The 71,265-nt window shown below is 46.1% G+C and overlaps 1 protein-coding gene across 1 annotated transcript; it reads right to left on the bottom strand.

The window, feature by feature from the left end:
* Nucleotides 1-20,642: 20,642 nt before the first annotated feature.
* Nucleotides 20,643-46,350, bottom strand: LOC137467292 (leucyl-cystinyl aminopeptidase-like). The gene is made up of 12 exons (XM_068178788.1): nt 46,336-46,350; nt 42,316-42,447; nt 32,615-32,746; nt 31,328-31,488; nt 28,715-28,801; nt 27,834-28,012; nt 26,617-26,777; nt 25,059-25,243; nt 24,206-24,367; nt 23,237-23,377; nt 22,172-22,253; nt 20,643-21,320 (listed from the first exon to the last, which is right to left on the bottom strand). Exons 1-12 carry the CDS (start codon nt 46,348-46,350, stop codon nt 21,189-21,191), a joined length of 1,569 nt encoding a protein of 522 aa, XP_068034889.1. The 3' UTR covers nt 20,643-21,188.
* Nucleotides 46,351-71,265: the final 24,915 nt, after the last annotated feature.

Raw genomic sequence — 71,265 nt, 5'->3', positions numbered from 1 at the left:
GCGTTAAGATGATGCCTGATGATCTCTAAGTACTGGTCAGCATTTATAGCTGAAGTGGCCAGAAAAGTAGAGCCCTTCCTGTGTCTGGTGCACCAAAGAGAAGCAGCTGCCAATGGCTCTGGACCCAGAACACAGCCGTCTAAGGATCCTCTATTTTGAGTACTTCTCCATTTGTGTGCGCAACAGTGGAAGCCTTTGCCTGCTCCAGCTGTGGCTGCAGGCTGTGGCTGGACACTATTTTCCTTGGAAGCTGGAGAAAGGATCTGTGTCTGGAGGCTTTCCTCCAATGGCTCTTACATGGCTTCAGACTTCTCAGAAGGCCTCAGTGGTGGTGCTTGAATTTGGCAGATAGACTCCAAGGAGAGGTGTGAGAAGGCCGAACCGGCATGTGCCTGGAAAAATCCCACACATGCACAGATACAGAAAGAGAAAAGGGAGAAAAGACCCAGACGAGAATCTGTCGTGTTCCATTTACTGTTTGCCCCGGGACTTTTTTTCCGCGGTTGGACCGCGGTGTCCTGCACTTGCAGGGACTAAAGGACTTCTTCTTTCTCTGCTGCTCTTTTGTTTCTAGGGGTTTTGGCACGGTGTGCATGGCAGTGGAGACTGCCACAGGAGAAGAGGTAAGCGTCAAGCAGCGCCACAGCTTCTGCAGTGCTGTTTTAGGACGGCATTTTATCTGTCATGTCTGCAAGGGTTTGCTTTGTTCTTGTGCAATGGAGAATGCCAGTGGTTGCTGGAGTAATGATCAAGCCCCCTAGAAGTGCCAAAGGTTTCCCAGCAGTTTTGCTCCATTCTTACCGGCACAAAATGGCTTCCTGCTTGCAAGGGGTGTGTGAATGAAAATGGGGATGATAAAGTAAGGCCCTGGGGGAAGACTGTGGGCACAGCCTGTGTTGTTAGAGCTTTGCGGTGGAGAGCTTAGACCATGTTTCTCCCAGGTTTACAAGGCAAAGGGTATCTGGCTCTTTGTCCTGGGAGGTGCCCAAGCAAGCGGTCTGATGTCCAGCCACAAGGCGGTTTGGCCCAGCCCAGCTCCATCATCCCATAATCACTGTCTCCGTCTTCCCCTTGTGGTCCTGCGCCACAGACTTTGGTTCACGGTTTTCCATGTCGTTGTAGGTGGCCATAAAGAAAATTAGTCTCCTGGAAGAGAGCAGCAGTGAACTGTGCCTGAATGAAATCCAGGTCATGCGTGGCAATAAGAACGCCAATCTTGTGACCTTTCTAGACAGGTGAGTGGTTCTGCTGTTCTGCCATGAAAGGTCATCCACATCCTGCAAGGCAGCGGTTCAACCGCTGGCAGAGGATGGAGCTGACAGAGGATGGAGCTGTTAATTCCTGTTTCTGGACTGATCGACAGTGTCTTGGGAGGAGATTGCATTGGGGCTGCATTAATCTTTGCTGGCATACCTAGTTTGACGTGTGCTTTCAAAGAGCGGACTTGGCCCTGTCTTTCTTGAGCCAACAGCCTCAAAGTTCCTGTCCTCTCTCCACATTGTTTTGTTTGGTTTGGCATTTGATTTTTTTTCCCACGGGTCTTATGTGCTGACAAAACACTGTAGATTGAGTTCAAGCCCTGGAGAGCATAGCCAATGATTATTGACTTCCTCCTGTCTTCTTCTGAGAGAGACACGGGAAGGAGAATCCATCAGGAAGTGCACGCATTCATCTCCAGGCTGTTGTTTCCTCCCTTCAGCTACCTGGTGGACGAGGAAGTCTGGCTGGTGATGGAGTACATGGACGGAGGTTCTTTACACGATGTCATTAGGGAGATTCGTATGGCAGAAGGAGAGATAGCAGCTGTCTCTCGGGAGGTAAGGGATGGCGCTTGTGCTTCCCACGGCTTGGTCGGGATGGTCCTTCCAAATGGGTGATAAGGAGAGGAGAGATTTCACCTTCCGAGCTTCCTTTCTGCCTTTCTCTTATAACTGGCAGTAGCAAGAGCATCGGAAGTGCCTGCCAGTGTCCCTGCCCTTCTTCTAGTGTGTTTGTCTTTGCCTCTCTAAACACTTGCCTGGAGCCTGTGTGCGCTGCGTTCCTTCCCATTCCTTCCGCATTCCTTCCTAAGAGCAAAGGTGCTGCTGGCACCATGTCAAGCAAGTGGCAAAGACAAAGAGATACTCGCAGGACTCTCACAGAGCTCAGCCTGAAAGGAGAGCCTGGCAGCCAACGTGGTGTTGGCAAAAGCAGCCACTGTTGTCTGGCTGGAGAGAGTACAGCCACGGCAGCAGTGCTTCTTGAGTCTGTGTTTGCAGGGCACTGGCCAGAGGAACAATTGCCCTTTCTCTTTCAAAAGCAAACACACCCGCACTTAGAAAAGCACTGCTGTCCTCGTGTTGGAGCAGCAGGCTCTGCTGCCTTTGCCAGCAGCCTGTCTTGCCATGGCTCACCATCCCCCAGGAAGTCAGATGTGCCACTTCCCTGCTTGTGGGACGAAATCCACTTAGGCTCGTGTTGCTTTTTCCTCTCTCAGTGCCTGCAAGGCCTGGATTTCCTTCACTCCAAGCAAGTGATCCACCGAGACGTCAAAAGCCACAACATTCTCCTGGGCTTGGACGGATCTGTCAAGTTGGGTGGGTGTTGTTGGCCAGGCTCAGCCGTGGCGGGCTGCGGTGTGGGGCTGCCTTTGGGTGACTGCCGGTTCCCTGATGCCCGTGGCAGTGCAGGCTGCCCTGCTGTGAGCGCAGAGCACAGCCACAAGGCGCAGGGAGGTGTTGCTGGGAAGAAGGGGTAGGGGGTGCCTTTGGCTTGTGTGTGATCCTTCCCAAGCAAGGCAGTTGCAGTCTAATAGCTTCAGGGGACTAAAAGCCACTGCCTGAAACTGGGGGCTTTTGCTAAGTGGCCAATTCCGTATTTCCTCGGCTGCAGGCCTGAGGAATGGCAGCAGGGCCCCTTTGCAGCTGGGATTCCACACTGCCTTCTTGGACATTGGTACCGTGGGGAATTCTTTTGTTGGCTTCCCTAATTCACGCTGGCTTGATCAGAATGGTTTTTTTCTCCTCAGCTGACTTTGGCCTTTCTGCTCAGCTCACCGCTGAGCAGAGCAAACGGAGATCGGCTGTTGGGACAACTTACTGGATGGCGCCAGAAATTTTCAGCAGGAAGCCCTATGGCCCCAAAGTGGACATCTGGTCCTTTGGCATTGTGGGGATGGAGATGGTGGAAGGAGCGCCTCCTTACCTGATGATGACCTCCCGCACGGTACGCTGCAACTACTCTCAGATACTGCTGTCACTCGGACAAAATCTGCTCCCATTCTTCTGCTTGGGAAGCTTGCTAGCAGCTGAAAATGACGGGTTCCAGGCTGCATAGTCTCTCGTGCTTCTTGTCCAGATTATCCCCTTGGCATTTGATCACGAACTGCACCAAAACCTCACGATGCCTTTTGCTTGATGGAAGCTTTGCCTAAGGGAGCAGTGAGCAGTGCTGAGCTGCATTTGATGGAATAATCCTTGGAAATAGTAGAGTTAGATAAAAGTCTGTCTTCCGCATCGCCTGTAGAGCTGGTGTCAGTGCTCAGAGAAGCAAAGGGTGCTTTTGCTGATGGAGTTGCTCCTAATTCCATCAGCCAATGAAATCAGGGGCCAAGGCAAGAGCCTTTGCATATTGGACTGGCTATGGCTGCCTCGGGCTTTGGGTTCTTTTAGTAGGGGCAGGAAAGGTATCTGCCACCCTCGGGCAGGGAGTAAAGAGCCACTGGAGAGCGGAGCTTGTCCAGTGGGGTCTGTGTGAGCAGTTTGGGGTGTGAAAGAGGCAGGTAGAGCGTGGCATTTCCTTCTGCTCTAGGTTCAACAGCTGATAAGCACCAGGGGCAGCCCGAAGCTGCAGAACCCCAGGCAACAGTCTGCTTGGTTGCGAGACTTTCTGCACTGCTGCCTGGAGACGGACGAGGACAGGCGCTGGTCTGCCCAGGAACTTCTGCAGGTAAAAGGCAAAGCGGCTGCCGGATGCGCCAGCCACCCACTGCCAGGGGCTCCTCATCTGCTCAAGTCCAAGGCCTCGGATGGGCCCCGCTCTTAAGAATCTCCAGTCTGGGGGGCTTTTCAAAGGAAAAGAGAGGAGAATCCTGGCCTAGGATGGGTTGGAAGGAGCCTTTCAAGGTCACCTAGACCAAATCTCCTTAAACGGAAGACATCTGGATTAATGGATTTGTGGGATTGGGAGAATGTTGGCCCCATGTAGCAAGGTCCTGGATGTGGAGACAGAGGTGCACAGAATGCCCTCCTTTCTGTATCTTTCTTGTTGCCAGAGAAAGCCTGTTTCAGCCTGTGAGGTAAGTAGAAATTAATTTCTTCTTTTTCTCTTTGGGCAGCATCCGTTTGTAACCTCCGCCAAGCCGACCTCCAGCCTGACGCCTCTGATCGTGGCAACGCAGCAGTTTATGGCCGAGAGGAGATACTAGCCCTGGAAGAGGCCATAGGTTTTTATTCTAGTTCCTAGTTCCTAGTTTCTAGCTCGTAGTTTGTAGTTTGTTTAGACTGATAGTGGAAATAAATAGGATAATAAATAAAACCTTCACTGTGTTGGAAGCTTCCCTTTGTTCTCACCCTGACATTAAGGTCTGAATTTGCTTCGGAATGGTCAGGTGTTTCTTAAATGTGGGAAGAGCCATAGATGGGGTTTGTGGCATGGATTGGAAGCGGGCAGAAGTCTTGTGGCTTTGTTGCCGCCAGGCACAACCTGTTGTGGAGAGACAGGCTTGCAGCTGTGACTAGAGGAGCAGAGTGGGGCAAAACGGAGCAGAGCAGTGGTGTCACTGCTGGGGTTGCTGCTGTGGCTGTGGTTGCGCTGCAGCTCTTGGGAAAGGTTGGGAGTGTCTGTGTTGCTGTGGGCAGAGGGGGAGGGAGCCTGGCTTCTCCACAGGCTCAGGCACAGGTGAGTGTCCAGTGGGAAGGCGAGTTCTGCCACGGGAACTAAGGCCTACATGAGGGAGTGAAAACTGGTGCAGTTTGGATCTGCGTGAGCCACTGTGGAGGCCTGTGGGCCTGCTAGGGGACTTCTTGGGTCTATGCTCTGGAAGAACGTCCCCTAGACTTTAACCTTTCCCATGGACTCCTGTTTTTTGTCTCAATGTACGTTTGATACCTTATTAGTGATATCCAGTGATCATATAGGGATTATTGAAAATCATTTACTTTGCGATGTTTGGTGGTAATTGAGGGTATATTTGACGATCACTTAAATTTAAATTTTAGTTGCACAATATTTAACCGATTTCCTTTCCCAGTTCTCGTATTCCATCCCCCGCTTCCCTGAACCCACTATCCCTGAGAAGGACAGGACTGGAGATGGAACCTGCTCAAGAGCACAGGCCAGCCACCAGCCATCTGCCATCTCCCCTCCTTTTCTGTGCCCTTGCCAGGACGGTAGCGGCCATGCCTCCCCGGATTCTACCCTAACCCACTTTGCGACAGCCCCCAACCCTGCTCCCGCTTTCCTATTGTATTAGCAGTCCCCGATTTTTGTTGTAATTCATGTTTCAGAGATTACGGACGTAGGCGACCCCCAGAAGCCAGTCGACCCAGTTATTTTATTTATTTAGGCAGGAGAGCCGGCAGCCTCCGTACAGCCGGAGGAAGGGCTCTGTTGCCCCCACAGGAGACCCGTGCCCAGCCCCGCCGTAAGGTCCCCCACAGGCTAGTCCCCCACAAAACCTCTCCTTCTGATTTGTGTGGTTGGTGAAGGGCACCAGGGGAGGGTGCCACCACAAGTCCTTTTGATTTTCTGTTCTCTTTTGTTTTGTGGGTAAGTGAGGGGGAATGAAGTGACGGAGAGCTGCCTGGGACTCGGGCCCTCAGAAGTGAGGGGAAATGAAAAGTGGATTTACTTATTGTTTAGTTATGCTCCGCAATATCAACCCGCCTGTTTCTTTAATTCTCAAGTTTAGTTAATGTCTATCAAGTATTGTGTTGTTTTTAGTTAGAACAAGGTTATTATTTTTACTACGATTGTTAGACCTTTCATTTTAAATAAAACCAAAAGGGGGCAGTTGTGGGAGCTTGTGCTGGAGGGGATGGGCCATGCAGTGGCCACACATCAGACAATCAACGACCAACACGAAGACTCGGGAGAAGAGAAGCCACAACGGTTGACACCCAGAGAACTTATGGTGAGCATATCATGAAGAGTAAAGGACTCTGGGACGGACTGGGAGTGGCCATGCAGATCAACAGCCGGTGATTGGCCAGAAGGCTTCTGGAACTTGCCATGAAAGACTATATAAATGTATGTATATATATATGTATTTTTATATCTGTATTTATATATTTCTTAGTATATCTATCTCTATCTCTATCTATCTCTATCTATAAGCTATATCTGTCTACCTGTGTTGACCTCACTTTGGCATCTTCTGAAGCAGCCTCTTTTATGTTTTGTTTTGCACCCTTGTTTGTGCCCTTTTATTTATGAAATATCTTCAGTTTTGCCACTTCAGTTGTACCCGTCTCTTCTCTGTTGCTCTGCCATGGAGCACACCACAGTTATGCTGCCGAGACCGGAGAGTTTCCCCTCGCGCCCCACGGATGCCCGGGGTGTTGTTGCTGATTCTTCTCTGGCCGCCCCACTGCTAGCTGGGTCGGAGATCACCAGCGGCCAGATGTGCACGATGCAACAAGCCACGGCGTCTCTCCGCTCAGTTCTGTGAGATGTAGCTGTCTTTTTGATAGAATTAAAGGGGACAAAGTCTTTGAAGCAAAAAGTATTTGTTGATGTCAAAGAATCAGCTGAGTTGGGGGTGTGTCTCTCCTCTGAGAGGCACACACACACACTTTGTTGAAATGGCAACTTTTTACTACCCTTTTGCAGCCAGGGTGGTCCCTGTTACCTTTCCGATTGGTTGGGTACTCAGGAACTTAAACTCTCTCCCGACCACCTACCCTTCCCCTAGAACCTCCTTTTCCCTCTCCTCTCATCTTTCTCCCTTACTTGGCTGCATCTTCAACCATGCTTCTTTTTTTTGGTTCTGGACAATTGTCAGGGTCTGTCCGAAAATCCCTCCTGTTTGCCTCACGACTGTCTCCAAGGACTGGGACCCTAGACCCTGAAAGTAGCTCTAGCCTGGCTGAGGTGGAAAGTCTGACAAGCCTTAAGGACTGGTATGCAATGCCATGGGAACTCAGTGCGAGAACAATGGACTGGTCATGGTGGACTGAGTCCTAATCAGTTCGTCCTGTACCTTCGGTCCTGTACTCTTGGTCCTACACTGACGTGACGGCTACAACTGGTTCCCAAAACAATGAGTCCACCCCCACCATGTAGCCAGGAGAGCTGCGGCTTTGGCCAGATGCCACCTGCTTTGAGGAACCCTATAAAAGACTCAAGGAGTTTTGAGGACTTTGTCCGGACCCCACCTGGAGAAGACAGCCTATGAGCATCTCGTCAAGCTCCGAGGGCCTCGTCTCTTCAGACTGGTAGCTATAATCCCCTTCCCCTCTTTCTCTATCTTTCACTCTATCTCTTTATTTCTCTCCCACTATCGCAGTTGTTGGCACTAAATAAAAGTGCATTTTTGTTTAAGCAAAGTGTTGTGTCCCCTGCTGTGTCTTTTGTGCTTTGAGATCTCCAAAAAGAACCTATCAGGGACCCTGCATGCATTTGCGGACCCTGACAACAATACTTAACAGGTGCGAGGAGCAGATCAAACAAACCCATCTAAACCATAGAAAACAGAATAGACAACAGAATTAACATTTTTCCTTCGCTTACTCCATATTCCTCCTTGACTGAAGCAAAATGCTTTTCTTTTTTTTTTTTTTTGCCATGTCTCATGGCACCCACCACAACTGAAGAAGGCACCAGACAGAGCTCCCCTGGGGTCACGCTGCATGAGAGGTTAGAAGGAGGCACAGCCAGGACAGGTGACCCAAACTGGCCAAAGAGATATTGCAGACCCTCTGACATCCTGCTCAGTATTCCAAGCTGTGTGCAAGAAGGAGGAAGGAGAGGATGTTTGGAGTGATGGCATTTGTCCTCCCAAGTCACTGTGAGGTGTGAGGTGGCCCTGCTGTCCTGGAGATGCAAAACACCTGCCTACCCATGGGAAATGGTGAATGAGTTCTTTGGGGCTTTTTGCTTGTGTGTGTAGCTTCTGCATTCCCTATGCAACTGAATTATTCTCCACCTGTGAGTTTTCCAGCTTTTACCCTTGCAATTGTCTGCCCAGTCCATCCTGCGGGTGGGTCATTGAGCGAGAATGACTGTGTGTGGTGCTTGGTTGCTGGCTGGGATTAAACCACAACATGAGAAATAGAGAAAAAGTGGTTTAAATGCAAGAGGAGGGAGAATGAAGCTTCCAAATTTTGGAATGGTGGTGGTTTTTCTGTTTTCCTAAGCCTTCCTTCCTATGGCCTGTCCAGCACCTGATGTGTGGTCTCTCTCACAGCTTCAAATTTGGCTGGGACTGGCCCAAATGGGCCCTCTGCTTTCCTCCTACCAGCACTTTGTGAGTTGTCTCACAGTGTGTTGGGGTGGGAATCCTTAAAATCCAAAGGTTTTGGGAAAGCTGCAAAAGGCAGGCCTCACAGACAGCAGAACTGCGATTAGAGCTAAGCAGTAGCCATAAGATCTGTCAGCAGAAAAATCATATAAGGAGTAGAAGAGTAAGGACAAATAGAACAATGCTCTGTGTATTAAACAGAATAACTCCCTAAGTTACAGAAAAGTGTATCTAGCGAGATGTTAGGAAATTCTAAGCTTAATGATGGAGCTCTGTGCAATGCATCTTAAGGCTTACAAGCAGGTATTGTATTTGAAATAAGCCAGCATTGTTTTAACCAAAGCTACATGTGCTTGCAGTGGTTGTGTAGAACTACTGTCAGTAGGCTTTGCTTGGTGTGATTGGTCAAAAAGTTTTTAAAGGAAGCTGTAACATTAAGTTCTTGGACAGCTGCCGGGGATGTGAACTGCAGGCATCTTCCCATTGTCGTAACTATGTAATGACACTGATGCTGGAAAATAAACAGCTCGAGACGCACCCCTCAGCAGTCCCGTCCCATCCGTGATTTCTACATTGTCCCCCAGCCGGCGATAGGATGCCAGGTGGGAGTCCCTCCCTGGGAGCCGGTGGAGCAGGAACTGGCCTCGGGGCTGTTGTCCTCCTTTCCAGCAGCATGGGAGCACAGCAGCCTCTTGGCCTCCTCACTGCATTGGCCCACAATGAAACTGACAGTGCCATCAACCAGCTGTTCTGTGTATTCCTTCAGGAGAGGCTGCAGCGTCGGGACCATGACCTCCCCATCTGGACCGCAGAGGCACGGGGCATACAAGATGCTGTTCTCTGCTCTCAATGCCAGCCACCCCTGGGACCCATACATTGCCTCCAGCCCCTGGCGCAGTCAGGGCAGCATAGGGTCAAGAACATGTTCTTCTTTTTGGAAAAGTTCTGCCCAGTCCCTGGGCAGCAGGCTACCCACAGCCTCTGTCCCTGCGGGCCTCGGCTCAGCCGGGGAGGGTGTTCCTTGCACAGGACCTGCTCCGGGGCGCTGGCAGCTGTTTCCATCCAGGAGGCCAAGAGATCTTTCTGCCTGGCTGCTGGTCTCTGGTGATTCTCCCTGGGGTGTGATGACACACTCTAGGTATTTTTGTTCCTGCAGAGAAAACCTGGGGGACTCTATCAATCTTCTGCAGAGTGGGCACTCTGGTTTCTTCTCTGCCCAACGCAGGATGCAGCCCATGCAGAACTCATGGCCACAGGGTATCACATAAGCGACACCCTCTTGCTCATCATGACAAATGGGGCAGCTCCACTCTGTCCCCATGGCTTTGTCTGTTCTCCATGGCAAGTTCAGGGAGTCCTGAGAAGCTGCTCCCCATCACAGGCACTACCAAAGAATCTCACACACTGCAACAAAACGGAGAAACCTTGGTCCCTTGCTGTCCCAAGGAGGAGATGAAGAAATACCCAATCCCCTGGAGAAGGATGCCCTCCTGACTCTTCAAGCCCTAGTGCCCTTCTCACTACCACTCTGGAGAGACTCAGCCCTCCAGATCTTACAGGCATGCTTGACAGGCTGTGTCTTTTCTGAGAGCCTGGGAAGGTGGTCTCTGGCAGCTGAAAGTATGTAGGATTGAGACACCTGTCTGTCATAAATAGATAGTGGGAATTAAGTGGTTCAATACCTTTGAGGTCCTGGATTTTTAATTAAATCTCAGGGCTGGAGGCTGGATTTTTCCTTTCTTTCTATATTTTTTGTTGTAAGATCACTCTTGAACGAGCAAATGTTCTTAATTGAATGCAGTTTTTGTAACAGGGAGGTTCTCTTCTTACAAAGTAAACACTGTGGACAAAAATCCAATGTGGCCCTACAAGGCCCTACGCACATCAGCTGGGTATGCTGGTCAAGCACCACCTGTGCAGGTGATCTCTAGTGAAGACTAGAATGAAGGCTTTGCTCCCTGCTCACGGATCTCAGGGGCTCTGAGAACCTGTGCACCCTTGATGACCAGAGCTGCATAAAATATTGTAGGAGACTTAAAGAGCACAATTGCCTTAAACACCAATCACAGAATCACAGAATCAACTAGGCTGGGAAAAACCTGAGATCATTGAGTCCAACCTATGACCAAAGATCACCTTGTCAACCAGATCACAGCACTAAGAGCCATGTCCAGTCTTTCCTTAAACACCTCCAGGGACAGTGACTCCACCACCTCCCTGGGAAGTCTATTCCGATGCCCAAAATCACCCTTTCTGTGAAGATTTTTTCCTAATGTCTAGCCTAAACCTCCCCAGTGCAGCTGAAGACTTTGTCTTCTTCTGTTGCTGGTTGCCTGATGGAAGAGACTCACCCCCACCTGGCTACACCCTCCTTTCAGGGAGTTGCTATGGGTTGATAATGTCACCCCTGAGCCTTCTCTTCTCCAGGCTAAACAACCCCAGCTCCCTCAGCTGCTCCGCATAGGACCTGTGTCCCAGACCACTCACCATACTTATTGCCCTCCTCTGGACACATATGAGCATCTCAACATCCTTCCTAAACTGAGAGTCCCAGAACTGGACACAGCACTCAAGGTGTGGCCTCACCAGTGCTGAGTACAGGGGAAGAATCACTGCCCCGGTCCTGCTGGCCACACCATTCCTGATACAGGCCAGGATGCTGTTGGCCCTCTTGGCCACCAGGCCATACTGCTGGCTCATGTTCAATCACCTGCTGACGAGCACCCTCAGGTCCCTTTCTGCCTGGGCACTGCCCAGCCACTCTGTCCCCAGCCTGTGGTGCTGCAGAGGGTTGTTGTGACTCAAGGGAAGGACCCGGCACCTGGACTTGTTAAACCTCATATCACTGGACTTAGCCCATCTACCCAGCCTGTCCAGGTCCCTCTGCAGAGCCTTCCTACCCTCTAAGAGATCAATACTTTCATCCAATTTGGTGTCATCTAGATTTGCTGATGGTGGACTCAGTCCACTCAGACTATTAATAAAGGCATTCAGCAGGACTGGCCCCAGCGCTGAGCCCTGGGGGGCTCCACTGGTGAATGCCCACCAAGTGGATGTGACACAATTCACTTCCACTCTCTGTGCCTGGCTATGCAGCCAGTTTCTAACCCAGCAAAGAGTGCTCCTGTCCAAGCCGTGGGCTGCCAGCTTTTCCAGGAGTGTCCTATGGGGAGATGGTGTCAAAGGCATTGCTGAAGGTCGAGTAGACAACATCCACAGCCTTCCCCTCATCCACCAGGTGGGTTATCTGGTTATAAAAGGAGATCAGATTGGTTAAGCACAACCTGCCGCTCCTAAATCCATGCTGGCTGGGTCTGATCCCTCAGCTGTCCTGTAGGTGCTGTGTCACCACATTGAAGGTGATCTGTGCCATAGCCTTACTAGGCACCAAGGTCAGGCTGACAGGCCTGCAGTTTCCTGTGTGCTCCTTAAGGCCCTTCTTATGGATGAGCATCACATTGGCCAACCCAGTCATCTGGCACCTCCCTGGTTACTCAGGACTGATGGTAAATGACGGAAAGCATCTTGGCAAGGTCTTCTGCCATCCCCCTCATCAACCTAGGATGGATCCTCTGCGGTCTCATAGACTTGACAGCATCTAAGTGGCTCAGCAGGTCTCTAACTGCTTCCTCCTGGATGACAGGGGAGGCTATTCTGTTTCCTGTCCCCATCTACCAGCTCAGGAGGCCAGTTGTCCTGAGGACAGCCTGTCCAATTGTTGAAAACTGAAGCAAAGAAGACGTTAGGTACCGCAGCCTTTTCCTCATCTTTGCTAACTGTATTCCCCCCTTGTCCAATAAAGAATGGAGGTTCTCCTTGCCCCTCCAAGATGTGTTAAGTTCACCAAAGGACTTTGCCCACCGTGGCAAATTCTCCAAAGAGGCAACTGCTCATCTGTGATGACTGAAGCTTCCCCGCTCTGAACATGTCTCTGTGAAACTGGGAAAGAGTTAACCCACTTGAGATGAACGTGAGATAAGATTGTCTGGGTGCTTTCTCAGACTAGTGGGAGGAAAACAGATACTGGAAGAGATCTGATACTGGACAGAAAGAATCCACAGAGAAAGCCAACCCAGCAACTGTGCTGAAAATCAACTCTGCGTGTAGCCAATGAGCGTTAATTCCTTTGTTTGCTAAAATGTAGAAAGAGTGAAAAGTTTTGAACACCTTGGGAACCACATCAGCAAGAAGACCAGGGTGAAGAGAGATGCAACAGGATGCTTTCTGGATCCAGGTGTGGTGATAGTTTTTCTTAAATTGTCTTGCTCTTTCTCTCCCTCTGGCCCTCCTTTTCTTTTTCTTTCCTATTCCTCCTCCTCTTTCCTATTTCTGTCTATCTATTTCACACTGACTGTTAAATAAAATCCATACTATTGACTTTGGCACATGGTGTTGTCTGCATCTTAATTCAGGTAGAGGCGTCTGTCAGTAATTGGATCATAACAGATGTGCTGACACAACAGATTGCTGCTGTGAGAGGGTGAGAGGTGCAGCTGATCCTTGGCCCAGGGACTGGCACTGGAGAAGGCAGGTGCAGCTCTTATCTTCCCTGGAGTGTTTGTGCATTGGTGTTACATTCCACCCCTATGTGGAAGGGAGCAAACAAGATTTGTAGATGTTCACAGGTGAAAAAGAATGGCAAAAATCAAAAGGGTCCAAAAAAACCTTACAAGTATTTATTAACAAACTACACACTCAGCATGGCAATTGGTGTGTGTTTTGCCACTATCTTCTCACAGTAAGTGAAACAAAGAATAAAAGTATAGAGGGAAGAAGGGAAAAAGAAATCAGGTAGGAGAGGAAAGAAGTTCATGGTCCTTGGTCCAGCATTGATCCAGCCAACAGGTGTCCAGGGTCTTGAGAGGATGCCACCCAGCCTCTGTGGCGGTACATTTTTACAGGTAAGTTTTCCCCATTACGGGATTAGGTTCCTCACTCTTCATACAAATGAGTTAGCATGTGCAGCCCAGTATTCTGGACCTTTCTGGAAATGGGCGGGGGGGGGGGGGCTTTGTGGGTTTTTTGGTGGTCTTGATTCTCCCTCTATTGGTCTTGCTTGCTCCTTAACCCCACTCCTACACTTAAGTTGTCCTTTATGTTGTGTGGTCACCGTGGACTGGAACAGGAAATTCAGCTCCAGAATGGTGCTGCGTTACCTTCGTATGTGCCCTTTCCAGGCTCATCCTGTTATAACTTGGCTGCTTGATGGCTGTTGGTGTTCAGGGCATAGCAATGTGTTAACTCTTTACTGCCTAGGTTTCTACATTGGTAAAAAAACCCAGTCACCATCTGATAGGGACAAAAATCATCCTTAGGGCAGAGAAGGGCTTCACATTCCTTATGACAGGGCAACATCTGCACCCTTTTTTCCCCCTTTCTCTTGTTTTCCTAGTGTTGTGTTTCTTGCGCTTGTTGTTATTACAGACTTAAGGTGCCAGATGCTACTTTTCCACTGTAGATATATTAATATCTGTAGGGAAGGCATTGATCTGTACAAAAGGGAATGTGAAGCCAAATTCTTCCTAGATGAGGGTGAAGGGTTCCGTGAGTTGAGGGCTGCTTGGGCAATGATCAAGCCAGGAGGATTTTATAAAATTTGGATGGAGAATATTCTCAGAGCAGAAAATACAGTCTGTTGGTTTTTTATTTATTTATTTATTTATTTATTTATTTATTTATTTATTTTTGGCTTACAATTTAAAATTTAATTCAGTTTAATGAAATTCAAATTAATATAACTCAGAAGGAACGGGTTGTGGTCCACTATAGCCTGAACTGCTGGTGGTCCATTCTGCCGTTCAAAATAATTTTTTCTTTAGGTACCGCAAGATATCCTTCAGCAGATTAAAGAATTGCAGCAGCTTTTCAGGTGGGAATGGACAGGGTTGTGTTGGTCTTGGATTTACTGTCTGCAGGGGGGCTGCGGTATAGGTTGGCGCTGGTGCTGGTGCTGGAGTAACTGCTGGTGCTGGCCTTTTTCCCATTGTGGTCCAGATCCAGTTGTAATAGTACTGAGTGGAGCTGGAGACTGCAGGCCGTTTAGGTCTGGCACAGCCTACTCCCCAGCTGGTCACACCGATTTGCCAGAAAAAGCCAGCACGCTTATCTTGGCAGACAAGAGGCCCTCCACTGTCACCCTGAAGCAGAACAGAGAGGATTAAGGTGCTTTTGCATGCCCCTGTCAGAAGTTAGTTGGCTCTTTTACTCTCCCAGCCCCTGCCAGAACTGGATTCCTGGCAGAGCAAGGCTCTGTTCAAGTTCTGGGACCTGCAGAACCTTGACACCCTTGGGAGCAGGTGGGGGCCTGTAAGGTGAGACTCTCTGTCTCCCCTGCATGTGGATGGTTCAGGGTTGGCATCTGGACCTCAGTGAGCAAGGACACACAGATGGGAAAGGGGGTGGAAGCTCCAGCAGTGGTGCCGAGCTGGGGCTTTGAGAGCAACTGACCAGGGAAAGCAGATGCTGGGCTGTGCTTGGGTGGTGTGATGGGGCTGCCCACACTGCTGGGGGCTGGGGCTCTCATAGCACGCTCCTACCTGGCAGGTGCCAACACCGCCTTGCCCAGCACACACGTGGAAGTCATAGATGTTCCCTTGCAGCCACTCGCTACTGTTGCAGAGCTGCTTATCGACAACTTGGACCTTGGCCTGCTGCAGGACATCTCTACCTGATGCTGTGAGCAGGGAAAGGAATGAGTTCCCAGCAGCTCCTTGCCTATTCTTCTGGCCTGTCTCTGTGTTGAAGTCCTTCCCTAGGGCTTAGCTCTGCCTCTAGAGAGCTGCTGGATTGCTGTGTCACTGCCAGACAGCATTGGGCAGCAGGCCAGACCCATCTCTCCAGAGGCACATGTCCCATAGCCCAACTATCATTTTGCCTCTGCTGTCAGGAAGCCCCAGCCATCCCTCCCTTGCCCTCAGGGCACAGGTCCTTTGTGGGAACTCACATTTGACAATTCTGTCTCCCCAGCCAGCAACGTAACAGTTTTTCAGCTCCGATACTTTCACCGAAGGACCAGGCAGGCAGGCAGTCTGAATGGAAGACCTACACCGGACTGGCCGGTCCAATTCCAGCAAGGCGATGTCGTTATACCCGAGTTCAGGAGTATATTTCTCGTGAACGATCAGCCGCTTAATCCGGCGCACTTCCACACCAGGGCCTGACTGGCCCAACGAGGTGGCCCCAAGCACGATGGCCCACTCGCTGAGGGGACTGGAAGGCAGATGGAGAGAGGGGTGAGAGGGAGTAGAATCATGTGCTGTGACAGACCAGCACTTCCCTGCCTTCTGCTTCCTGAGGCAGCAGAGAGGAAAACAGGACTACAGAGAGTGAAAGTAGACTCAAGATAAGTTAAGCTGGAGGCTGCTAGGAAGCAGTGGCATGAGCCCAGTCTTCTCCCTGAGCAGTCTCTCAGCTGGGCCCTGCAATGTCAAGGCACTAGGCACACTGCAAGGAAACGGGATGGGGAGAGCATGCACTGGTGGTATGGGGATATCCCTGTACCTAGGTCCTCCTTACTTTGTGATGTTGAGAAAGCAGTGGGCAGCTGTGAGGAGCCACTGCGCACTGACAAGGGTCCCTCCGCAGACATGCACAGATACCGGTGGGTTCCAGTAGCGACGGACACTGGCGATGCCTGCCCAGGCTCCAGTTCCTGGCATGACATCTGTGCCACCCACCACACGTGTTGAGCCGAAGGTAGCACCCATGGGCCGGAGCCCACAGGTCTGTCTGTAAGCAGAAGGTCATTACTGTCCTGTGAGAAGGCTTCCACAAGGCTTTGGTTGCAAAGCCAGCAGGGACAGGAAACTGCCTGGGGTGTGCATATGTCGGCCTGTTTCTGCTTGAGCCCCGTAGACAAGTGGTGCCAGCCACCTGGGTACTGGTGATGAACTGAGACTCCTGCCTAGGGCTTTGGAAACCGGTATGGATACAGGCGGCAAGTGGGCATCCTCAGGGAACCCCCTAAGCCTTAGCCTGGCTCCCCTCAGGTCAAGCCTGGGGCTACTTACCCACAGGTGCCATGTGCAGGCCTGCACAGAGCCAGAAGGATGTGGATGTACAGGAAAATCATTGTGGTCAGACACAGAAGTCAGCTGCAAGGAGAGAAGGCCTGTCACCTTCAGTGCAGCTGCCAACGTAGTGCCCACAGAATCTGCACTGCCACAGTGCCCTTGCTCCTGGAGCTGATGTCACAGAGGGACTGGTTCCATGTTCTGGGCATGGTGTTGGCCTCTGTAGGTGGGGGGAAGGGCAACACAGAACCACAGAAAGGTCTGGATTGGAAGGGCAACACAGAACCACAGAAAGGTCTGGATTGGAAAGTACCTTAAGGATCGACTAGTTTCAAACCCCAGCCATGCACATGGATGCCTTCCACTACACCAGGTTGCTGAGAGTCCCACCCAAGCTGGCCTCAAATGGTAACAGGAATGGGGCATCCACAGCTTCTCTGGGCAGGCAACTTGTGCCAGTACTTTGACAATGATACAAGATTTTACTTGTCATCAAAAAATCCTACAGAATTTGCAGCAACAACAATTAAAAGCAACACACATTCTGATTTTTAAAAACAATTTGTGAAATTGTTTTCACTTGCTTTGCTTGAGACAGAAAAATCAACTAAACAAACTTTAACTCAAGGCCTTAAAAAAAAGTCTCAATGCCTAAGCTCTTTTGGTGTTGTTTAGAAACTATGCCAAATTCTAATTAAAAGTCATGTTCCTTCAAGAAGCCAGAGCCCCTTTACAGTTGAGCCTGTTTATTTAGTCGTTTCCACTGGACTGCTGAACAGCTTACCCCTATTTCGAGAGGTACAGCAGAGGCTGTGCATTGGACTGCCATTTCAGTTACTGCCAATAAGTTCCTCTCTTTGATTACCACATTCCATTTTTCTTAGCTTTCCTTTGATGAAGTTCAGGGAAGACCAATGAGAGAGAAGGTTCCTGCCAAGATATCCAGAGTCCAGTTTCAAGTTCCCTAGTGTGCTGTACAGCACATACACAGATGGATCATGTGTCAGAAGCCTAAGACACTGCATTTCCAGCTGCTGTCCCCAAGAGCTGGAAGCCCCTAGGACCTGTCTTCCCTTAGTCCACTACTCCCTTGTCCTCCTCTTCAAGTGGGCAGTTCCAGCCCTTTGGAGGGACCTTTTCCCTTTGGGCTTGACTTGCCTGCCCACAGCTGCATTTTGCAAATCCCAGCTCAGGGAGGCCTTGGCTCACACAGCAGAATGAGGGGGACTGCACACATGGCTATCTGTGAAAATAGGCCACTATATTTCTACAGCAACATGAACTTTGCCAGCAAAGGCAGTCTGCCTTGCACCAGGTCTTAAGACATTTCAGTCTTCATCCATTCCCAATACACTCAAAAAAAGGAGAATTATATTTAAGCATTTCTCATGGAAGGAGGAATTGACTCCAGTACAACTTAATAATAGGACTGGAGACTCCCTAACAGAAAAACAATTTTAAAACCTCTACAACTGACATAACAAAAGTATGCATATGCGACAAATGGTAAAATGAAAAAAAAACTTCCCCAATTTTCCAGATTTTCTTGGTACACTTTCCTGTCTCAGCTCTATGTTATTGCTTCATAGTTGTCATTAAAACATTTTAATAGAATAGTGAACATTTTTAGAATTCCAGAGCAGAAATGAAAAGGAAGATGGGATCCTCTTCCGTGGTTTTGATTTTAAAGTTTTAAAGACATGATACTGTGACCAGGAATGAAATAAAACACAAGTGAGGGGACAGCAGAGATAGAAAGGTGGAAGTTTACTATTGTCTTCTAATTTAATTTAAGAAGTGACTAGGAAGAGAAAGATGGCATATATACATACACACACATACATACACACACACATATACATACACAAAAATATTCAAAGATGGAAATAGTATTTCTGTAGAATTTGAAAGATTTAAAGTAAAGGAGGAATCAAAGTAATAACACATAACAGTATAAAAACTCCAAGAATATACTTAATTGCAATTCTCATTCCATAATTTAACAGTTCTAAATCTGCTTGCATGAATCAACAGAAGATACACTGGTAGTGAAATGAAAAGATAAAAAAGTATGTTTACTCTTGCATGTAGTGTATATATATATATATATATATATATATAACTCCAAAATGGCTTTTTTTCATCACTTCTGAAAGACACAGGTTGCACTGCAGGTATTGCATCTTTATAGTGTTGCACATTAGTGTTTTAGCTCCTATTCTTCAAAAGATATTGAGGATCTGTCTCACAAGATTTTTTACAATAGTAGAAAAACAAATCATTAAAATGTAAATTAGAAGCTTTCCTAAAACTAATGCCATAGAGAATAAGCCATGATGACAGATTACACTGTGATTTGCAAGTTATCAGGCAATGAAAGACCAGAAGCTTACAAAAAATGCAGTGACTGACTAATCTATCAACTGCAAATCCTCTGCAACAAGTGGTGAAATTGAAAGGCAGTAGTCAAAAGAGCACAAATCAGTATCAGTCTAACAGATGAACTAACCTGAAAAAAATACAGTTCTGTGCAGCTGGTCAGAGACCAATACCACAAAATCAGTTATAGTTTGACAATTAATGATGAGTGTCGTGGTTTGACATGGAAGTGATTTTTTTTTTTTCAGGAAGTTGGGTCAAACCAATCAGTGGTCAAGTTTGGATATTGGCACCTGAAGTGACCACTGAAGATAGGGATACGCCTCTGAGAACACAGGGGGTTAAAAGCAAGAACTCCCAAGAGCTCGCTCTCTTTGGTTCCAGTCAAGGTGCTGTGCAGACCTCCCCTGCCCAGCCATGGGGCTGGGTGGGGGAGGGGAAGCCATGAGGCCTGGTCGAGGTGAGCCGAGGGGTAGAAGGACTGGAACCGAGCCAGCTCCTGTGGACGGAAGGGTGGAGAGAAGCGGAGATGTCTTTGTCATTCCCCCCCCCCAGAGGGAAGAGATAGAGAGTCCGGACGGCACCTGTAACTTTGCCGGCGCGGAGGAGAAGGAGGGGGGGGGGAAGGCGCCCAGCCTTGGCCTTGGGAATCGGCTGCTGGGCAGAGATATCAGCTGTCCAGGGAGTCTGAGCTTTTAACCCTTTCCTGAGAAATGAAGGCTTTGTAAAATATTACTCCTCCTTGATTTGAAGTAGAAGAGAGACAGTCTGGGATCCGAGATGATGGAAGAAGAAATTCTCGAGTCGGAAGGAGATGATGGAGTGGCTTGTGGCTGGACTTCTCTTGTTAGCCATAGACTGAACCAAATTCTCCTAACAGAAGCTGCAATTAGGGTGGTGCGTTGGTGTGCCAGGAGACCTGTTTCAGTGATTACCAGCAGAGGAGTAGAGAGAAGGTGTGGAGAAGCCTTCTATCTTCAAGGAAGAAGAAGAGGAGAAGAAGACCTCTGTTCTTGGACCCTCAGCCCCAGGGGAAAATGGGGGGGACTGTAGTCCCAAAATGAGAAACTGAACTGTTGTCTCTTTTGGTCCATGGCAAAGCATCCTTAAAGGAGCCCTATGAGCAGTCTGTCCATGCACGGTGGTGAGAGCACTGTGACATGGAAAGGAGAGTTTCACCATGGCAAATTTCCTCCGGGCAGTTGCCATGTGTGACATGGAAACACAAGGGTGGCAACTGTGTTTCCTGGGGGGGGTCTGTGGCACAGGAGAGACTCCTGTCTCCCTTGAAAGACTGAGTATTTGAATATCTGAAGGGGAGCAACTTGATCAGGATCCTGGGTGGTGTCTCACTGTTAGGTTTGTTTAGAAATTAGGTGGGAGGAGGAGGGGTGTTTTGGAAAGTCTTCATCCAGGATTTAGTGTTTGTAGTTTTTTTCTAGTAGTAGTAGTTTAATAAAGTTCTTTCTTTGTTACTAAGATGGGCCTGCTCTGCTCTGTTCCTGATCACATCTCACAGCAATTATTTAAAAAAGTATATTTTCATGGGGGCGCTGGCATCGTGCCAGTGTCAAACCATGACAATGAGATTCTCAAAACTATCTGATAAATTCAGAGTACAAGTACCAAAGTCACACCACTGTTTCTGGAAATCCCACCTCTAAAACACTTGGTTTTGCTATCTGTTTTTTCTTTTCTGTATTACCATTCAGCCACTTTTATATATCAAATTGTATACGATTAGCATAAGATTTTTTTAACATGTAATTTCTAAAGAACACCATGAAAATAAAAAAATCCAAACTTAAATCAAATTGGAATTGTATTTATTTTGCCTCTTGAACTCGATAACATTCACTTCTGCTTACATATCTGAAATATAATTCTGTTTCACAACAGCTTCTATATCTACAAATGTGGAAACCACATACAGTTTTGCATTAAGAAAAAATCTACTGCTCAGTGAGCAGTTTGCAAAGAAGTAACAGCTCATGGTAACTCTTTCTTACCTGTATTAACCCACTTACCTGTATTAACGCACCAGTATTAACCCACTGCCAAGAAACGATAACACAACTCCAAAGGAAAGGGCTTAAGTTTCAAATATAAAATTATATTTAATCATTTGTGCAGATGTTTAGTCTATAGATGAAAACAGTTTCAGGGTAAATACTTACATATTGCTGAAAATGCTTCAAGGAAAATAAAAATTTATCTGAGACATGCCCTGAGCTATCTAGATTCCTTGATAGTGCAATGCTGCAGTGATGCCTGGTTTCACCCTGGCTTTTGCAAATGAAACACAGTAACTGCTCACAGAGCTCCTAAATGGCTGACACAGCACAGTATTATATGCACTACAGCAGTTCTTGTAGCTTTGCCAAGTTTCTCTCCATCCACTGGATATTGAGCTGAATTGTGTCAATTGCCGCTTTTACGCAATGCAGTTGAGAACTCTCCTCTGATTTTGACTCAAAAAATGACTTGACCTGCATAGCAAGAATAAAGAAAGAAAAAGAAAATCTTAATTAAAATCAACATTAGCCAGAAAAATAGGTTCAGCAGCAAAGGTTATACACACGTTGCAGGAAATCCGTTTTTGAGAACTGTTTGTATCTACGCAGTAAACAAACCTCTCCAAGGAGTTCCCAAAATGCAAGGAAAGCATTTTCATGGATACAGCAGCAATAACTCATTTGGTTTCAATATGTCATTTCACCAATAAACAGACACTCATTTACCATATCACAAAGCCTGCAGAGGATGCAGAGCTCTGGAAAAGGAGTCCTATTCTGTGACAAAGAATTGGTTGTTGCAAGCAATCCTCTTCAGCATTCTGGAACAGCCCCCACACCCAATCATCTTTATAACTGTCAATGGTAACACTTAAACTATTATAAACGAAACCATTAACACCTATCTCTACCAAATTATATGAATGAAAACATTAGACTAAACCGTAAAGAAGCCTTTTTAGGGAAGACAACAGAGCTTTCTAAAAGCTAGTAAACAACTCTTGGCTGATACTCAACTTCCACAATAACTCTTCGGGATTGATGACAGAAAAAAACCAGCAAAAAGCAATTTTTATGGCACAGTATCACATTTCAGAGATGCAGAACATGTATCTCATTTACAAAATCTAGAACAAAATTACATATAAATCAAGTCATTATTTTGTGAGACTGTGTGTTCCAGTGTACAGGAACTGTACATATACTCTCAACAGGGTGTCAAGGATATAAATAAGACGTGAACGTGTATTTTCCTCATCCTTCAACTAAATGAAAACAACACTGGCACTAGAAAATACCCCTTTCCGGTAGATAGTGCCACCAACCTCAAGCAGATGTGCCTTCGTTGCAAACTGAGAAGTTGACCAGGTAATGATATTCTGAATAGTATAGGAGCCTAGGTGAAACCTGTAAGACAAACAAATAATTTTCAGCTAGGAGACACTTTAGGATGCAGTTTTGGTGTATGTATCCATTCTTTTCTATTTTTGCTACTTTTTTGTTTAGTAGTTCAAAAATATTAAAAGCACTTAAATGCAATACCTTACATTATAATTACATCCCTTATTTTTCTAAAGAAATATATGTTCTTAGAAATCCAAGCCTCTGGCTCCCTATTCCCTCTAAAATGTAATATTAGAGAGAAAAGCCATGGAAAATTTTCAAACTATCACAGATCAAACAGTAAAGAACTGAGGACACCACACAGTGAATATCAAGATCTGTATTTGTGGTACCTATGTGTTCTAAAGCTCTACCAGAATTGAATTTGCAACCAAGTTTTCTTTCAAGTGAGGTAACTCTGTAATACTGGTTTATGAAGAGCTTGCTAGAGCAGAAGTTTTCATAGAGGAGAAACTTCTAAAGCAGCATGAAACTATTTAAAATCAAAACTGGGATTTAGAAACAGAGATTTCTAGTACTGCTGGCTTTTTGAAAACTTGGGGGGGCAGCTTTCCTGCTGGATACACTTCAAGGACAGTGAAAGATAACATATTTCTGAAGCAAGTGTATATTTTGGTTACTTGGTTTTAGGAGTGCTGTGGCAATTCAGAAAATATAAATGCTGAATTATTTCCCTGGATGTCCTTTTGAAACCATTTGATTCACATCAATATCTTGCAACTGAACCAATCATCTTAGAGACAGCAACCTTTCAAGAGAAATTAAGATCAAGATTGTTTAGAATTACTCTGGGGCTCTAGGACACTTGTTCAGAGTTCAAATTTTATGTAGCAAGTTGTATTTGTAAACTCTAATTTTAAAACATGATTTAGAATTTTAATATGAATCTTATATGAACGCTCCTATTTATTGTCTTGTTTGAAACAAAGAAACAGGTGCTTTTGCCACAGTGAGTTTGAAAGTTTCAGCTGCATCAAAAGCCTTACTTTCGTGTAAGCTTTTCCCAGTTTTCTTTGACGAAGTCCCAGGCCAGCAAATACCCAGGCAAACTCTGGCCAACGGTTGCTATGATATGTGAAAGCTCCTGTGACCTGATGATTTCTCCTTCAAGACTGTTCTGCATTAGCCTAGGAGACAAAGCATATGCAAAGAGACAGGAAAAAAACATCATTCCTATGTTCACATGGGTTTCCTGACAGTCCTCAATTAGATGGAAAAGATGATATAATACATCAAGCAAGCAAATTCTGGCACATGGAAGAAATCAATGTTACATTTTATTACAACAACTGTATTTACTTAGCTTTAATTTCCAGAAGTCAGAATGACCTTAGCTCTAATCCAGGTACCTAAATTTTTACTGGCGTTGGAAAAGATCAAGTAAATTCTAATAACTTGTAAAAGAAAAACAACAGATTGAAGATGTAAGAGATGGAAGCTGAAGACTAAATTAGCAGGACAAGTTTGTGTTCTCCATGAAGTATTAAGATTTAGTCTACAGAGAGGAACATAATGTAAAGTCAAATTTTCACCCAAAGAAAGAAATGAAAAAAAGAAGAGGAAAAAAACCCAAACAAAATTATACTTCAACTAGTTATTATTTTGATTATATATATCAATCTTTTAAGATTCTATAGACCAGCTTACAATTTTGCTATCTGCACTGAAAAATCTGAAATTTTGTGTTACCAGTACTGCAAAAGCCTGTAAGTTCAATTATTTTCTCTTTATGCATATCCAGAATTTGGTTTTTTGTGCTGCTCTGTTACGTAAGTTATTTTTAAGTGAAAAATATAAGGTTCTTTGTGTGTATGGAAGCCTGTGCAAAACATTTGGATGGATTTTCTTTAGCAATCAGAAATTTTTTCAGCAATAGAAAAAAAGAAATGCGCTTTTCCAAGAAGATTTTATCACTTGTAATTTACACAGCATACAACGTCTCGATTCCTTCATACCAGATCAGCTTTCTGGCATCTTCTGTGCTGGCCAAGGCTTCAATCATTTTGCTCTTCTCTGCTTTGGAAACTGAAGAGAAATACATCTTCAGGAGGAATTCCCAGCCATCATCAGACTTGGCTCCAACTGCAAATATGGCTTTCATAACATCACTAGACAGACTACAAGGAAAAATAAAAACAACAAAACAAATAAACATAACGGGGTACAAAAATGCTCACCTGACGAAATAAGAAAGAATTCACAAAATTAAAATATTCACTTGAAGGAGATGCCTCTTTTTGGAGCAATTTGATTCTATAGCAATTGTTAAAATTTGGCATTACTGAACTCATGCCAATCTAATACTTTAGGTCACTAGGAAAAAGCAAATCATTTAGCCACATGAAAACAAAGTAAATTGTACACAAAATTGAGAATTTTCTATAGCTCAAAATGCACATGAATACACAGCAGAATGAGTGCTGCTTGATAAAAACACGTGCTTTGGCCTTGCCACTAAGTAATCTTTTTTCAGCATGCAGCTCAGGGAATTCAGATGAAAAAAAAATTAAGGCTGGTTTTGCAGTTAAACTAAATGAGACTGGAGACAAAGCCTAGCAGAGTCATCCTCTCATTGTGAAACAGCAATTACCTCTACATGTGGAACAGTTAAAGACAGAATCACATTCTTTATCAATACCAAGTCGGTGGTGGTGGTGTGGTGGTTTTTTTTTTTTTTTTTTTTGGTTTTTTGGGTTTTTTTTTTTGATTGTTCTGTTTGCTGTTGGGGGGATTTTCCCAAGTACAATGGTGGCAATGTAACAGGAAAGCAGATGGGTAAAAGAAGTGGAAGCTCAGTTTCTGTGGTACCTTATTGTTCCATTAGACTTCATCCATGTCTCAAACATCTTAGCAGCAGTTGTTCTACAGTCTCCTATATCATGGGTGCAGGCAAAAGCCAGCAGTGTTGACCGGAGCTCTCGTTCAGACAAGGTCCCATCATCTGTCCAGTGCTGTTGATCCATTTTATCTCCAAGCAAGTGCTCTATCCTATGCTAAAGGAGGAAAAAGTTACTAGCAATAGCTAGTAATCCTTCCAAGAGGATTTTCTATATATAAAATTAGTTTAAAGTAAGAAAAATAAATAAAAGGTTGAGCTTTCAAACTATAGAAGCTAAACACAGTAGTTTTTCATCTATTTATTCTAACTTACACATCCTATTTCTTAACTGCAGAAAAAAGTATTAGATACCACATAAATCTGAAAGGTGGGCCAGGTTACATCTTAAACTGCACATGGAAACTGAAGACCCCTCTTTGAGTCATGCCTCAAACTTGTTTGTAATCAGCTTACAATCACAAAGTACTGTAACTTCTGTATGTTTAACTGCTTTTAACTTCACCAAGTCACAGTAAATACACCTTCATTTAGCACAAAGATATCACTTTTGTATGTCTATAGGCTGAACACCCTTCAGTTTTGTAGTTCCGTAGCTTGCCAAAACCACAGCAGGATGCCTGATCAGCTATCGTATCTCAGCTGAAAATTCTGAACTTAAATAAAACTGCATAGACACTGCATTGCAAACCAGAGCTTGGGCTGTTTATAGCAGATACATAACAACTTTGGGTAAATTAAAATACTGCTTTTTTTTCCTTATGTTTCCTTAAGCATTCACTAGTTATCCTTTCCTAGCATAAAGAAAAACCATGTTATTTTATCTAATCATTTAATAGTTTCCTTATAGACTAAATCCCTTTACTGATTTACACTGCGAAGCAGCAAAGGTCATTTTAAACCAGTAGATGATTATGGAGAAGAAACTCTATAATAAGAAGGTAAACACAGAAGTGAAAGACATATGCTCATCAAGAACTGAACCTACAATATTGATTTCACTGTCAAGTCTTTGTATTACTAGTATTACTCTATTACACAACTGGCACAGGACAATGACAACCATCCTTGTGTTTCTATTTCTACAGAAAACAGTTCCGTTTTTTTCTCTTGTCTCTCTATAAAGCAATTAGATCCACGATCTCTAGCCACTCTAACTTTTGAAAATAACGTTCCTGCGCAAGAAAAGTACATGGAATCTGTTTAATTACATATTTCTACTGACCTGTATGGCACTTTAAGATAGCCCCAGACACCACTGCACCACACTCCCTACAAAACATTTTGGGGCATATGGGTATGGTATGGAAACAGAGGAAGGAGAGGGGAAGAAGCTGGTCCAAAAAATGTAGCATTTTGGTAAGAGACCATTAGAAAAAGCTGGCAAGACTGGCAACTCTCTAGAGTCCCCATCAAACTTAGTGAATTTAATGAGTATGTTCAGCAGTCAACATGTAAAAAGAGAATGTAACTATAAAGAACATTATAGCTAATTATTTAAAATTATAATTTATGAAAACTAAGACATACCATGACTCGTGCTGCCAGCTGTTGTTCACCCTTTTTGTCTAAAAGGCTGTATATAAGACTCAGCTGAAACAAAGCTTGAGTAAGTGGTGCAGTGCTGTTCTCTTTGTTGAGGTAATCAATCAACTCAAAGGCCTTTTCCAGAGACTCTCTTCCTAGACTAGGGGTCAAATAACACAAACATTAAAATAGACTACAAAACAAAGGCACTCTCTGAAACAAATCAGAAGTGATGCTTTCCATTACACTAACAGAGAGATAAGTGAATAGAGGGGATGACATAAGAAACAATTTACATGTAGAAATTTTCATATTTTAACTTCAGCAAGATTACAACAAAGCAACAATGGCCACTAACATGCCTCCAGTTAATAAAAATTGAAAATGGGTAAGGAAGTGTAGCAAGGATGTCTGAAAATATTTATCATAAATAAGGGTACTCAGATAGAATAGCAGTTTCTGAAGAGACGATCTATAAAGTTCCACCTCGCCTGCTTCTGATTGTGGTGGTGAAACATGTGAGAGGGCACCAGCAAAAATTTAAGAGGGAAATAGCTTACTTTTCTACAGTGGAGCACTAGAGTACAGGAAAACAGCAGGCAGATCACTGGGCACTAAATAAAACAGGGTCTTCCAGAAATGGAAACTATCATGTGGCTCTCTGTGATCCAAACAAATAGATGATGCTATAAAGAAGAGGGAAATAACATCTAGAGCATCAGTGAACTGTTGCCCTGATTTTGAAAAGTGTTAAGTTTTCTTTTATAGCTCTTTGGAAAGTTTTAAAGTTCTCATAAAACTTCTTTAGCCTTCTGATAATGTTTATATATTTGAGAGTCAGAGTTCCCACAAAATTTCATGTATAAATAGAATAGTTTACATATTTCTCTGTGGGTGGAGAGAAATGATTGATTGATCTTTGGACCAGTATGGCTGGAGAGGTGGTAATTCCATCCTCCAATCCACAGTCACCTTTGGAATTATATAAATATCAGATGTTTGAATAAAACTTACTCTTTTTCTCTTTTGAACTTACCAAGTTTCTGTGTACTCATTTTGTGTCCAATAGTGACAGTGAACAGTTCCAACAAGGCTATTGAAGACTGAATTAAACTTCCTCTAAAGCAGCTGTCTCTAGAAACTAAATCTGATCTTCTCAGACTTGGAAAAAACTTGAAACACATATTAAATATCTTTCCCAGTACAGAAGTCTTATCGTGCAAGGTTGAAGATACTGTTGATCAAATTTGCTCCGTCTTTAGGACTCAGAGCAGTGTGGTTTTTTTTCAAGAGATCAATCAGTGTTTTCCAGTCTTCAGTATAGTGTACTATGTAATAGCCATTCATGTCCACATTGAATTTTATCCATTCCACCTCTTCTGGAAGTTCAGTGACAGCCAGTGGACAGACAATATGTTATCAGCTGAAACAAACATTTAACAACTGTTTGTTCAAATCAAAGTCTACAAAGTAGACTAGTACCAGAGAGACAGTAAATTCTTTCCCACTACTTCCCCCCACAATGACAAAGGAAAAGTCAGCACGAAGGTTTTGAAAGACAGCTCAAAAATTCCAGGTTGTACTTCTTCATCCTTCTTCCTACATCTGATTGAATGAACATTAACACAGTCCGCCCCAAGTTGCACCAGTAAATTTTTCTCCTTTTGTCCTGTTGTTCTTTCAAACAGCCCCATCTACTGTTCCAAATACAATATTTTTCCACACAATCAAATAAAATAAAGATTTCAGTGAAAAGTTACTTCCTAACATTTCAGCAAACTGGCAGATTGACTTTCACATAACTTGCTCTCTAAAGAACATATGAGAGATTGTGTGTATGCACTGTGATGAAAAGCATGGCTTTTACAAATTTCAAACTTGTGATTCTGTTCCAGTTGCTGTCATGTATTTATACACACAATGCTACAGGGAACCAGCTCTGTGATGATGACAACGCCAGCAGTGCTCTGCTCCGGAGCTCTGAAATTACTGTGTACCCTGTATGTCTTCAGCTTCACATCTTACTCAAGGGTGCTCTCAGAAAAATCATGGATCTGTAACCCTAAATTAACTTGCTACAAAAGCTTTTAGTTACATACCTGACTTCTGATCCAGTAAATATGCATTAGTGCAATGGGTGAAGTTGCACCTATTTGTTATGTAAGTGAGAGGAATATGCCACAGGTAACTGCAAAGGAAAACAAATGTTTACTAACATGTTCTATACATATTATCTCCCTTGAATGGTTTGTTTTAATTTAAGCACTTTTGTACACCAATAATACTAGAATCACTGAATGCTGTGTAGAATAATAAAGTATAAATCTCACTTCTATAATCAGAATATGATGAAAGAACACATGAACAGAATGCACAGAAATTGTTTTTTTAAATCCCATCATGTTGAGAAATGAGTAAATTTTATAGAACAGACTGGATTCAAAAAGACCTTTTAAGGTCATCTCTTTCAGGTCCCCTGCAATGAGCAGGAACATCTTCAACTAGATCGTGTTGCTCAGAGTCCTATTCAACCTGGCCCTGAATGCTTTCAGGGATGGTGCATCGACCACCTCTCTGGGCCACCAGTGCCACTGTTTTACTATCCTTATTGTAAAAACACTATTCCTTATATCTAGTCTAAATCTACCCTTTTTTATTTTAAAACCATTATTCTTTGTCCTATCACAACAGGACCTGCTAAAAAGTCTGTCCCCATCTTTCCTTTAAGTACTTGAAAGAATGTAGTAAGGTCTCCCCAGAGCCTTTTGTTCTCCAGGGTGAACAGCCCAAACTGTCTGTCTGTCCTTGTATAGGAGAGGTGTTATGTCCATGATTGTTTTTGTGAACCTACTCTGGACTCACTCCAACAGTTCCATGTCCTTCCTGTGCTGGGACCCCAGAGCTGGATGCAGGGTTCCAGGTGGGCTCTCACCAGAGCAGAGCAGAGGGGCAGAATCCCCTTCCTCCCCTGCTGCCCACGCTGCTTTGAATGCAGCCCAAGATACAGCTGGAATTCTGGGCTGTGAATGCACACTGCTGTCCTGTGTCCAGTACCCTGACTCTTCCCAAGTCCTCCTTTGCAAGGCTGCTCTCGATTTGTTCATCCCCCAGCCTGTGTTGACACCAGAAGCTGGCCTGACCAAGGGCCCACTGCTCAAGCTTACCCAGATTACTCCGGATGGCATCCCTTCCGCCAGGCACACCAACTGCACCACTCAGCTTGGTGTCATCTACAAATTCTCTGCAGGAGCACTTGATCCCACTGTGTACATCACCGATGAAGAACTTAAACTGCACTAGTCCCTAATGGACTCTACTTTTCCTAGTACTTCTTTCCCAGTTCCAGCATGCTAGGTAGCTAGTCCAAAATCATACAGACAGTAAATCTCTGGCTGCATCAGAAGTTCATCCAGTATGATTTTTACCTGAGTCCAACATTGTTTATCTGATCTTTTACAAGTTTTAGCTAAAATTAAAAAGTTATCCAAGTACAAGACTCAAATTCCAAATCATGGCATAGAAACCACAATTCATGGTGTACCACAAAGACTTTCTTAAGTGAACTGGAAGCTGGAAGAACAAATGCTAAGGAGGCTCGTCATGATTATAAGGACTTGGCTATTTAGAGAAAAACATAAATCTGAGTGGGATGAAGGAAGCTGCACACATAAATCCGATTTTGACAGGGATCTCCTCTATGTATGACTCACATAGAGTGCTCTCTTTCTAAACCTTTCATACATGCCCCAAACTTACATCAACTAGAAACAGAAACTACTTAGCTTCAAAATCCTTCCCTTCTTCTCTTACCTTTCAACCTCACATTGCTTTTCTTTCTCCGCATAACAAAAGTAAAACAGAGCCCTCTAAATTCCTACATTTCAAGAGACAAATTTCTTTCACAGACCTAATTTTCAGCAAGGTGATGCAATGGACTTAGCTCCTGTTAAACTTCAAACAAATGAATAAAACCAGCAAAATATCAAACGAATTCACACTTACATGTTTTTGTTAGAAGACACTGTTGAGGGTCATATGGTAAGTTACATGTGCAGTTAACAAAATTTTAAAACTACCAACTGCCACATCTTTACTTCTCCAGTATTTGCATATGTATTTCCTTTTAGGTTTTGGTACAATAGATATTGCCTCTGTTGCACATTCAGTCATTTGTTGTCAGGTAGTAGTGTCATCTTAAAATTTTGAAGCCAAGAAAGCATTGATGCTAGCTTCTCTACCTTCTTGTAGTAAAGCCCAAGTTATACAACTGAATTTTGGAAGTAAGAAGCAGAGGCTTTAAAGTAGAATACATGCATCTGTAACTTCTGTGAAACTTCTGCAGCCTGCCTTTCTTCAGAGTCTTGTTAAACACACAAAACTTTCTCAAATGTAAAGAAACCTTTACTTATGAGATCTGCCTTTTGGTATTGAAAACCAACTCATGATGTCAAGCTTAAAAGCTTCAGGAAAAGGATGCATGAAAGAAATTCAGGTTACAAAGGGTGTCACCGATTTTTACCACTTGCTTCAGTGGAAACAGACATGGGCCTTCAGGCAGACACTAGATGTGTGAATTTCTGTGCCAAATTCCTTTGAAGGTATTACCTACCTTCAAAGGAAACACTAAAAGGCCTGAATACAAGTCAGAAAGGTGTACAAGCTTTAAGACAGCAGCTTGTTTTTAATGGATAAAAGGTATTAAGAAGGTAATAACCTTGCATCGGATGTCCAGTTTTCTGGTTCCACACGATACAAAAATTTCTCTTGTTGTACTGAAATAATCTTGCCCTTTCGGACAACAGTGACTAAAGGAAATCCTTTATGCACAATCCAAGTCTTCATCATTTTTTTTACATCTAGCGTTCCATTAGTAATCTGTAAAAACAATAATAACATAAAAAGCAAATGGAGAACACTTCCTTCTTATGTCACTAAACAAGTAGTTGCACAATTTTGCATCTGTAAACAATCACTTTGACAATAAACTTGCAAATTTCCTCCACTCTCTGGGCCTGGCCATCCAGCCAGCTCTTAACCCAACGAAGAGTCCACCTGCCCAGGCCATGAGCTGCCACCTTTTCCAGGAAAATGTTGTGGGAGACAGTATCAAAGGCTTCGCTGAAGGTCAAGGAGACAACATCCACAGCTTTTCCCTCATCCACCAGGTGGGTCACCTGGTCATAAAAGGAGACTAGGTTGGTCAGGCAGGACTTCTTCTTCCTAAATCCATGCTGGCTGGGTCTGATTCCCTGGTTGTCCTGTATGTGCCCTGTAATGGTACTAAAGATGATCTGCTCCATGACCTGCCTTGGCACTCAGTTCAGACTGATAGACCTGTAGCTCTCAGGACCCTCAGTCCTTCCCCTGTCCTTCCTGCTGTCTGTCTCTCCACCCTCCTTTCCCTGGCCTCTCTGATTCCCACAGCCTTGCTGACACTAGCCCTTACTCTCTTCTATCTGAGCCCTTGCTTTATTGACTGCTTCACACCCATTTTAAAATTAGACACAGCCTAACGCCTTCCTTATAATTTGAGAACTGCCTGTACAGTCTGCTTTTCTAGAATTTCATCACACTTGTTAAAACAAAAGCTACCACAAAGTTACACTAGTTGAGAGTAACCCAAGACCTCTGTGAGGTTGGGTATAGCTATTCCTTGAAAATAAAATTTATCCTGAATTTTATTACTTTCGTTCCAGTCTTAACACACTACCCATGTAATTCTAGATAGGATATGTCCATTCTGGATGGACATGCAGGGCAGTACATACTCACTCACAGTGCTTTCTTGGGATGATATGCGATGTAGCCCAAGAAGCTTCAGTAATCTCCCTATCTATATGAGAGAATTTTGGGATAGGATGAGCAAAAAATTGAGAGTATTTACCTGCAGTCCATTATCCTATTTTTTTTAATAAACAAGGAAATAAATGAAACCTATGACACTCTTAGAGAAGTGGAGGGGAAAAAAAAAAGGAAAGAACAGTGTGTCCAAGATGGATACCTCATTCATGGTGTCCCACAGGTCATCACTCTGGGCAGTTCCATAGTTGTGATTATGCAGGTATACCTCAATGCCAGCCTGAAAAACATCCTTAGTGAGATAATGCTTCAGCATCAAAAGAAGTGAAGCCCCCTATAAGGAGAAAAAAAAAATAGAAAATGAATCAATAAATTGAAGTTACCAAACTTTTTTAAGCCTATGTGTATTATAGCTCTTTCACAGTACAGGAGTTAGTCAGAAACTAGCAGATTTTATTCCAAATAATATCCTTCAAATAATTACCTTTACACTCAGTTTCCTTGGAAAAATATTATTTTACTATTTCATAAACTCCAAATACAGTTACAGAAAAGGCTAATGTAGTTTGAAAATTTTTCCCAGCTGCTTTGGAAAAAAAATATTTTAAAGGCTCAAATTACAATTACAAAATGGACTAGTAGAATTTGACACTTTTTCCAATCAACACGATCTGAAAAATATTGCATTCTTATTGATATGTCTCTGCTGGCTGCCATTTTTCATTATCAATACTCATCCGTATGGTACAGAACTGCACTTGTGAGTCAGTGTTTAACAATCATATGATGTGCACTTATATCAAAAACCTAAAAACACAGGAAAAAACATGAGATACGCTTGGTAGGCTGGAATTGACTGCAGAAGAACAAGTATGTTTTCTTGAGTTTAAATACAGCCATATCTTGCAAAGAAAAAAAAAAAGTAGTAACTGAGTAGTTTTAGTATCAAAGGGGTTGTGAATGTTTCTATGTGAAAGCCACCAATAAGTAAATTGCCTGAAGACTTGCATACTGTAGAAGTGAATGCAGAGGAGCAGTCATAGATCAAGAATAGTTTAAAGGTGCACTTTGTATTTTTGGGAAAGAAACAAGGAGGAGAAGATTTTAGAGAGACAATGCATTGTTCTCATACATTTCAATCTCAGGTTCTGGAATTTGAGTAACATCTTATCTGAAACTGAAGGCTGCCTGGTTATTCACTAGTCACCGAACATCAGGAATAGCCCTTACTACAGTTTTTAATAATATGGCCACAATCTCCTCTCCTGTATGCACCCATACTTCATCTACAGCTCTGCTCCTTTGTTTTGCCTACTGTCATATCCTTCCAGGTGGATCTTGAACCACCTATGGGTGTTAGGCTTATGGACAGTCTGCAAAACAGTCAGACTAAAAATAATATTGTACAATTATTTCTATTCAAGACAGTACAATGCAGAGGTCACCTACTAATCTGCGTCAGTTGGTAGTCCAATAAAACAAATTATGTTGTACAATTCAGTAACAGACAATCCTTTGCTTATTTGGGACTACACTGCAGTGTCTTCTCATGTGAATTGCCAAGAACTCTACCTAAGCTATAGAGTAGTGGAATACAAGAACTTCAGGCATAAATGAAAAGCTATGTAATGAAATCCTCTGAAACACAGAAAGCAGCTAGTGAAAACACTATTTCTGACAATGTGCAAAAAACCTCTTTTGGTCAGCTCTCAAAGGTGCAGGCTAGTACAATTCTATTCAAAATGTGCATAATTAGTAGCAATGAAGTAATAAAATAATTCTCCAAATATAATGTGATACTGAGGCGTCCCAGACCTAGGTCCCACAGGGAAACCCGCCGGTCGCTGGTCTACAGGAGCCCCAGATGACTAAAGCTCGAATCCACCAAATAGACGGGTCGGCACACGGAGCGCTGCAGTTCTCAGAGGTTTATTCAAGGCAGGAAAAGACAGGAAAAAGTAAAAGGAGCAAAGGGAGACAACCTTTTGAGAGGGGAGCTACCCTGAGTGCCTGAACTCCGAGGTCTGGGTGACCAGAGCCCTCAGAGCCCCCCCCCCACGAAGGAGGGGATAGGGGTTATATCCGGGAGAGAGGAGGTGGGGTCGGGGTACATACATCCAATAGGGTAAGATCTTGTGGGAGGGATAGGGATAGTACGAACCAATGGGAGATAAGGGAAGGAGTGGTTACAAGGAGGGAACCAATAACAGAACTTAGAACAAAGAACCTTCCAGAACCTGGGATGGTACTATTGCTTAACTGACATTAACTGGGGAGGGTACACCAAATGATGGACATAGGGAACGGTGGGAATCTTATTACCATGCCCCTACACCACAGTAGTTTCCCATGGTAATCCCGGTAGATCTCTTCCGAGACCTCCTTCCACATCTCCCCCCTTGTTATTAACTAAATAAACATTTCCGATAGTCTTTTCAATAGTCTTCTTAAAGAAAATTAAAGCAAGATGGATAATAAAAATTATAAGACAAACCCAGGCAAGTCCTTTTAATATTGCGGCCACCCATCCTGGGATGCCCCATTGGGCAAGAATCTTGTTGATTGGGTCCACGGCTTGAGCCTCTGTCTTAATGTCTTTTATCTGTGTCTGGATCTCCTTTATGTGGGCTTGAATTGATGTGCTTCTTGAAGACAAATTAAAGCAGCATAGTCCTTCAAAGTCTTCACAGCTGTGACCATGGGTGAGTAGCAGGAAATCAGTTGCCGCTCGATTTTGTAGGGTGGCATGCCTGGTGGTTTCTTCATCCGCTAATAGGTCGGAGAGTGCGGCGGATGTAGCGTTGGCCTGTTTACTCAGCCAACACCCCAAATGAGAGAGTTCTCCTAGAGCTTTCGCTGCTGCGTACCAAGGCAGAAAAATGGATGCTGCAACTCTTTTTGCTTTATTCCAATTATAAATTTGGGAATCACAGTTTGGATCAAATTCTGTGTAAGACCTTTTTTGGCGAGGCAATTGTTTTTCATTTTTACAATTTATAATTTGGGTTTTGTTGGGGGTTAGTGTAGTCAACTGGCCAAGGCTGCAGGGACCTCCTTTGATCTTGGACGGGATCCCTGCCCACACCCTGTCACCACAAATGAGAAAGACTCCCTTCGGAAGCACTCTGGGAATTGAAGAGGACTTAGATACCATGTTACTAGTGTAATTGCACCAATTTGCAGCGTTATATTTCCTATCATGAGGAGAGACATCATTTTTGTTAATATTGTGTGAGCCCGCTGGATGGAATTTGGCTATTTCTGTCCAATCTTGTGTGGGCTGATAGGAGAACCTCACACAGAACATAGCTTTTGTGGAGCCTATTAAGTCCAATTCCTGAGGCTCCTGTGGTGCATGTGGCAATATCCTTGTCTACTCATCCCAGGTGTCCACAGGATTGGGTCTTTTACCTGCATAAGGATAGTCATTAGGTGACAGGGGTATTCCTACCAAGCAAGTGGAGAGTGGATTGTCCACATTACCCATGGCCAAGCAAAAATTGTCCTGTTGTAGGGACTTTGCAAGTGTGATCCAGACGTTTTCTCTTGGTTGTGGTACCATCCAGCTTCTAGCCATTTGGACCCAAATAGGAAGAATGAAGGTAATGACAGCAGCCATCTGGGAGGACATATCCTGTGTGGTTCTGGTATAATAACAAAAGAAAGTCAATTAATGAAGTTCCACATAAGTTCCCTGTTCCCACTTCTTCCCATCCTTTTAGGATTTTATAAAAAGTAAAAACCCATTATTTGTGGGAGAGGGTGGAGGTTCGAGGGAAATGGTAAGAGGGAAAGGAAGGGTAAATTGGAAGGGAAGGTACAGCAGATATATGGTTATCGGGAATGGGGAAGCAGCGGCGGGTGATTAATACTCGGGATACGAGATTGGGTGGTGTGGTATTCTTCTTTTTCCGACGCCTCCACGCGACGGAAGAGTCAGGTTGGTGAGGTTCTGGAGCATGTTCTGGCATAGCATCTTCTTCTACAGCGGCGTCCAGGTATGGTTTGACAAACTTCCCGGGAATCCATTTCGGACCCTGCTCTGTAGAAACACATGCCCTCTTCCACAAGTTAACAGCGGATATGGTCCCATGATTTTTCGGGACTCTGGGTCCTTAATAAGGACTGGAGGCCTTTCCTTCAATACCGCGCGGGTGTTATTGTGGAAGTGCCTCAGTATGGGAGGATTTGGCTCCTTTTCCGAGCAATTAAGATAGTTGTAAACATATATTGCCTTGCACAACCTTTCTACTGGGGTCATCAGCAGGGTATGATCATGTTGCTGTTCTAAGAGCTTCTTGATCTCTTTATGGGTCCTTTCTATAATAGACTGACCGGTGGGGTTATGTGGAATGCCTGTAATATGGGCAATTCCCCACTGCTGCGCAAACTTTTGGAAGTTTTTAGACATATATCCTGGCCCGTTGTCTGTCTTCATATTTTTTGGCACGCCAAGAGTAGCGAAAGCCATAGAAAAGCGCTTGATTATATCTTTAGCCTTTTCACCCGTATGTAAAGAGGCGAACACCGCTCCAGAAAAGGTATCTATCGACGTGTGAATATATTTTAGACGTCCAAAAGGAGCGTAATGGGTGACATCTGTTTGCCACAACTCTAACGCACCTAATCCTCGGGGATTAACTCCCATCGCCAGAGATGGAAGGGCAAAGGACTGGCAATTAGGGCATGTGGCAATAATCGCTCTAGCTTGTTCTTTGGATATTTTAAATTGTCGAGAAAGTGCTGGTGCATTCTGATGATAAAAGGCATGGCTGAGCCGTGCCTGCTGAAAGACATCAGGTAGGTTAGGGGTAGCCGGTGATATTTGTGCTGACATAGCCAGAAGATCTGCTCTCCGATTGCCCTCTGCAATGAAGCCTGGCAAATCCGTGTGTGAACGGACATGCATCACATGGTAAGGTTGCTCTCTTTGGGAGATTAGCCAAATCAATTCAGAGAGCAAGCTGAATAGAATTTTGTTGTCAACTTCTTTTAAAAGTGCGTGTTCTGCTCTTTCTACTATCCCAGCAACATAGGCCGAATCAGTGACCAAATTAAAAGGCTGTTGAAATTTTTTGAATGTTCTCACAACCGCATAGAGTTCTGCGATCTGGGGGGAACCCTTGACTGTCTGGACGTCAGACTCCCACTTCTGACTATCCGGGTCCTTCCAGGTGATCACTGATTTATGGGATCGACCTGATCCATCCGTGAACACTGTGAGAGCATTTTTAATAGGAGTTTTACTTTTCCAGATCTTTGGAGCCAAATGCAATGCATCTTTGAATAATTTATGTTTCGGATAGTGAATTGAGATTTGTCCGGGATAGCTATCAAGGGCAATTTGAATGTTTTCATTTGTTTGTAATATAGTCTCCAATTGATCTAGATTGAATGGAATGTAGATGCACGCCGGATCACACCCTGCGAGGGTTCGGAGGCGAGACCTAGCCTTCATTATTAACTTCGCCATCAACTCGGGTGGAGTTGAGATGGTTTTGTTTGGCTGATGTGGAAGGAACATCCACTCGATGATTATAAGTGGGTCCTTCTGTGTAGAGTCCCACTGAAATAAAAGACCATGGAAATTGGGACACTTACCCAGAATGCAGAAGTTTATTGGAAGGCACCGGACTACTCAGTGCGCCTGACGGGACTTCATCGCATCCACCACTCGGTCTAAGGCTCTCCGGGCGTCCGATGTCAGTGGATGAGGTGAAGCTAGATCGCCGTCCCCTTTGAGAAGGTTGAAGAGAGGTGCTAGCTCCTCCGTGGTGAGTCCTAGTAGTGGCCGGATCCATGTGATGGTCCCGCAGATCTGTTGGATGTCTCGTAAGGTCTGAGGGTCTTCTCGAATAGAAAGAGTCTGTGGTGTTATGGTCCTTCCAGTTATTAAGTATCCCAAATATTTCCATGGCGCAGTCATTTGAATTTTATCTTGGGCTATTTGAAGCCCTGCATTTGTAATAGCCTGTATTGTCTTTGTAAGTGCCGCTTTAAGATAAGTGTCAGTGGCAGCACATATTAGAACATCATCCATATAATGTAATATGATGGCTTCAGGAAAGGTTTTTCTGACAGGCGAGAGGACCTGTGCAACACAAGTTTGGCAGATCATAGGAGAATTTTTCATTCCCTGAGGCAAAGTGGTCCACTGATACCTCTTATATGGTTCTCCACGGTTGATGGATGGTACGGAGAAAGCAAACCTGGGAGCATCTCTTGGGAACAGAGGGATATTAAAAAAGCAGTCTTTAATGTCGACGACTGCGAGCTGCCAATCTCTTGGGAGCATAGAGGGAGAGGGGAGACCAGGCTGAAGGGGACCCATGTCTTCAAGGACCTCGTTAACCTTACGCAGGTCCTGGAGCAGGCGCCACCGGTCTTTTCCAGGTTTCTTTATTACAAAGACTGGCGTGTTCCAGGGACTGGTGGAAAGTGTTAAATGTCCCAAACGCACCTGCTCCTCAACTAAACTTTGAAGCGCTTTTAATTTTTCTATAGGAAGGGGCCACTGATCCACCCACACCGGCGTATCGGATTTCCACTCTAAAGGTGGGGTGGTGCGCTCTGCAGTGGCCCATACTAAAAATCCCATTTAGGGTCCGGAATATCAAGTCTGGCTCCCCACTGAGATAGAACATCTCTCCCCAACAACATGATTTCTGATGTAACTACAAAGGGTCTAACCGTGGCAATTTGACCCTGGGGTCCCTCTATGGTTACCAGATGCTTGCTCCTTCTAGAGTTGACAGCTCCCCCCACTCCAGAGATTGTGCCACAAGGGGACACTTACTCCCAGTTGCGGGGCCACTTTGACTGAGGGAGGATGGTGACATCAGCTCCTGTGTCTGCCATCACCTTCAGGGAGATGGACTTTCCCTGAAAAGAAACAACAGATTTAATTAAAGGTCTCTCTTTGCATATGTTTTGTGTTAGAAACACATATGGATGGTGTTCTTCGTTACAGTCCAAATCCTGAGGGTCTAAAATATAGAGCAATGCAAAGGGTGATCCTTTGCACAATGAAAAAGGAGGATTAGTGCAGGTGACTGATACTGTAATTTTATTACCTGGGTCTATGCACACTACCTCAGGTAGAATAGTCAGTTCCTCCGGGGTGTGTTGGCTGTCTCCTAACAACAGGATGGTCGTAGGTCGTTGATCATACGGCGGCGGCAGGAACCCTGCGGGCACACGTACCAGGTCCTCATCTGGAAACATGATGTGGATGGAGCTGGTGAGGACCTGATGCAGATCTTGATCTAGGCAGTTTGTTCTGTGGAAGTAACGGAGGCCGTCCTCATGGCTGCGCCGGTCCGCAGAAATGTACCGGGTGGGCAATGGTTCTCCTGAATGGTGGGGAGACCTGGGCGCTATGATGGGCCATTTGTTGTCCTCGCGCGGCCCCTCGTCGCGCTTTGCTGCCCGTTTCCCAGCCGATGGTGCCAATGCTGATGAGGGTTCCTGTAACTGGATCTAGGATACTGAATGTTAACCGGGAAGGGGTGCTCCACCTGCCAATGAGGGCAGTCCGCCCACATATGACCCAACTGGCCACATTTAAAACATCTGATATTATTCAGATTGACCATTGCTTCTCCAATTCCTTTACTAACGGCTAATGCCACCGTATGTTCAATAGATGCTGCCTTAGAGAACGCCTTTACCATTTGGGAGATGGTAGGTTAAGGGTCTTGAGGCAATGCTCGGAGCACCTTTTTAGTTTCTGTGTTTGCGTTGGACATAGCCATTTTACGAAGCAGTTCGTCCCTGGCTTCCATGTTGTCTATTTGTCTTTCTATGGCCTCTCTCAACCGGTCTATGAACCTTATAAAAGTTTCTTCTGGGCCTTGTATAATGGATGCAAAGCTTTGGAGAGGGGTATTCCCATCAGGGATCTTAAGAAGCGCTGTTTTGGCAGCGTCCCTGATCTCATCCGGCAGTGTGTTAGGTAACAAAATTTGATCTTGTGGGCTGCCGAACTCTCCCTCTCCCGCCAGGGCGTCGACTCCTTCAGCCCCTTCTCCCAAAAGTGCTGACAGTTCATACTTTTTGAGAAGCGGTTTTAAAAGCTTCTTCCAGTGAATCTCCCATAAAAGGAGTTCCGTAGGGGAGAAGAGTGCTTTGGCTATGTATCTTAGATCATGCTGGATTAATGTATGTCCCGCAAACGTGAGGTCTAATACGTTCTTAAAAAATGGCGAATTGCGCCCATAGTCTTTTGCCGCTTTCCTAAGTTCTTTTACCTCCACATAAGGTAGCTGTTCCCACCTAGGCTCCTTCCCCTTTTTTAAAATTACTGGTGCCGCAAACGTCCCTAGATCTCTAGCGAGATCCAGGTCCCCATCCCAAATGGCCTCCTCCCTGATCTGGGCCCAGCCCCCCCCCAGGCGTGATGATAGGTCGGGGGTCATCACTGTCCTCATCCTCATCGGAGGATGAAGCAGGATGGGCTAGAGCACGGAGCTTCTCTCTTACTGGTGAGTCCCGGTGACGGGAGACTCGGCAGGCCAAGATGGCCTGCTTCTGGCAGAGCCTACTTCCGGTTCTGGTAGCGTGGGAACCAGAAGTGGGAGGAGAGGAAGTGTGGCCTGATCCACCCCCCAGGGCGTGGCCTTCTGGTGGTTCTGACCCAACCACCAGGGGCCCACCCAGGGGTGTGGTCTGGGAAGCAGGAGGGGAGGGTCCCGATGACATGGGCGTCAACGCAATGATGGAGGAGGGACCCGACGGGGGAGGGAGTGATGGCGAAGTGGCGGGAACTCGAGTGAGGGGGAAAGCGCCATTTTGTGGTGTTTGATGACCAACCATGTGGCCGTCGTCATTTTGTGTAATACAATCACTATTTATACAACTGGGATTAAAACTGGGGTCAGGGGTTTTCGGATTGAGGAGAGTGGCAAGAGTCGTTTTGGGGTGGCCAGTCCCAGAACGAAAAGAGGACAGAGTGGGATGGGAAGCAGCAGGGGGACGGCAGCAACCCTGTGCCTCTTGGCAGGATCTGTCTCCCAACCCACTCTTAGGGGAAGTGGGGTGAGGATTGGGGAGGGAGGAACGAGGGGTAGGAGAACCAGGGACCCAACTTTCCCTTTCTGGTTTATATAACTTAAAAATAGAATCATATATAGGAAAAAAACGTCCCACTCTAAAATTCCCCTTTACTTGTAAATCATATATATGTTTCCCAACTTTTCCCCAGAATAAAATAGAAGAAGCATCTCCCTGGGTAACATCGGGGAAATGGTCGAAAATAAAATTAACAAAAGCTTTCAACTCCCTCTTTTTAAAGGAAACATCCCCCAGCACAAAGGCAGACTTAACTTGGACATAAAAATCCCGTCTAACCGGAGAGAGGCGATTACCCATTTTCTCTCTCGGTATGAATTCCCCCTTGAAACAAATGAAAATGAAAAAGGAAGAGCCTGGTCAAAAGCAACAGGCAGCCTCGGCTGCACACTCACCACACAGAAGGACATCGGAGGACACAGGCGAGAGGAAAGGTGTTCCGAGGGAACTAGGGAGAGCATAACATTGAACTATTACTTTGTTGTTTTGTTTTTACTCTTTTTAAAATCACTTGTTACAGTCTGCTACCAGAAGAATATATGCCTAGCTGGTTATGTTGCTTCATCTATTGGTTTCCCTCCTACAACTATATTTTGTGCTCAAGCGTTCAACAAGATGGTAAGTAAGGCAACAAATACATATACATAATATTTTCCTAATTAAATGCTACATATATGCTCAAAAACATTATTGAGAAATCCTGCATTGTTTGAGTTGGGTGTAAATAACCTCCAAAGGTTTGTCAATACATGCCTATTCACTTGTGATCCACATTCATAGTTTCAATAGCTAATGTATCACTTTCCAAATATTTTGGAATATTTTTACAGTTACCTTGATATAAGAAAGAGCATCAAACATTTCTTCAATTTGCTCTGAAGACTGAACAGCAGAAGAGACTGGATGTGAAGAATTCAAAGCAGCCTTCATCATAGCCTTGTAAATTAAAGTAAGGAAATCTTCATCCTAGAAGAGAAACATTTTTAACTATTTAGGAAGCTGATATTGTACATGTTAAGCAGAAAAGTAAAAGTGGTCTCTCCTTTGCTCCTCCATTGCTATGGGCAGCAAAAGAATTGTCAGGATATTATTTATAAAAGCTACTATCTCCCTGCCAGATTTTAGCAGTGGAATCTCATTTTTGAGTTTGCACCATTATACAGACCCTTAAGCCCCTGTCTCAGGCAAGAGTGTCAATGGCACTTGACAAAAATGCACTTTCTAAAGAAGTGTGTGTCAAATTTCATATTAAATTTCACCGCTGTTTTCATTTACAGGAGGCAGGGAATACAAAAATATTACTTTAATGTGCTTTAAGCATGAAGTTTAGAGAAATTATTCATTACAGAAATGTTTGGGAGAATGTAAACAGCACCTTATCTAGTGAATACCAAAATCTCTTACTTCTTTTTTTCTAGAATGAGGATATTTGAATTTAATACACTGGTACCAGAACAAGAAAACGCCAAACACTGAAAAGAAGCTGATCATATCAGTATTTGTCCCTTTCATTTCATCAAGGCAAGCAAACAATTCTCTATACAGTAGAGAGTTAAAAAAACCCCAAAAATTAACAACAACAACCCCAACAATTAACAACAAAACAAATCCACAAAACCCCTCTGTTAAATACAATGCAAATAACTGTTAAAGTTTAAAATATTAAGGCTATTCTTGAATGGAGAATTCTGGGTGGTGTCTTTTATTTTCACCAAAACACATTCTGGGACCATCAAACAATGAAATGAGATATTTGTCAAGGCAGCTTGTCAGACAGCTTTTAGAATGAAGTACACAGATGTTAGATGTGTCCTTGTTAAATAAGGACACTACTTTTGTGTCCCACCCTCAGCGCATGTGCACCCAACAAGCAGAATGGCTACATACTTTTGGTGGCAATCCAACTGAACAACCAAACTAGGTCAAATGAAGAAGTTTTGAAACATCCAGTGCTGTAAAAGAATGCTACTGGACCAGGTTAGCAACTCAAGTTTCTTAATACTAATAAGAGTGATTTAAGAACTCACAGTTCTTCAGAATGCTGAGAAGAACACTATCTATCAGGCAGGAAACAGTCAGTACAAATCAGGTGTTTAATCCCATGACTAAGGCAAAGCACATGAACACTCCTAGAAGTTGATTTCAGGGCTCAGGTATGTCCTCTCCTTGGAGACATCTCTATCCAGAATACAAAATTATTCTCTCCACTACCCTCTACATTTAATTCCACTAACCTTTGTTTATCTGCCTGTCATTCTCAGTGACAAGAAAGTTTTATAGCAGTAGCTGATATCCTTTCATTGGAAAAGAGAGGCCAAATTTGAACCTATCACGTTTTCCAGTGTCTGAAAAGCTAGGTCACTTAGTACCTGAGTGAGTTAATAAATAATCATACATTATTATATCAGAAAGATTTTATCCTTCAGCCATGTATGTAAACAGATGTGCCTGTCGGAGCAGTGCTTTGTATTAAGTGTAACTCAATGCTATCAGAATCCTTTGTGGTGGACCATTTGATATTTTTATGCTAGGTCTGCTCATTTGTGAAATACAAACTGATTCAGACACAAGCAAGTACCACAATGATTGGAAGACAGAAGTTACTTCATGTAGGGAAAGAAAACAAAGGGAACTTATAACAAAGACTATTTAGTTAGGAAAAAAAAAAGACTATTCAGTCAAGGCAGAAGAGATATAACAAAGTTTTAAAAAATGTAGCAGGTGTAACAAGTAGCAGGTGCACAGCATTTTGCAGGAAGAACTATTATATAAGCATTTATCTTTGAGAGAAAAGTCTGATGTTGCTATTAGCGAATTGATCACAAATATTATTGGATAGCAATTTTATTACCAATTATACTATTGGCTTTCCAGGCTCACGCTATTCTAACCCAATGGTGGAAATATTATAAAAGCTATGTACACTTTTAATAGACGCCTGTGGTTATACCACAACCGGGGACTGTGTTTCTTTCATATGCTTGCAAATGGCTCCTTGAACCTACATACAATCTCCTTAGGCAATCCTGGACCAGCAGTGCATCCCGACTGTACCAATGGTGAGCCTCAAGGATCATTGAGGACGTCCCTTCATTGCTGACTAAAAAAAAGGTTAGCAGTGCGGTCAGGTAATTCTCTCATGAAATGGACAACAATATCTCTAAACTAGAAGCCTTCCATAAAGACTGCTTATTATGTATAGCAAAGGAGCATAATCTTAAAATTCAGGAAAATAAAGTAATACAACTTCTTCTATGGGAGAAAACTAACTGTTGCTGGTACCCCCGTAAAGGCTCCTATGACCGCAATCACTAGAAGCGAGTGGAAGATGCTCTAGAAGCACATCAAACACATATGCCTGATATTAACTCAGATGAATTTATAACATGGAAAATTATATACTCTGCATTGCAAGTTTTTCATAATTCTGAAGACATAGTACTCCCAGCTATACATTCTCCCCGCACCCACAGCAATGCTTTCATGTTCTAATTCACTTGTTTTGCATGTGGATGGGACCATTAGGGAGGAAAAAGAAAGCAAACGTGTAGAAAAAAGCTGAAATTCGTAGTCTAAAAGACCATTGCAACAGCTGAAAAATATGGCTGCAGCACCATCTACTGACACAAAAGGGCCAAAACAGCCCTTCGTGACTGATCGTGAATTTTCTCTGCTCCCTGAGCCAAAAGACTTTTAGATATCTATAGAAAAACAGCTTTGCTTCAAGGGGATGTTGAATTGCTTCATCCTTTGCCTGTAGTTTATCAAGGCAATGAGCAACTTTCCTATGAAATGGTTAAAGAACCAAGAAAATCTATGAAAGTGAATGGCTTGCAATCTTTCTCTACCTTTAGACTCCTAGAAGCTATTGCAGAGAGCTGTGTTATGTTACCTGCTGACTGGAAAGCTTTATTTAAGTCAATTAGGACAGCAGCACAATATTTTATATGGTGGACAGTTGTACTTCACAGTACAATGGGCTTTGTGAAGATCAAGTGCGGGCTAACATAGACACTGCTAATGCTGCGATAACAAAGGATCATTTGACAGGGACTGGACATCAGACCATAATAAAAGAACAGTTAGGGATGCCTCCAGAAACATATAACCAAGCAAAGGAGCTGGTTATAAGAACTTCAAAAAAAGAGTGATGGATGTTAATAAGACTGAACCTGGCTTCTCTACTATAAGGCAGGGACATCAAGAGCCCTACATTACTTTTATTGATCGTTTGCAAACAGCTGTGATAAGGCAAACTGATTTACCAGATACAGCTGAAGTTTTACTCAAATCCTCAGCTTATGAAAATACTAATCCTGAGTGCTGCAAGGCACTTGACCTGGTTAAACACAAACCTGATGTTTCCTTACATGACTCTATCATAGCTTGTGCACATGTTGGTACAGAACAAAACCAAGCAGGTTTACTATCAACAGCCTTAGTTCAACAGCTACAGGTTGCTAGGGCAACAGCCAAATGTTTTGACTGTGGAGAAGAAGGTCATGTGAAAAAGTATTGCTCAAAGAATAAATAACAAAGGGAACAAAAACCCTAATAAACCGTGCCCTAGATGCAAGAAAGGTTACCATTGGAGCAGTTAATGCCATTCCAAGTATGACAAAATGGCAAACCTCTGCCACAGCAGGGAAACTCAAAGACAGGTTCAGAATCCTTTGTCTCCCAGCAGAACAGGATCCAGCTGCAGCTCAAGCTCAAGGAACATCAGGGGGACCCCAGGCATCGCTGGGGTGGACTTGGCAGTTTCCACCAAAACCACAATAAATGGCACATTGGTTCACCTTATACCTACAGGTTTAAATTGACCGTTTCCTTTTAAATGTCATGCATTGTTACTTGGGAGATCATCATCATCTAAAAGTGGACTTTCTGTTTTACCAGGAATCATCAACTCTGATTCTAGGGGGGAAATAAAAATCATGGCTTGGACTCCTAACCCACGTTGTATTATTCCAGCAAGATCATGCATTGCTCAATCCATCCCACTTCCTATATTGCCAGATGGATACCATCTGTCAATGCTGACAGGGGCACTGGAGGTTTTGGGAGCACAGGCACTCCTCGCGTTTACTGGTCTAAATTTACTTCAGTGCAGCAACCTTTTCTAGCCTGTGTTTTAGATGGCAAGTCTTCCACAGGATTAAGATACCAGAGCCGAAAAAAACCATCATCAGTGAATGTGAATGGCCACCGACCTGGCCCTTCACAACACCATCAGCGATGGTCACAGGCAATGGAGGTCAGCAGATGTCACAGGATGTCAGCAGTCAGCTAAGGAACTCCTGGTATATGGGCCAGAAGGGAAACAAGCACAGCTAAAACCACATGTGCTTTCTACTACTGCACACTGTGGGGAAGAGATTTGTTATCACAGTGGGGACTGACACTGAAAACAAATTTTTAAAAGGAGCCTCTGATATGCAGCCAAGACTTAAACTCAGGTGGAACATTAACACCCCTCTGTGGGTGGATCAGTGGCCCCTCAGAGGGAACAACTGCAACAGAACAAAAGCTGGTCAAAACAATTGGGTCTGGCAAATATAGTTCCTTCTACAAGCTTGTGGAACACCCCAATAATTGTGATTCCAAAAAAAGACTGGCAAATTGAGACTCAGATGGGCCCCTCTCCTAAGAATCCCCAGTCTGGGGGCTTTTCAAAGGAAAAGAGAGGAGAATCCTGGCCTAGGATGGGTTGGAAGGAGCCTTTCAAGGTCACCTAGACCAAATCTCCTTAAGCTGAAGACATCTGAATTAATGGATTTGTGGGATTGGGAGCCATGTTGGCCCCATGTAGCAAGGTCCTGGATGTGGAGACAGAGGTGCACAGAATGCCCTCCTTTCTGTATCTTTCTTGTTGCCAGAGAAAGCCTGTTTCAGCCTGTGAGGTAAGTAGAAATTAATTTCTTTTTTTTCTCTTTGGGCAGCATCCGTTTGTAACCTCCGCCGAGCCGACCTCCAGCCTGACGCCTCTGATCGTGGCAACGCAGCAGTTTATGGCCGAGAGGAGATACTAGCCCTGGAAGAGGCCGTAGTTGTTTATTCTAGTTCCTAGTTCCTAGTTTCTAGCTCGTAGTTTGTAGTTTGTTTAGACTGATAGTGGAAATAAATAGGATAATAAATAAAACCTTCACTGTGTTGGAAGCTTCCCTTTGTTCTCACCCTGTCATTAAGGTCTAAATTTGCTTCGGAATGGTCAGGTGTTTCTTAAATGTGGGAAGAGCCATAGATGGGGTTTGTGGCATGGATTGGAAGCGGGCAGAAGTCTTGTGGCTTTGTTGCCGCCAGGCACAACCTGTTGTGGAGAGACAGGCTTGCAGCTGTGACTAGAGGAGCAGAGTGGGGCAAAACGGAGCAGAGCAGTGGTGTCACTGCTGGGGTTGCTGCTGTGGCTGTGGTTGCGCTGCAGCTCTTGGGAAAGGTTGGGAGTGTCTGTGTTGCTGTGGGCAGAGGGGGAGGGAGCCTGGCTTCTCCACAGGCTCAGGCACAGGTGAGTGTCCAGTGGGAAGGCGAGTTCTGCCACGGGAACTAAGGCCTACATGAGGGAGTGAAAACTGGTGCAGTTTGGATCTGCGTGAGCCAGTGTGGAGGCCTGTGGGCCTGCTAGGGGACTTCTTGGGTCTATGCTCTGGAAGAACGTCCCCTAGACTTTAACCTTTCCCATGGACTCCTGTTTTTTGTCTCAATGTACATTTGATACCTTATTAGTGATATCCAGTGATCGTATAGGGATTATTGAAAATCATTTACTTTGCGATGTTTGGTGATAATTGAGGGTATATTTGACGATCACTTAAATTTAAATTTTAGTTGCACAATATTTAACCGATTTCCTTTCCCAGTTCTCGTATTCCATCCCCCGCTTCCCTGAACCCACTATCCCTGAGAAGGACAGGACTGGAGATGGAACCTGCTCAAGAGCACAGGCCAGCCACCAGCCATCTGCCATCTCCCCTCCTTTTCTGTGCCCTTGCCAGGACGGTAGCGGCCATGCCTCCCTGGATTCTACCCTAACCCACTTTGCGACAGCCCCCAACCCTGCTCCCGCTTTCCTATTGTATTAGCAGTCCCCGATTTTTGTTGTAATTCATGTTTCAGAGATTACGGACGTAGGCGACCCCCAGGAGCCAGTCGACCCAGTTATTTTATTTATTTAGGCAGGAGAGCCGGCACCCTCCGTACAGCCAGAGGAAGGGCTCTGTTGCCCCCACAGGAGACCCGTGCCCAGCCCCGCCGTAAGGTCCCCCACAGGCTAGTCCCCCACAAAACCTCTCCTTCTGATTTGTGTGGTTGGTGAAGGGCACCAGGGGAGGGTGCCACCACAAGTCCTTTTGATTTTCTGTTCTCTTTTGTTTTGTGGGTAAGTGAGGGGGAATGAAGTGACGGAGAGCTGCCTGGGACTCGGGCCCTCAGAAGTGAGGGGAAATGAAAATTGGATTTACTTATTGTTTAGTTATGCTCCGCAATATCAACCCGCCTGTTTCTTTAATTCTCAAGTTTAGTTAATGTCTATCAAGTATTGTGTTGTTTTTAGTTAGAACAAGGTTATTATTTTTACTACGATTGTTAGACCTTTCATTTTAAATAAAACCAAAAAGGGGGCAGTTGTGGGAGCTTGTGCTGGAGGGGATGGGCCATGCAGTGGCCACACATCAGACAATCAACGACCAACACGAAGACTCGGGAGAAGAGAAGCCACAACGGATGACACCCAGAGAACTTATGGTGAGCATATCATGAAGAGTAAAGGACTCTGGGACTGACTGGGAGTGGCCATGCAGATCAACAGCCGGTGATTGGCCAGAAGGCTTCTGGAACTTGCCATGAAAGACTATATAGATGTATGTATATCTCTATCTCTATCTCTATCTCTATCTCTATCTCTATCTCTACTTATAGCTGAATCTATAGCTATAGCTATCGCTATAGCTATCTATATCTATGTAATCTATATCTCTATCTCTATATCTCTATCTCTATCTCTATCTCTATCTCTATCTCTATCATCTATATCTATATCTATATCTGTCTACCTGTGTTGACCTCACTTTGGCATCTTCTGAAGCAGCCTCTTTATGTTTTGTTTTGCACCCTTGTTTGTGCCCTTTTATTTATGAAATATCTTCAGTTTTGGCACTTCAGTTGTACCCGTCTCTTCTCTGTTGCTCTGCCATGGAGCACACCACAGTTATGCTGCCGAGACCGGAGAGTTTCCCCTCGCGCCCCACGGATGCCCGGGGTGTTGTTGCTGATTCTTCTCTGGCCGCCCCACTGCTAGCTGGGTCGTGTGGGGCAGAGAAGGGAACCGGCACCCAGAGAGGGATCATTTCAGTGCCTTTCAGAAAATGACAGCAGAGCAACCTTTCTCAATAAAGCCATCTGAAATGACTTCATTGTCCTAGTAGTCTGGATTGTCTCAGGGCTGGGGATCAAAGATATAACAAAACTCAAGAGGCTCCAACCTCCCCAGCATCTCATTTCAGTCAAGGCTGCCGACCAAATACCTTCCTGACTTTACCTAACGCTTCAGTGGTTCTCAAACCCAAACTCTTTCTTTCTTCTTGTCTTCCGTCAGCTTTACCACTTATGCCTTCTTGGTCTACAGCTGGAGAGAGTTTTCCAGCTGCCACCTCTGCTCCTCTGTCAGCCCCTTTTCCTCCTACTTCCAGGAAGCTCCCTTCCTTCCTTCCAGGGGCCACCCACAGTTCCACATGCCTTTCTTGTGCACAATCATGCTCTACACACCACCTACCATTATTACACCTACTTGCCTTGGTGGAGTAATTTTGTGCTTTGCTCTCAGGAGACAGGAAGAGGTCTAAAAATTTGCCTAAGATAAATGTAGGGAGGAATTGTCTCTCCCCACTGTGGCAACCAGAGAGAAGATACAAAACTTTTAAAATATTGCTTGCAACAAACGCATCTAAAACCTATGCACGTAAATGTCTTAAAAGGTAGCAAGATAAAAACATGTAAACACTCAATGCGGTGAAGAAGAGCAATTCTTCAGTCCTGTCACCACTTCATCTTTCCGTGAAACACCTCTAGGAGGAGAAAACTCAGTCCCATTTGGACCTGCTTCAGACCGAGGAACTATCCCCTTGGTATTCTTTTGTCTTCTCTGCCACAGAAAGTTTTGGTGATCCTTTCATTAAACCAACAAAAAAAGCCTGTAAAAAGAAACTGAGAAGACATCAAGAAAGCAACAATCGCCAATAAGCCTTATTTGGCAAAAGTTATCTTATTTAAATTATCCACTGCCGTAACAATACTGATGAGGATTCTTAGCACCATGTAGGCAAACCGAAGTTAGAGGAGCCAACCATCCTTTTGAGACCTTTTCAGTTTTAGGTGACATGGGCTTTTGGTCGGATCTACACGTTCTGTTACATTCTATTTTGCAAATTTAGACTGCAGTCCATAAGCCAAAATTTCTTTTCCACGGGTCAGGTAGTATTTGTTCTAGGTGTGTGATGTTAGAGTGGTCCTCAGGGAAAAGGACATGGCTCTCTTTTCTTTCTTGTTCTCTTACCCCTCTGGCACTCAAAGCCATACTTGCTATTATAGACACTAGGTACAAGCTCCTGCTAGCATGGTTAACTAATTCAGGAGCAAACAGCCATGCTGCCATACTAGGGACATTGCTCTGGAAATGGGCAGAAAGATAAACCATGGAATGCTTTTCACTTCAGAAATGTTCCATTGCAGCTTTATCTGCAGCGGAGTTCCATTTACTGTACTGTCCAGTACAATTCCGTGCCTCCAGAGCTAACGTTAAGCACATAATTTGGGAGTCTCGAGCTGTAAATCTCACAGCCCTGGCATCAAAAGTCCTTTCGCTTCTGGTGAAGCGGCTCTGTATTCCAGGTCTGGACATACACCCAGTCTCCTGCCTGGTGAGGATATACTTGAACATTCAGGGTTATTAGTGAGACCAAAACAACCAACTTGCATGAGGAGAAAAGCATTTTCTCCTAAGGATTCTCCTACAGAGTCTCTAGTGGCAGCATTTCGGCCTCCAGCCTCTGGTGGCAGACAAGGCTCAATACCCACTGCTGCCAGAAGGAGACGCTGCAGGAGCAGTCTGCAAAGCTTCTTTAAGAATACAAGGAAACGGACTCTCCATTTAGTCCCCATTTTATTTCCAGAAAGCCTCTTAGGATGGCTGAATTCACCACCCTCTCGCAACCCAATTTTGGAGGTGGTCCCGAGATTTTGTTTTCTTAATCTTGATCCTTAAGTTTTGAACTAAATTACAATAACCCAGAAGAAGGGAAACGGGACATCAGCTGTTTCTCATGCATTGCTTGGGGCTTCTCCCCCACTCCAAGGGGTCCAAACTCTTCACGCAACAGATTGTTCCCCGGGCAAAAGACCAGGGCTTTTCACCATGCGCTTCTTTCCCAAAAGGATTTATTTCATTCCCCCCCGTCCCCCGCCCCCATTAGCAAAATTCTCAAAACATTCTCCATTTCTCTTTCTTTGGGATCATTGCTAATTTTCCCGTGTAATTCAACCACTTCTGTTGCAGAGGGAGGTACCACTACCCTACACTGCCTCCTGATAAGCAAATTGCTTCTTTATCAGCAGGCAGGGCTTGGGATGAGAAGGAGGGAAGAAGATTGGCTTTGCTGAGTCGAACCTCGCCTCCAGAGAGCGGAGGAAGGTGACATCATCTTCGGGGCACCCCCCTCTGTATGTTTTAGGGGCGGGCGGAGTTTAGGCTGAAGGGCAGCGTTTGACTCGGAGGCATTAAACCCCTCGCAAGGGCTGCGGGGGTAACCTTGCAGTCAGGGAGGCCTGGCTGTTCCTCGAGTCTAGAAAACGCTGGTTCCAGGCCTTCCCCAGCCGTGTTCAGTTGCAAGTCTAAAGCTCTTTGGCTTTGGACCAGCGCGTTTAACTGGCTTCTCAGGTTTTGGGGGCTGGCTTCATCCCTGCATTCACTTCCTGCTCCGGCGGCCTGAGGCTGGCTATTGTTTCAGGCTCTAAGGCAATTTGCAACTGATTCAGCTCCTTTTCTAGCTGTTGGCAACTTACAGCTCTCTGAGTCAAATCTCCATGCATATGGATACCAGGCATGGTCCTTTCCTGGGATTTTAAATTTTTCTTCTACCAAAATTCATGTTTTCTCCACAAGTAACTGCGGATGGTGCTGGCTTTTCTCAGTCTCCATCTCTCTTTAGGGCTGGACAAGCTTTATATATAAGCTTTTAGCAGGTCTGCCAGTGGAGAGCAGTTGAGATCAGCTTCTGCGTGGGATTCTATTACTTTTCTGCCAGAAAATAGCAGCTTTGACTGCAAATTTATTTCTCCTTTATTATGTCATGAGCAGTTACTGCTGTATAAAATGGCCATGTCACCTCAAGAACAGCCTGCTCATTGTGCCAGTTAAAATGTAAGGCCCCAAAAACGTTGCTCTATGGGACACTTTAAAAGGACTTAAACTTGTTCACGTACTCGGACGTAGAAAAGCAGGAGAAATACTGACAAGACGTTCTCAAGAGGTCGGAATGACAAAAATAATCTTCACTGGCAACTTCTGAAAATCAGAGAACTTTGGCAAAAAATTTAGAGCGGGATTCAATCCACATGAAACATTCCATCAAGCATTAACTTAGCCCATTCAACTTCACAAACTCCAAGCCTGTTAGATTTTAAGTTACTCAAAAATCTGAGAGGATGGAATTGGAAGAATAAAGGGGAAGAGAGAAGGAGAGAAAATACCTAGAAAAGAACCAACATAGCTACCAATCCTGGTTCCAGTGGTGTTCAGCTGATAGAATTCCAAGAGGAGGTAGGGCCAAGACATGTGGTTGCCATGTCTCGGGAGTTAAATACCCTTTGGCTTTCCTGGGGCCTTCCCCAACATGGGGCTCCCACTCACCCGGCCTTTTAGGAGCTGAGTTAGGGGTTCCAGACACAGGTGTGGAGCGTTGCCTCTGCTGTGCCAGGGATCAGCGGCCACTGCTGGGCTGGGATACAGGCCTGGCAGTGTGGGGTGGGCAGAGTAGGGCATCACCTCACCAGAGCAAGGCTTGGTCTGCCCCTTTCCCCGCATACAAGCACCTGAAATGTTTTGAGCCAGCAATCTCTAGCCTCTCACCACAAGGTTTCCGGGTTCCTGTGCTTCTTGGCTGTCAAGACTCCAAAGATTTGTGGCTGGATATTAAGAAACCTGCACTTTTATTATCTTTATCCAAAAGAGGCAGCATGAGGCTTGTTTGTTCTTTCTAAGACCTTCCCTCCTTTCTGTGTCCTCATCCTGAGATAGTCCTTGTAACGCCTCTCCTCTCTCCCCTTCTCCACGACAATGGAGGGGAACAACGGAAAAACCAATCTATGAGAGGCAAAAAATGTTAGAGTTACAATGTAGTAAGGAAAAAAAAAAAAAAAAAGCAGTATACAACAAGAAGAAGAAAATTGTGCAAAAGAGGTAATGGCTTAAGCGACAAAGGTGAAGTGTCACATGGGGCGCCTGGAACAAAGACAAGATGGCGAGGGCTTACAGAATGATTCTGATGGTAGATGGGGGCTGCTGGTGCTGCCTGGAGCAGCTGTGGACCTGCAGTGGCAGTTTCCTGCTCCCTCTCTGCAGCAGTGATGGTGGCAGCGGCGATGGTGACGGGTGTCTCTCCCTGCAGAGCTCTGTTTGGTACTGCCGCTACCATCAGTCCGCCATGCTGGGCGTGTGCATGGGAATCAGCTCTGCTGCTTCACTGCCTCTTCCTCCCACCCTGCTGGGCTCCGTTTGGCTTGGCTGGGCTCCCTTTTGGCTTGGCTGAACTCACTTGGTATCAGTGTCACCACTCTGGGTTGCCTTGTTCTGCTGGAGCGGAAATACAGTCCCAGATGCCACCCTGGCCCTGATGGTTTCAGCCATGTGTCAGAGCTGTCACTTCTGTGCCACCCATCTCAGCCCCGTGTCCTAAGAAATACTGTGGAAGGACAAAACTGGGGGGGCTGGGGCTGGGGGGGGAAACGGTGGTGGTGCTTTGGTGCCAAGGCCTCTGTGCTAGAGGGAGCCAGACAGAAGGATCCCCCTTGCATTTCCGGTCATGGCATTTCCCTGCTGAAATCCTACTATGGCTATGATGTACAATGTTTGGAAGAAATAGTGCTGAAAGATCCATGACCTCGTCTCTGTAGCTAGGAGAAAGCTCTAAATGCAATTAAAGCAGTGCTTCTCCTTGTTTGCTGCTTTCAAGAGCTGAGGAAGGTCCAGGTGGAACATTATTGGCCAGAAGCATTGGTGGCCAAAGACCACTAGCGTGGTTCCTCACCTCCTGGTCCCTTCTCAGTGCTCAGCTTCTCGGTGTGGGCTACAGGGGCTTAGTGTGTTCTTGGAGTTACTCTTAGATGCCTTGAGCAGCAGGTTCTGGACTAGGAGGGCTTTTTGTGTTGCTTTGTAGCAGAGGAGAGCTTTGCAGGCTTTTTTTGGCCTGAGCTGTAGAGAAGGCCTGGTTCTATGCATGAATTCACAAACCAGCCTAGGGTGGCTGCTATTGTGATGTCAGCGGCCGCATCCCAGCGTTGTCAAGGCAAAGTTGCTGTGCCGAGGCCCGGAAGGGCTCAGTGCGCAGAGCAGCTCTGTGGCACGCTCGCTGCAGGCGGAACCTGCTGATCGCCGAGGTCTCTGCCAGCAGGACTCTTGAGTATTTTTGTTTCTTCCCCACAGGCGTTGTCTGGTGCAGACTTGAGCAGCACTGCTCGAGCCATGGAGAGGGTGTGTGCTGCAGTTTGCACGGCTTTCTCCTTGGCTTATTCTGGGTACTTTTTCACCCACCTGGCACGTAAGTGGACTGTTTTGTTCAGTGCGGCATATGGAAACCAAAATGCCACCAAGAGGCCTTTAGTTGGGTAAAGCTGCTGTCAACAGCTGCAGCTAAGAAGGGGGTGTCTCTAGCCAGTGGGGCGTGGGGCAGCATTTGTAATGTAGCCTGCAGGGGTTCCGCTCCTCCCGTGGCATAGCCTGTGGCAATGGAGTCTGCAATCTCCCCAGTTTGCTGGCTCAAGCAAGACAACTTCCAAGATAGGAAGACTGGGAGAGCTTGACAGGAGTCCTTGTGAAAGCTGTGCGCTGCTCTCCAGGACTGAGGGAAAGTCCCTCAGTTCAAGTCTTCTTGTCTGCATTCCCTCATCCCAGGACGTGCCTGTGGAACTTGACACTTCCTGCGTGCTAGAAGAGCCATTTGTTCTGTGATGAAACCACAGACTCAGCTTGGAAAAGGCCTCTGAGATAGACATTTCAGAGGAGTTCTTGTGTGCTGCTGAAGCCAGGAGCTGTTCCTGTGCTGTGTCACCACAGAACTGCCACCATGGTTAAGGGGGACTTGGGCGAAGCTATTTTGGGGAAAGGCTTTCAGTAAGCCCATGGCAATTGCTGCATGCAATCTCTTCAGAAAACTGAAGTACAGGAAAGAGAGGAGCTGTAGCTCCTGCTGGATGGGGTGGGGCAGAAGCTGTAATGCCTAGTACAGAACCACTCGGACTTTCTCAGTCTCAAGTTTCTATGGGTTGAGTGGCCAAAGAGGACAGAAGGTAGACACGAGGCAGTGGTTTGTGCTGTTGTCTTGCTTGCTGTGTGACACAAGGCTTGCTGCTGGAGTGACGTAGTGAAAACAGAATGATCTGTCTTTGGGTTGGTGACTTTCTGGTAGGCTTGCCCAGCACAGGCAGTTTTCTTACAGCATCTGGTTCTTTTTCCCTTGTGTGTTGCAGGTCACGTCACCCGTGCCTGGAGAGAATCCGGTCCTTGGGTGAGTGGGAAAGGAGCCTTTGGCGTTGGTAGCATTTGACAATTGTGGAGCAAGCTGTGAGCTGGGCCTGTTGCAGTCCAGTGCCAGCCTGCTTGGATGAATGGAAGTACAGTGCAGGCTCTTCGCAGAAGCAGCCGCAGCAGCAGCAGCAGTAGCAGCTGCAGGAGGAGTTGGATCCCGGGCTGTTTCCTCCAGTTCCTTTTCAGAGCTTTTAAGCAGCTGAAAGTGGGGTTGCTTGGTGCTTTAAGCCATGATGGAATTTCTCCTGTAGAAGAGAGTGCAGTCCCATCGAACTGGCCCATTCTACTTGAGTTTGAACAACTTAGAATGCCATTTCTGTGCAGATGATTTCTCCTTAGTGCATCTGGCTCTAGAGCTGAATATAAAGAAGGTTACCAGTCCCTCACACTGCTGTCTGTCTGCAGAGCCCAAAACCAACCTCTGAGCCTCCTCTGGCTGCACGTCTTCCTGAAGAAGAGGCCGAAGGGGAGGAAGATTTCCACCAAAGTGCACCTGCTGCCACTGCAGGGCCTGAGCATCCAGCATCAGTAAGTGGCACCTCTGGGTAGTTCTGTGGCTGGAACAAAGCATAGCTGCAAGTTTCTGGTCAGACAGCACCTCCCGTGCCTGGCTGAAGATGCTGAGGGCTGGAATCCTTCCAGCTCTTCCAGAGCACTTCCCCCAGCCTGTGAGGCCTGGAAAAGGGGTGTGGAACTTGGACGCTTAGGCATCGCTTTCCTACTGTTCTGACAGGGGCTGTGAATTTGTCTTAGCCAGAGACAAGAGGTAGCATTAGGATGTCTTGGGATGCTCCTGGGGTACAAGTGAAGCCCTTTGTGCCCAGTGGCTGTGCAGGCTCCTTGTCCCCAGTGAAGAGAGCAGTGCAAAGATGCAGTTCACAGCCTTGCAGGATATGAGGAGACACTGTCCCCAGGAGGGACCAGGCCCTCCCCACGGAACAGCTAAAGTCAGTCAGTAGCTAAAGGAACAGCTGAGTTGCAGCGGGGCCTGTAGCTGAATATACCGAAGGTTCTGAATGACAGGTTCTTTCCTGACCCTCATGCTGCTGTCTGCCCACAGAGCACAGGGGCAGCGTCAGCACCTGCTCTGGCTGCCTCTGCACCCGAGGAAGAGGCTGAAGAGGAGGAATCCACTGCCAATGAACCTGCCCCTGCTGTCAGCCTGCGGCCTGAGCAGCCCACGTCAGTAAGTGCCTGTTTTGGCTAGCAGTGTCTTTGGTGTCATTTTGTCCATCATGTAAAAGCAGCCTTTGGATTTTGCGCCTTGAGCTGGAGAAGTGGGCTGCGAAAGCTGAGAGGTGAAGAGCCCTGGGTGTGGCCAGCAGCGTCTTCCTAGGAGCTTGCATTTGAAATGGGATCGGAGGGGCACCACCGATGTGCAGGCATGTTTGTGACCCAAATGAATTTCTTGTCCCAGAGCTCCACCTCCTGTGTCCTGGTACCTGCACGAGCTGCAGCTGAAGGCCCTGAAGAAGCCTCCAGTCCCCAAGCTGGAAACTCAAGCCTGAGCAGCTCGTGCACCTGGAGCACGACTAGTTCCTCTGGCAGCAGCTGGAGCACGACTGGTTCCTCTGGCAGCAGAGAGCAGCTGGGAGAGAGGACAGAGGACAAGTGCCTGGCCATGCTGAGTATGTGCTTTGTGATCCTTGTCCGCCGGAGCAGTGCCTTGTGTGTGCGCGTGTCAGCAAGAGCTGTCCCACCTCCTGTTCCTCCTCAGCTGAGTGCCAGGTCCTGTGGCCTCCACACAGGACCTGCTGTTGTGCTTTGAGGTGGTGAGGGGTCCCTGGGGTGTTGCTCCTGCCTCTGAGGGCAGCTGGGCCTGGTTTGGCTTTGCCTGAGCTTCCCTCTATGCCAAAAAGAAAACAGAGGTTGTTTCTGGCTGAGCAGGAGGCTGTGACCTAGCGAATGAGTAGGCCTCAAGGAGCTCCTGTGGGGCCCAGCTCCTGTGGGGCACAGCCAAGGTCATCTTCAGAACTTAGCCTGGCCTAAAGGCTGAGGGACCTCATTCCTGAGGCCCATCACAGTAGGGTATAACATAAGCTGCTGCTCTTGAAAGGCAGAGGGGCATTGTTTAGGCAAAGTCCTGCTTAAAGCTGGAGATCTCGGCTCTGCTGGAAGCACTTTGCAATATTCTTCCTGTTCTGGAAAGGGCAGCTGTTGATAAGAATTGATTCCAGAACCCAAGATGCCTTGGGTGTTTGCAAGGATGAAAGCTTTTGTTGAATGTCACAGAGTGTTCATGGCCAAGAACAGAAAGGTTTTGTTTTTCCTGCTGCCCTTAATGTTTGTAGACAACAATCACTTCTCCTGGTTGCAGTTTTCTGATCCCTGTCTCCTCTGACTGTTTCTCGATGTGCTTAGATTTTAGTGTAGACTTCTAGTTTTGGGCAGGCCATCTGTGCTGCAGGGCTGCTTGTCTTGCTGCTGTTGTTTTTGAGGTGGTGGTGGTGGTGGTGGTGGTGGTTTTGGTTGTGGTTGTGGTGGTAGTGGTGTTTCCCAGCTGACTGAGTTGAAAGGGCAGAGTGTCCCAGACAGTGGGGCTGCCTTTCTGATCTGCTGCAGGGTGGGACCTCTTCTGAAGTGAACATCTTTCCTTGGGATTTTTACAGAGATGCTGGTGAGCGAGGGAGATCCTGAGGCTAAGTACACAGAACTGGAAACGATTGGCAAAGGGTGAGTGCAGCCACAGCTCCTTCTTCACAGCGGGGGGCGGTGCGTTTTGCTGGTGTCACACCTCCCCAGAGTGACAGCAGGCAAGCTCCAAAGCTGTTCAGACACTGCGTTAAGATGATGCCTGATGATCTCTAAGTACTGGTCAGCATTTATAGCTGAAGTGGCCAGAAAAGTAGAGCCCTTCCTGTGTCTGGTGCACCAAAGAGAAGCAGCTGCCAATGGCTCTGGACCCAGAACACAGCCGTCTAAGGATCCTCTATTTTGAGTACTTCTCCATTTGTGTGCGCAACAGTGGAAGCCTTTGCCTGCTCCAGCTGTGGCTGCAGGCTGTGGCTGGACACTATTTTCCTTGGAAGCTGGAGAAAGGATCTGTGTCTGGAGGCTTTCCTCCAATGGCTCTTACATGGCTTCAGACTTCTCAGAAGGCCTCAGTGGTGGTGCTTGAATTTGGCAGATAGACTCCAAGGAGAGGTGTGAGAAGGCCGAATCGGCATGTGCCTGGAAAAATCCCACACATGCACAGATACAGAAAGAGAAAAGGGAGAAAAGACCCAGACGAGAATCTGTCGTGTTCCATTTACTGTTTGCCCCGGGACTTTTTTTCCGCGGTTGGACCGCGGTGTCCTGCACTTGCAGGGACTAAAGGACTTCTTCTTTCTCTGCTGCTCTTTTGTTTCTAGGGGTTTTGGCACGGTGTGCATGGCAGTGGAGACTGCCACAGGAGAAGAGGTAAGCGTCAAGCAGCGCCACAGCTTCTGCAGTGCTGTTTTAGGACGGCATTTTATCTGTCATGTCTGCAAGGGTTTGCTTTGTTCTTGTGCAATGGAGAATGCCAGTGGTTGCTGGAGTAATGATCAAGCCCCCTAGAAGTGCCAAAGGTTTCCCAGCAGTTTTGTTCCATTCTTACCGGCACAAAATGGCTTCCTGCTTGCAAGGGGTGTGTGAATGAAAATGGGGATGATAAAGTAAGGCCCTGGGGGAAGACTGTGGGCACAGCCTGTGTTGTTAGAGCTTTGCGGTGGAGAGCTTAGACCATGTTTCTCCCAGGTTTACAAGGCAAAGGGTATCTGGCTCTTTGTCCTGGGAGGTGCCCAAGCAAGCGGTCTGATGTCCAGCCACAAGGCCGTTTGGCCCAGCCCAGCTCCATCATCCCATAATCACTGTCTCCGTCTTCCCCTTGTGGTCCTGCGCCACAGACTTTGGTTCACGGTTTTCCATGTCGTTGTAGGTGGCCATAAAGAAAATTAGTCTCCTGGAAGAGAGCAGCAGTGAACTGTGCCTGAATGAAATCCAGGTCATGCGTGGCAATAAGAACGCCAATCTTGTGACCTTTCTAGACAGGTGAGTGGTTCTGCTGTTCTGCCATGAAAGGTCATCCACATCCTGCAAGGCAGCGGTTCAACCGCTGGCAGAGGATGGAGCTGACAGAGGATGGAGCTGTTAATTCCTGTTTCTGGACTGATCGACAGTGTCTTGGGAGGAGATTGCATTGGGGCTGCATTAATCTTTGCTGGCATACCTAGTTTGACGTGTGCTTTCAAAGAGCGGACTTGGCCCTGTCTTTCTTGAGCCAACAGCCTCAAAGTTCCTGTCCTCTCTCCACATTGTTTTGTTTGGTTTGGCATTTGATTTTTTTTCCCACGGGTCTTATGTGCTGACAAAACACTGTAGATTGAGTTCAAGCCCTGGAGAGCATAGCGAATGATTATTGACTTCCTCCTGTCTTCTTCTGAGAGAGACACAGGAAGGAGAATCCATCAGGAAGTGCACGCATTCATCTCCAGGCTGTTGTTTCCTCCCTTCAGCTACCTGGTGGACGAGGAAGTCTGGCTGGTGATGGAGTACATGGACGGAGGTTCTTTACACGATGTCATTAGGGAGATTCGTATGGCAGAAGGAGAGATAGCAGCTGTCTCTCGGGAGGTAAGGGATGGCGCTTGTGCTTCCCACAGCTTGGTCGGGATGGTCCTTCCAAATGGGTGATAAGGAGAGGAGAGATTTCACCTTCCGAGCTTCCTTTCTGCCTTTCTCTTATAACTGGCAGTAGCAAGAGCATCGGAAGTGCCTGCCAGTGTCCCTGCCCTTCTTCTAGTGTGTTTGTCTTTGCCTCTCTAAACACTTGCCTGGAGCCTGTGTGCGCTGCGTTCCTTCCCATTCCTTCCGCATTCCTTCCTAAGAGCAAAGGTGCTGCTGGCACCATGTCAAGCAAGTGGCAAAGACAAAGAGATACTCGCAGGACTCTCACAGAGCTCAGCCTGAAAGGAGAGCCTGGCAGCCAACGTGGTGTTGGCAAAAGCAGCCACTGTTGTCTGGCTGGAGAGAGTACAGCCACGGCAGCAGTGCTTCTTGAGTCTGTGTTTGCAGGACACTGGCCAAAGGAACAATTGCCCTTTCTCTTTCAAAAGCAAACACACCTGCACTTAGAAAAGCACTGCTGTCCTCATGTTGGAGCAGCAGGCTCTGCTGCCTTTGCCAGCAGCCTGTCTTGCCATGGCTCACCATCCCCCAGGAAGTCAGCCTTGCAGATGTGCCACTTCCCTGCTTGTGGGACGAAATCCACTTAGGCTCGTGTTGCTTTTTCCTCTCTCAGTGCCTGCAAGGCCTGGATTTCCTTCACTCCAAGCAAGTGATCCACCGAGACGTCAAAAGCCACAACATTCTCCTGGGCTTGGACGGATCTGTCAAGTTGGGTGGGTGTTGTTGGCCAGGCTCAGCCGTGGCGGGCTGCGGTGTGGGGCTGCCTTTGGGTGACTGCCGGTTCCCTGATGCCCGTGGCAGTGCAGGCTGCCCTGCTGTGAGCGCAGAGCACAGCCACAAGGCGCAGGGAGGTGTTGCTGGGAAGAAGGGGTAGGGGGTGCCTTTGGCTTGTGTGTGATCCTTCCCAAGCAAGGCAGTTGCAGTCTAATAGCTTCAGGGGACTAAAAGCCACTGCCTGAAACTGGGGGCTTTTGCTAAGTGGCCAATTCCGTATTTCCTCGGCTGCAGGCCTGAGGAATGGCAGCAGGGCCCCTTTGCAGCTGGGATTCCACACTGCCTTCTTGGACATTGGTACCGTGGGGAATTCTTTTGTTGGCTTCCCTAATTCACGCTGGCTTGATCAGAATGGTTTTTTTCTCCTCAGCTGACTTTGGCCTTTCTGCTCAGCTCACCGCTGAGCAGAGCAAACGGAGATCGGCTGTTGGGACAACTTACTGGATGGCGCCAGAAATTTTCAGCAGGAAGCCCTATGGCCCCAAAGTGGACATCTGGTCCTTTGGCATTGTGGGGATGGAGATGGTGGAAGGAGCGCCTCCTTACCTGATGATGACCTCCCGCACGGTACGCTGCAACTACTCTCAGATACTGCTGTCACTCGGACAAAATCTGCTCCCATTCTTCTGCTTGGGAAGCTTGCTAGCAGCTGAAAATGACGGGTTCCAGACTGCATAGTCTCTCGTGCTTCTTGTCCAGATTATCCCCTTGGCATTTGATCACGAACTGCACCAAAACCTCACGATGCCTTTTGCTTGATGGAAGCTTTGCCTAAGGGAGCAGTGAGCAGTGCTGAGCTGCATTTGATGGAATAATCCTTGGAAATAGTAGAGTTAGATAAAAGTCTGTCTTCCGCATCGCCTGTAGAGCTGGTGTCAGTGCTCAGAGAAGCAAAGGGTGCTTTTGCTGATGGAGTTGCTCCTAATTCCATCAGCCAATGAAATCAGGGGCCAAGGCAAGAGCCTTTGCATATTGGACTGGCTATGGCTGCCTCGGGCTTTGGGTTCTTTTAGTAGGGGCAGGAAAGGTATCTGCCACCCTCGGGCAGGGAGTAAAGAGCCACTGGAGAGCGGAGCTTGTCCAGTGGGGTCTGTGTGAGCAGTTTGGGGTGTGAAAGAGGCAGGTAGAGCGTGGCATTTCCTTCTGCTCTAGGTTCAACAGCTGATAAGCACCAGGGGCAGCCCGAAGCTGCAGAACCCCAGGCAACAGTCCGCTTGGTTGCGAGACTTTCTGCACTGCTGCCTGGAGACGGACGAGGACAGGCGCTGGTCTGCCCAGGAACTTCTGCAGGTAAAAGGCAAAGCGGCTGCCGGATGCGCCAGCCACCCACTGCCAGGGGCTCCTCATCTGCTCAAGTCCAAGGCCTCGGATGGGCCCCGCTCCTAAGAATCTCCAGTCTGGGGGGCTTTTCAAAGGAAAAGAGAGGAGAATCCTGGCCTAGGATGGGTTGGAAGGAGCCTTTCAAGGTCACCTAGACCAAATCTCCTTAAGCTGAAGACATCTGAATTAATGGATTTGTGGGATTGGGAGCCATGTTGGCCCCATGTAGCAAGGTCCTGGATGTGGAGACAGAGGTGCACAGAATGCCCTCCTTTCTGTATCTTTCTTGTTGCCAGAGAAAGCCTGTTTCAGCCTGGGAGGTAAGTAGAAATTAATTTCTTCTTTTTCTCTTTGGGCAGCATCCGTTTGTAACCTCCGCCGAGCCGACCTTCAGCCTGACGCCTCTGATCGTGGCAACGCAGCAGTTTATGGCCGAGAGGAGATACTAGCCCTGGAAGAGGCCGTAGTTGTTTATTCTAGTTCCTAGTTCCTAGTTTCTAGCTCGTAGTTTGTAGTTTGTTTAGACTGATAGTGGAAATAAATAGGATAATAAATAAAACCTTCACTGTGTTGGAAGCTTCCCTTTGTTCTCACCCTGTCATTAAGGTCTAAATTTGCTTCGGAATGGTCAGGTGTTTCTTAAATGTGGGAAGAGCCATAGATGGGGTTTGTGGCATGGATTGGAAGCGGGCAGAAGTCTTGTGGCTTTGTTGCCGCCAGGCACAACCTGTTGTGGAGAGACAGGCTTGCAGCTGTGACTAGAGGAGCAGAGTGGGGCAAAACGGAGCAGAGCAGTGGTGTCACTGCTGGGGTTGCTGCTGTGGCTGTGGTTGCGCTGCAGCTCTTGGGAAAGGTTGGGAGTGTCTGTGTTGCTGTGGGCAGAGGGGGAGGGAGCCTGGCTTCTCCACAGGCTCAGGCACAGGCGAGTGTCCAGTGGGAAGGCGAGTTCTGCCACGGGAACTAAGGCCTACATGAGGGAGTGAAAACTGGTGCAGTTTGGATCTGCGTGAGCCAGTGTGGAGGCCTGTGGGCCTGCTAGGGGACTTCTTGGGTCTATGCTCTGGAAGAACGTCCCCTAGACTTTAACCTTTCCCACGGACTCCTGTTTTTTGTCTCAATGTACGTTTGATACCTTATTAGTGATATCCAGTGATCGTATAGGGATTATTGAAAATCATTTACTTTGCGATGTTTGGTGATAATTGAGGGTATATTTGACGATCACTTACATTTAAATTTTAGTTGCACAATATTTAACCGATTTCCTTTCCCAGTTCTCGTATTCCATCCCCCGCTTCCCTGAACCCACTATCCCTGAGAAGGACAGGACTGGAGATGGAACCTGCTCAAGAGCACAGGCCAGCCACCAGCCATCTGCCATCTCCCCTCCTTTTCTGTGCCCTTGCCAGGACGGTAGCGGCCATGCCTCCCCGGATTCTACCCTAACCCACTTTGCGACAGCCCCCAACCCTGCTCCCGCTTTCCTATTGTATTAGCAGTCCCCGATTTTTGTTGTAATTCATGTTTCAGAGATTACGGACGTAGGCGACCCCCAGAAGCCAGTCGACCCAGTTATTTTATTTATTTAGGCAGGAGAGCCGGCAGCCTCCGTACAGCCGGAGGAAGGGCTCTGTTGCCCCCACAGGAGACCCGTGCCCAGCCCCGCCGTAAGGTCCCCCACAGGCTAGTCCCCCACAAAACCTCTCCTTTTGATTTGTGTGGTTGGTGAAGGGCACCAGGGGAGGGTGCCACCACAAGTCCTTTTGATTTTCTGTTCTCTTTTGTTTTGTGGGTAAGTGAGGGGGAATGAAGTGACGGAGAGCTGCCTGGGACTCGGGCCCTCAGAAGTGAGGGGAAATGAAAATTGGATTTACTTATTGTTTAGTTATGCTCCGCAATATCAACCCGCCTGTTTCTTTAATTCTCAAGTTTAGTTAATGTCTATCAAGTATTATGTTGTTTTTAGTTAGAACAAGGTTATTATTTTTACTACGATTGTTAGACCTTTCATTTTAAATAAAACCAAAAGGGGGCAGTTGTGGGAGCTTGTCCTGGAGGGGATGGGCCATGCAGTGGCCACACATCAGACAATCAACGACCAACACGAAGACTCGGGAGAAGAGAAGCCACAACGGATGACACCCAGAGAACTTATGGTGAGCATATCATGAAGAGTAAAGGACTCTGGGACTGACTGGGAGTGGCCATGCAGATCAACAGCCGGTGATTGGCCAGAAGGCTTCTGGAACTTGCCATGAAAGACTATATAGATGTATCTCTATCTCTATCTCTATCTCTATCTCTATCTCTATCTCTATCTCTATCTCTACTTATAGCTGAATCTATAGCTATAGCTATCGCTATAGCTATCTATATCTATGTAATCTCTATATCTCTATCTCTATCTCTATCTCTATCTCTATCATCTATATCTATATCTATATCTATATCTGTCTACCTGTGTTGACCTCACTTTGGCATCTTCTGAAGCAGCCTCTTTATGTTTTGTTTTGCACCCTTGTTTGTGCCCTTTTATTTATGAAATATCTTCAGTTTTGGCACTTCAGTTGTACCCGTCTCTTCTCTGTTGCTCTGCCATGGAGCACACCACAGTTATGCTGCCGAGACCGGAGAGTTTCCCCTCGCGCCCCACGGATGCCCGGGGTGTTGTTGCTGATTCTTCTCTGGCCGCCCCACTGCTAGCTGGGTCGTGTGGGGCAGAGAAGGGAACCGGCACCCAGAGAGGGATCATTTCAGTGCCTTTCAGAAAATGACAGCAGAGCAACCTTTCTCACTAAAGCCATCTGAAATTACTTAAGTGTCCTAGTAGTCTGGATTGTCTCAGGGCTGGGGGTCAAAGATATAACAAAACTCAAGAGGCTCCAACCTCCCCAGCATCTCATTTCAGTCAAGGCTGCCGACCAAATACCTTCCTGACTTTACCTAACGCTTCAGTGGTTCTCAAACCCAAACTCTTTCTTTCTTCTTGTCTTCTGTCAGCTTAACCACTTATGCCTTCTTGGTCTACAGCTGGAGAGAGTTTTCCAGCTGCCACCTCTGCTCCTCTGTCAGCCCCTTTTCCTCCTACTTCCAGGAAGCCCCCTTCCTTCCTTCCAGGGGCCACCCACAGTTCCACATGCCTTTCTTGTGCACAATCATGCTCTACACACCACCTACCATTATTACACCTACTTGCCTTGGTGGAGTAATTTTGTGCTTTGCTCTCAGGAGACAGGAAGAGGTCTAAAAATTTGCCTAAGATAAATGTAGGGAGGAATTGTCTCTCCCCACTGTGGCAACCAGAGAGAAGATACAAAACTTTTAAAATATTGCTTGCAACAAACGCATCTAAAACCTATGCACGTAAATGTCTTAAAAGGTAGCAAGATAAAAACATGTAAACACTCAATGCGGTGAAGAAGAGCAATTCTTCAGTCCTGTCACCACTTCATCTTTCCGTGAAACACCTCTAGGAGGAGAAAACTCAGTCCCATTTGGACCTGCTTCAGACCGAGGAACTATCCCCTTGGTATTCTTTTGTCTTCTCTGCCACAGAAAGTTTTGGTGATCCTTTCATTAAACCAACAAAAAAAGCCTGTAAAAAGAAACTGAGAAGACATCAAGAAAGCAACAATCGCCAATAAGCCTTATTTGGCAAAAGTTATCTTATTTAAATTATCCACTGCCGTAACAATACTGATGAGGATTCTTAGCACCATGTAGGCAAACCAAAGTTAGAGTGGCCAACCATCCTTTTGAGACCTTTTCAGTTTTAGGTGACATGGGCTTTTGGTCGGATCTACACGTTCTGTTACATTCTATTTTGCAAATTTAGACTGCAGTCCATAAGCCAAAATTTCTTTTCCACGGGTCAGGTAGTATTTGTTCTAGGTGTGTGATGTTAGAGTGGTCCTCAGGGAAAAGGACATGGCTCTCTTTTCTTTCTTGTTCTCTTACCCCTCTGGCACTCAAAGCCATACTTGCTATTATAGACACTAGGTACAAGCTCCTGCTAGCATGGTTAACTAATTCAGGAGCAAACAGCCATGCTGCCATACTAGGGACATTGCTCTGGAAATGGGCAGAAAGATAAACCATGGAATGCTTTTCACTTCAGAAATGTTCCATTGCAGCTTTATCTGCAGCGGAGTTCCATTTACTGTACTGTCCAGTACAATTCCGTGCCTCCAGAGCTAACGTTAAGCACATAATTTGGGAGTCTCGAGCTGTAAATCTCACAGCCCTGGCATCAAAAGTCCTTTCGCTTCTGGTGAAGCGGCTCTGTATTCCAGGTCTGGACATACACCCAGTCTCCTGCCTGGTGAGGATATACTTGAACATTCAGGGTTATTAGTGAGACCAAAACAACCAACTTGCATGAGGAGAAAAGCATTTTCTCCTAAGGATTCTCCTACAGAGTCTCTAGTGGCAGCATTTCGGCCTCCAGCCTCTGGTGGCAGACAAGGCTCAATACCCACTGCTGCCAGAAGGAGACGCTGCAGGAGCAGTCTGCAAAGCTTCTTTAAGAATACAAGGAAACGGACTCTCCATTTAGTCCCCATTTTATTTCCAGAAAGCCTCTTAGGATGGCTGAATTCACCACCCTCTCGCAACCCAATTTTGGAGGTGGTCCCGAGATTTTGTTTTCTTAATCTTGATCCTTAAATTTTGAACTAAATTACAATAACCCAGAAGAAGGGAAACGGGACATCAGCTGTTTCTCATGCATTGCTTGGGGCTTCTCCCCCGCTCCAAGGGGTCCAAACTCTTCACACAACAGATTGTTCCCCGGGCAAAAGACCAGGGCTTTTCACCATGCGCTTCCTTCCCAAAAGGATTGATTTCATTCCCCCCCGCCCCCCACACCCATTTGCAAAATTCTCAAAGCATTCTCCATTTCTCTTTCTTTGGGATCATTGCTAATTTTCCCATGTAATTCAACCACTTCTGTTGCAGAGGGAGGTACCACTACCCTACACTGCCTCCTGATAAGCAAATTGCTTCTTTATCAGCAGGCAGGGCTTGGGATGAGAAGGAGGGAAGAAGATTGGCTTTGCTGAGTCGAACCTCGCCTCCAGAGAGCGGAGGAAGGTGACATCATCTTCGGGGCGCCCCCCTCTGTATGTTTTAGGGGCGGGCGGAGTTTAGGCTGAAGGGCAGCGTTTGACTCGGAGGCATTAAACCCCTCGCAAGGGCTGCGGGGGTAACCTTGCAGTCAGGGAGGCCTGGCTGTTCCTCGAGTCTAGAAAACGCTGGTTCCAGGCCTTCCCCAGCCGTGTTCAGTTGCAAGTCTAAAGCTCTTTGGCTTTGGACCAGCGCGTTTAACTGGCTTCTCAGGTTTTGGGGGCTGGCTTCATCCCTGCATTCACTTCCTGCTCCGGCGGCCTGAGGCTGGCTATTGTTTCAGGCTCTAAGGCAATTTGCAACTGATTCAGCTCCTTTTCTAGCTGTTGGCAACTTACAGCTCTCTGAGTCAAATCTCCATGCATATGGATACCAGGCATGGTCCTTTCCTGGGATTTTAAATTTTTCTTCTACCAAAATTCATGTTTTCTCCACAAGTAACTGCGGATGGTGCTGGCTTTTCTCAGTCTCCATCTCTCTTTAGGGCTGGACAAGCTTTATATATAAGCTTTTAGCAGGTCTGCCAGTGGAGAGCAGTTGAGATCAGCTTCTGCGTGGGATTCTATTACTTTTCTGCCAGAAAATAGCAGCTTTGACTGCAAATTTATTTCTCCTTTATTATGTCATGAGCAGTTACTGCTGTATAAAATGGCCATGTCACCTCAAGAACAGCCTGCTCATTGTGCCAGTTAAAATGTAAGGCCCCAAAAACGTTGCTCTATGGGACACTTTAAAAGGACTTAAACTTGTTCACGTACTCGGACGTAGAAAAGCAGGAGAAATACTGACAAGACGTTCTCAAGAGGTCGGAATGACAAAAATAATCTTCACTGGCAACTTCTGAAAATCAGAGAACTTTGGCAAAAAATTTAGAGCGGGATTCAATCCACATGAAACATTCCATCAAGCATTAACTTAGCCCATTCAACTTCACAAACTCCAAGCCTGTTAGATTTTAAGTTACTCAAAAATCTGAGAGGATGGAATTGGAAGAATAAAGGGGAAGAGAGAAGGAGAGAAAATACCTAGAAAAGAACCAACATAGCTACCAATCCTGGTTCCAGTGGTGTTCAGCTGATAGAATTCCAAGAGGAGGTAGGGCCAAGACATGTGGTTGCCATGTCTCGGGAGTTAAATGCCCTTTGGCTTTCCTGGGGCCTTCCCCAACATGGGGCTCCCACTCACCCGGCCTTTTAGGAGCTGAGTTAGGGGTTCCAGACACAGGTGTGGAGCGTTGCCTCTGCTGTGCCAGGGATCAGCGGCCACTGCTGGGCTGGGATACAGGCCTGGCAGTGTGGGGTGGGCAGAGTAGGGCATCACCTCACCAGAGCAAGGCTTGGTCTGCCCCTTTCCCCGCATACAAGCACCTGAAATGTTTTGAGCCAGCAATCTCTAGCCTCTCACCACAAGGTTTCCGGGTTCCTGTGCTTCTTGGCTGTCAAGACTCCAAAGATTTGTGGCTGGATATTAAGAAACCTGCACTTTTATTATCTTTATCCAAAAGAGGCAGCATGAGGCTTGTTTGTTCTTTCTAAGACCTTCCCTCCTTTCTGTGTCCTCATCCTGAGATAGTCCTTGTAACGCCTCTCCTCTCTCCCCTTCTCCACGACAATGGAGGGGAACAACGGAAAAACCAATCTATGAGAGGCAAAAAATGTTAGAGTTACAATGTAGTAAGGAAAAAAAAAAAAAAAAAAAAGCAGTATACAACAAGAAGAAGAAAATTGTGCAAAAGAGGTAATGGCTTAAGCGACAAAGGTGAAGTGTCACATGGGGCGCCTGGAACAAAGACAAGATGGCGAGGGCTTACAGAATGATTCTGATGGTAGATGGGGGCTGCTGGTGCTGCCTGGAGCAGCTGTGGACCTGCAGTGGCAGTTTCCTGCTCCCTCTCTGCAGCAGTGATGGTGGCAGCGGCGATGGTGACGGGTGTCTCTCCCTGCAGAGCTCTGTTTGGTACTGCCGCTACCATCAGTCCGCCATGCTGGGCGTGTGCATGGGAATCAGCTCTGCCGCTTCACTGCCTCTTCCTCCCACCCTGCTGGGCTCCGTTTGGCTTGGCTGGGCTCCCTTTTGGCTTGGCTGAACTCACTTGGTATCAGTGTCACCACTCTGGGTTGCCTTGTTCTGCTGGAGCGGAAATACAGTCCCAGATGCCACCCTGGCCCTGATGGTTTCAGCCATGTGTCAGAGCTGTCACTTCTGTGCCACCCATCTCAGCCCCGTGTCCTAAGAAATACTGTGGAAGGACAAAACTGGGGGGGCTGGGGCTGGGGGGGGAAACGGTGGTGGTGCTTTGGTGCCAAGGCCTCTGTGCTAGAGGGAGCCAGACAGAAGGATCCCCCTTGCATTTCCGGTCATGGCATTTCCCTGCTGAAATCCTACTATGGCTATGATGTACAATGTTTGGAAGAAATAGTGCTGAAAGATCCATGACCTCGTCTCTGTAGCTAGGAGAAAGCTCTAAATGCAATTAAAGCAGTGCTTCTCCTTGTTTGCTGCTTTCAAGAGCTGAGGAAGGTCCAGGTGGAACATTATTGGCCAGAAGCATTGGTGGCCAAAGACCACTAGCGTGGTTCCTCACCTCCTGGTCCCTTCTCAGTGCTCAGCTTCTCGGTGTGGGCTACAGGGGCTTAGTGTGTTCTTGGAGTTACTCTTAGATGCCTTGAGCAGCAGGTTCTGGACTAGGAGGGCTTTTTGTGTTGCTTTGTAGCAGAGGAGAGCTTTGCAGGCTTTTTTTGGCCTGAGCTGTAGAGAAGGCCTGGTTCTATGCATGAATTCACAAACCAGCCTAGGGTGGCTGCTATTGTGATGTCAGCGGCCGCATCCCAGCGTTGTCAAGGCAAAGTTGCTGTGCCGAGGCCCGGAAGGGCTCAGTGCGCAGAGCAGCTCTGTGGCACGCTCGCTGCAGGCGGAACCTGCTGATCGCCGAGGTCTCTGCCAGCAGGACTCTTGAGTATTTTTGTTTTTTCCCCACAGGCGTTGTCTGGTGCAGACTTGAGCAGCACTGCTCGAGCCATGGAGAGGGTGTGTGCTGCAGTTTGCACGGCTTTCTCCTTGGCTTATTCTGGGTACTTTTTCACCCACCTGGCACGTAAGTGGACTGTTTTGTTCAGTGCGGCATA

Source organism: Anomalospiza imberbis, unplaced genomic scaffold (assembly GCF_031753505.1).
Source record: "Anomalospiza imberbis isolate Cuckoo-Finch-1a 21T00152 unplaced genomic scaffold, ASM3175350v1 scaffold_57, whole genome shotgun sequence".
Lineage (NCBI taxonomy): Eukaryota > Metazoa > Chordata > Aves > Passeriformes > Viduidae > Anomalospiza > Anomalospiza imberbis.
This window is presented reverse-complemented; position numbering and strand designations above follow the sequence as displayed.

Coding starts and splice junctions, on each gene's coding strand:
- LOC137467292 (XM_068178788.1), bottom strand. Junction 31,489..32,614: donor TGTGGGACACCATGAATGAG/GTATCCATCTTG, acceptor TTGTTTTTACAG/ATTACTAATGGAACGCTAGA. Junction 21,321..22,171: donor CGAAGGCACATCTGCTTGAG/GTTGGTGGCACT, acceptor CTTGCTATGCAG/GTCAAGTCATTTTTTGAGTC.